The 67,935-nt window shown below is 57.3% G+C and overlaps 4 protein-coding genes across 5 annotated transcripts in view; 2 read left to right on the forward strand and 2 right to left on the reverse strand.

Annotated features, from left to right (window-relative positions):
• Positions 1-23,480: 23,480 nt before the first annotated feature.
• Positions 23,481-23,954, reverse strand: LOC129149698 (60S ribosomal protein L22-like 1). The gene has a single exon (XM_054718572.1). The coding sequence runs from the start codon at positions 23,918-23,920 to the stop codon at positions 23,555-23,557; it is 366 nt and encodes a 121-aa protein (XP_054574547.1). The 5' UTR covers positions 23,921-23,954; the 3' UTR covers positions 23,481-23,554.
• Positions 23,955-26,221: 2,267 nt separating this feature from the next.
• On the forward strand, positions 26,222-40,624 carry LOC129149866 (serine hydrolase-like protein). Its single transcript, XM_054719594.1, has 12 exons — positions 26,222-26,279; positions 27,205-27,354; positions 27,456-27,569; positions 27,860-27,901; positions 28,490-28,509; positions 28,917-28,991; positions 30,245-30,357; positions 30,894-30,970; positions 35,934-35,968; positions 38,021-38,103; positions 39,446-39,542; positions 40,503-40,624. The coding sequence occupies exons 1-12, from the start codon at positions 26,276-26,278 to the stop codon at positions 40,620-40,622; spliced, it is 930 nt and encodes a 309-aa protein (XP_054575569.1). The 5' UTR covers positions 26,222-26,275; the 3' UTR covers positions 40,623-40,624.
• Positions 40,625-40,916: 292 nt separating this feature from the next.
• LOC129149738 (ribosomal RNA-processing protein 7 homolog A-like) lies at positions 40,917-47,236 on the reverse strand. Its single transcript, XM_054718649.1, has 6 exons — positions 47,096-47,236; positions 44,623-44,748; positions 42,734-42,851; positions 42,339-42,436; positions 41,776-41,974; positions 40,917-41,397 (listed from the first exon to the last, which is right to left on the reverse strand). Exons 1-6 carry the CDS (start codon positions 47,234-47,236, stop codon positions 41,312-41,314), a joined length of 768 nt encoding a protein of 255 aa, XP_054574624.1. The 3' UTR covers positions 40,917-41,311.
• A 7,287-nt stretch (positions 47,237-54,523) lies between these two features.
• SERHL2 (serine hydrolase like 2) overlaps positions 54,524-67,935 on the forward strand; it is a 13,814-nt gene continuing 402 nt past the window's right edge. Inside the window, exons 1-12 of one of the 2 annotated variants that reach the window (XM_054719595.1) lie at positions 54,524-54,599; positions 55,505-55,654; positions 55,756-55,869; positions 56,160-56,201; positions 56,808-56,827; positions 57,238-57,312; positions 58,571-58,683; positions 59,224-59,303; positions 63,262-63,296; positions 65,404-65,486; positions 66,822-66,918; positions 67,886-67,935. The exon at positions 67,886-67,935 is cut by the window's right edge and continues 402 nt beyond it. In XM_054719595.1, the coding sequence (XP_054575570.1) occupies positions 54,596-54,599; positions 55,505-55,654; positions 55,756-55,869; positions 56,160-56,201; positions 56,808-56,827; positions 57,238-57,312; positions 58,571-58,683; positions 59,224-59,303; positions 63,262-63,296; positions 65,404-65,486; positions 66,822-66,918; positions 67,886-67,935 (863 nt within the window). In that variant the 5' untranslated portion in view covers positions 54,524-54,595. The remainder of the gene's footprint in view (positions 54,600-55,504; positions 55,655-55,755; positions 55,870-56,159; positions 56,202-56,807; positions 56,828-57,237; positions 57,313-58,570; positions 58,684-59,223; positions 59,304-63,261; positions 63,297-65,403; positions 65,487-66,821; positions 66,919-67,885) is intronic. The other variant, XM_054719596.1, reaches the window with a different exon arrangement.

The following is a 67,935-nucleotide window of genomic DNA, read 5'->3' on the forward strand; positions in this document are numbered from 1 at the left end:
GAGAGGCCACATCGCAGCAAAATCCAGAACTCTGAAGTCTCTGCAAAACGGCAGCAGCACGGACCACTACCCACGTGTCTCGTGCAGCAAAGCCCACAGCTTGTCAGCACCAGAGAGCCGGGTCTGTCTGAGGCTCCGAGGGTGACTGCAGCGCAGGCACCAGGAGCTGGGGTGGAGCGGCCTCCCGGTGGAGTGCAGGCGGCCCATCCAGACCCACAGTCCTCAGCGAGGCAAGGACCAGCGAGAACGGGCGGACCGCGGCAGCGGCGCCAGGCAGGGGGTCTGCTGGGAGCGGATGCTTTGATAACTGGATTGGTTAGGGGTTTTTTTGGTTGGTTGTTTATTAATTTCAGAGAGGAAGGGAGAGGGAGAGATAGAAACATCAATGATGAGAGAGAATCATTGATCGGCTGCCACCTGCACACACACACACCCCCCACCACCACCAACTGGGGATCGAGCCTGCAACCTGGGCCTGTGCCCTTGACCGGAATCGAACCCAGGACTCTTCAGTCCGCAGGCTGACGCTCTATCCATTGAGCCAAACCGGCTAGGGCTAGGTTTTCTTTCATTGTAAGAAACAAAAGCAAATTAAACCAGCTTTCACAATAAAGGGGACTCAGTTCTGACAAACTCTGGACTAGGACACTGTGAAAAAGCTCTCCCTCCAAAAAGGTAGAAATGCATGATAACCTATAACCACTTTTGTCAGTTGTGAGTCCTTGGCTGAGTCCACAAGCCAGAGAGGGATACCCCCAGAACAAAGAAGGAAAAGCCAGGATGGGAATCACGTGATTTGGCCCCATGGCTGCCTCAGGGCAGGTGCACAGGAGGATGGGAGGGTATCAGAGGGTAAGCCCAGCGACCTTGGCTTTGGCCTCCGCATTGAGATGAGATGTGGAGATGGGAGATCAGAGCTTCAGCCGCGGAGGTGGAGAGTGGAGGTGCAGAGCTGACAGTGACTCCTTGCGAAGGCAAAGCCAGGCTCCCCTAAGGGCTGATCTGTAGGCGCCAGGGTGGGCGAGGAAACCTGTCCCCTGGCACAGGGGTGACAGGAAGCTTGTCTGTCAGCACAGGCAAGAGCAGTGGTGGCTTAAAGAAAGGATCCTCTGAGAAATGCACACTGCATGTCTGCACTGCGAGTTCCAAATTTAGATCGCATGCTTGGTCTGGGGCCTTACGTCAAGAGAAAATATTGGTCCCAGGCCGGTGATAACCAGAAACCACCTGGTAAAAGCAGATGCAGAATGGCTTTAGAGGGACACTTCAAATTCAGGTAGCAGGAAATGCCAAAGAAAAAACCAAGCTCATCCAAAGATGAGCTCACAATATCAAATTCCAGTAGATGTGCAGAAAGGGGTCATTTTTTGTTTTATTTTATTTTATTTTTATATATTTTATTGATTTTTTACAGAGAGGAAGGGAGAGGGATAGAGAGCTAGAAACATCAATGAGAGAGAAACATCGACCAGCTGCCTCCTGCACACCCCCTACCGGGGATGTGTCCGCAACCAAGGTACATGCCCTTGACTGGAATCGAACCTGGGACCTTTCAGTCCGCAGGCCAACGCTCTATCCACTGAGCCAAACCGGTTTTGGCAGAAAGGGGTCATTTTTTAAAATTATTATTATTCATTGATTTAGGGAGGGAGAGAGAAACATCCATCTGTTGTTCCACTTATTTATACTCTCACTGGTTGCTTCCTGCATGTGCCCTGACCAGAGATGGAACCTGCAACCTTGGTGCAGAGGGACAACACTCCCACCAGCCGAGCTACCTGGCCAGGACCAAGCGGCCATCTTGAACACACAGGCAGAGCCACAGACAGGAGGGTTAGAGCCCCAACACTCTAAATAAGAATGTTCGTAACGATTAAAGACCGAAATGAAAGATGCAATTCTCGAGAAAAGAACAACACGTGATAAAAACAAGAAAAGGCAGGTGTGAACAACATTAAGGTGAAATGCTATGGTATCTGAGACTCCCCTCAAAAAATAATCTCTCAAGCAATAAAAGGGGAAAAAAAGAAAGAAAAACAATCTCAGGATGGGAAGCTTGGGAAGGGTATGCACACAAGACTGGCTGAGGGCTGAAACTTGTTGAAGGTGAGTAACAACAAGTACAAGGGGTTTCTTACTCTCTCGTCCCTAACTTTCTATACATTTGAAAATTTTCCATAATAAAAATTTAAAAAATAAACAATAAAAAGCTCCAAATAGAACTTCTAAAAATGAACAGTATAAATAATATAACTTAAAACTCAGGACAGGTTTAATGGCAGATCGAACACAGATAAAGAGAGAATTGATGAACTGGAAGAGTTAAAAAAAAAAAATACCCAGAATGCAAAGTAGAGTGATAAATATGTGAAAAACTTCAAGAGAGATTAAGAGACCCGGAGGGTAGACGACCACGGCAGAGAGCAATGTGAAATGTCATATGATAGTGATATGCTATGATATGCTATGACCCACACATCTCACTTCTGGGCACATATCCCAAGGAAACTTCCAGGTCTGAGCATGGCAGCTGCGTGTAAGAATGTTCACCGGAGCATGCTGGGTAACAGAGAAAAGATGGAAACAAGCCATTCAGAGGCAGAGAAGATAAAGAGATTGCATTTTATCATATAACAGACTACTATAGAGCGGTAAAAACAACCGGTAACTACGTGCTACATGAACAAATCTCAAAAACAAACACAAATCACAAAGGAATACTTCAAAATGATAACTTTTAAAGTTAAATAAAACTATACTACATATTGTTCAGGAATGCAGATACTTTTTTTTAAACATGTTTTTATTGATTTCAGAGAGGGAGAGAGAAGGAGAGAGAGATAGAAACATCAATGATGAGAGAGAATCATTGATCGGCTGCCTCCTGCACACACCCACACTGGGGATCAAGCCCCACAACCCGGGCATGTGCCCTAACTGGGAATGGAACTGTGACCTCCTGGTTCATAGGCTGACACTCAACCACTGAGCCACACAGGCCAGGCAAGAGCCTGAACATTCATGCAACCAGCAGCATGTCAAGAATCGTCAGAATTACAAGGAGAAGTCGGCAATCCACTAGTTTGTATCGTGCAAACAAATGCCAAGATGGGGTTAGGTACACACAGGCGTCCGGGGAGACTCCTGTGGAGGGTGACGGGGGATGGCAGAACCAGGCTCTCCCTTGCTCAGGCTGTTTCTTCAGCTCAAAAGGCCCCGCCCCTCTCATGCCTCCTGCAGAGTTCTGCTAAAATGCACCTCCTCTGCCTGTGACTGCCAGGGCATGCCCATTACCCACTCCGCCCTTCTTCCTGGCCAGGGGAGCCCTCATTGTGTTCAGGATAACAGATGCCCCATTTAAAGGGCCAGAACTACACTACGGTATTCCCAGCTCCCCCTGCATCTCAGGGGGGCATGTGACAGTTTTGGCCAAAGAGATATAAGTAGAAGTTTGCAAGGGAAATTTTTTGAATGTTTTTTTTATCTATCCATTCATCCACATATCCACCCATCCACCTATATCCGTATCCTTCCATCCAGCCACTCATCTATCCATCTACCCATCCACCTACTGTCCACCTATCCACCCACCCCCCCACCCATCCACCTGTCCACCCACCCACCTGTCCACCACCCTTCTGCCCACCCATCCACCCACCCAGACCCCCACCCATCTGCTTCTGATGTCCTATAAAGTCCAGGCACCGTATTTAGGTACTTCAAATCGAGAAGAGTGATATTTTCCCCCCGTCTTTAAGTAACTGCACTCTATTTGGGAAGACAGATAAGTAGACGATCTTAATGCATGTGTGGCACGTGCTAGGTTAGAGTAAAAGAGGAATACATTTTTAATGCATTAATAATTTCCCTCCTTTTATTCACCCAGACTTCTGTTTGCCTCCGGGAAGACGGCGTTTTCATAGCAGGACTGTAACCAGAGAAAAAAGGCCCTTTTACCTCCCAGTCAAGACCGAGGGAAGGCACAGGAGACAGTAGTCTTGAAAGGGGCTTGGTTCTGAGAACAAAGGGATTTCCTGAGCTTCAAAGGCTCCCCTCTGAGAAATGAAAATCGAGTCTGGAGGACTTGGATCAGAAGCAGGGTTCAAGGTCAGAGGATGTGACTTGGGGATGTTCCCATCAGGTACGGCGAGACAGGAGCGCAGACAGAGGGCCCTGCTCCCTCCTCGGGGGCAGAGCAGCCGTGGGGAGAGCCAAGATGAGCCTGGCACCAGGACCCGGGGCTGCCCAGGCCAGACGCCGGCCGCTCGGTGGGCACCAGGACTGGCAACTCGAACCACCTCAGCCGCACGTCTTGGAGGCAGGAGCGCAGGGGACCCCACAGGGCACCCGGGCCTGACTGTGCGTGGGGTCACCTGGGTGCCTCTGAGTTAACCAGGAAGGAGAGCTGGAGCCTAAGGAGACTGAGTTCGCTTTGATTAGCAAGTTCGTTTTAATTTCTTCCTTTTTTTGTGTCCTTAGCAGGAGTGGGGACTTGTGAGCAAGACGCAACCAGTTACAGACCATTTTCAGTTGTTTCTGGGCCGCCTGCTCCCGCCTGCAGATTGAACAGATTGAACGCAGGATGGAGGCTGCGGGGTGCTAAGGAGACAGGGGCCGGGGAGACAGGGGCGGGGAGACAGGGGCCGGGGAGACAGGGGCCGGGGAGACAGGGGCCGGGGAGACAGGGCCGGGGAGGCAGGGGCTAGGGAGACAGGGGCCGGGGAGACAGGGGCCGAGGATACAGGGGCCGGGGAGACAGGGGCGGGAGACAGGGGCCGGGGAGACAGGGGCCGAGGATACAGGGGCCGGGGAGGCAGGGGCCGAGGATACAGGGGCCGGGGAGACAGGGGCCGGGGAGACAGGGGCCGAGGATACAGGGGCCGGGGAGACAGGGGCCGGGGAGACAGGGGCCGGGGAGGCAGGGGCGGGGAGACAGGGCCGGGGAGGCAGGGGCTAGGGAGACAGGGGCCGGGGAGACAGGGGCCGGGGAGACAGGGCCGGGGAGGCAGGGGCCGGGGAGGCAGGGCCGGGGAGACAGGGGCTGGGGAAACAGGGAGACGGGGGGGGGGGAGGGCAGCTCCGAGGTCCTGCAGCCGGGCGCTCTCAGGACACACTCAGAAGGGCCCCGTATGTAGGGTTTCATGCTCTCTGGTCACTGTCTTGAAATCCTTAACAATTTTACCTTTAAATTTGTACTTTGTAAGTGAAGTCTGATGGGATAATGGACATCTCGGGGCTTGGAACCCCAACCTACAGGCAGTCCTGTCTCCCACTGCCTCCTGGGACTAGACGGTTCTCAGCCACCTGCCCAGCCCAGCCCCTGCTACCCTCAGCCCAGCGGGTGACTGGGTCGTGTTGGTGGGTGGGGGCTGTCTCCCTGGGCTCCCAGCGGGGGCCTCAAGGCAGGCAAGGTGGCAGCTGTTCTCACCCGGGCTGGCGGGACCACAGTGCGTCTGGCAGTGGCCTTGGTGGGGACACATCTCTGTTCTGAACTCGCCACAGCAGAGGAGTGGGCCGGTGCCACCTGGTTTTGGCAAAGACTCCAAGGCAGGCAGAGTGGGCAAAGGGAAGGCGATAGGTGTGCCCTGACGGGAGCCGGAGGCGGGCTCAGGAAAAGCCGTCGTGTGTGGTTGGCTAAGGTGCCTACTTGGCTTTCTCTGGTTGGCCCTACGTTGGAGGGGGGTGGGGACAAGAACGAGGGAAGCTGTAGGTTATGAACTTAGACCTGGTCCTTCTGGCTCCAGGTGGTAGACGCGGGTCAGCTCGGGGCTGGCACCAGGGAGAGGACTGTGTCTTCCTGAGTCTGACTGACAGCAGGCGGCCTCGGCTGATCACTGCGGGCGAGGGGCGGCCTCCTGGGCAGGCGGCTGCGGGTCAGAGTCCTATTTTGCTCTATGGTCTGGCCATTGCCCTTAGTCTATTCAGTGTCTCATGGTAATTAGGTAAGAATTGGTCCAATACGCCCGCCCTCCGCTTTGAAGGGTACATCGGTCCATTCAGCAAGTTTAAAGCTGACCTTGCCGAGTAGGAATTATCCGCTCCCACTGCCAGATCTCAGACAGCTTCACAGAGCAAAGCAGAGGCCGCCGGCACTGAAGTGCGGGGCCGCACACAGAACGGAGCTCGCGCCCGACCCCAGTGTGGACGTGCACAACCCGGGCTGGGAGAGGCCACGGCGTCTCCTCGGACAGCGCCGGAGCCCGGTCCCCACCTCCCCTGCCCGGGCAGTGTGGCTCAGTGGTTAGAGTGTCGGCCCGCGTGTGCGCGCGCACAGGGTCTCAGTTTGATTCCTGGCCCCAGTCAGGGTGTGTGTGGGAAGCAAACAATCAACGTGTCTCCCTCACATCAATGTTTCTCTCTGTCTCTCTCCTCCCCCCCCTCCCTTCCACTCTCTTGAAAAATCAACGGAAAAAAATATCCTTGGGTGAGGATTAACAAAAAAATAAAAAGAAAAGGGGGAAAAGGGAGCTTGTTCATACAATTCAGAAAAATGCATGTTTGGCCCTAGCCAGTTTGGCTCAGTGGATAGAGCGTTGGCCTTTGGACTGAAGGGTCCCGGGTTCAATTCCAGTCAAGCGCACATGCCTGGGTTTTTGGCTTGATCCCCAGTAGGGGGCATGCAGGAGGCAGCCAATCAATGGTTCTCTCTCAGCATTGATGTTTCTCTCTCTCTCCCTCTCCTTTCTTTTCTGAAATCAATAAAAATATATATTTTTAAATGCATGTTTTCTTCCTAAATTATTAGGGCCAGTAACTTGGAAAGACTGCCTCCTGCAGCGGGGAGGGAGGGGGACTGTGGAAGACGCGTCCTCAGTCTCTGCCTGTCTTATTTTTTTCTTTCTTTCTTTAATTGATTTCAGAGAGGAAGGGAGAGGGAGAGATAGAAACATCAATGATGAGAGAGAATCATTGATGGGCTGCCTCCTGCACGCCCCCTACTGGGGATCAAAAGCCCACAACCCAAGCATGTGCCCTGACCGGGAATCGAACCGTGACCTCCAGGTTCATAGGTCAATGCTCAACCACTGAGCCACGCCGGCCGGCTCTCCTGCCTGTCTTGAGGGTGGGATGGAGGTGCCGCCCCTGGTTCTTTGGGGTCTGGCCTGGGAGCTTTTCTCCGTGAAGCCAACTCCAGATCACCGGTGCCTCTGCTTCCTCACCCGGGCACTTCCCAGGCCACCCCCTTCCCAACCCGGCGAGGAAATGGACGAGGAGGCGAGGCGAGGGCCTGGGTTTCTGCCCAGCTTTGCCCCGGAGCCAGCAATGACTGGGCGGCCCGTTTACTTCATTCCTTTTGCTGCGGATGTCTTACCGGCACAATGAAAATTAAAGAGCAGTGCCCACCCCCCCATTCTTTCACTCAAGATACACCGAGCCCAGGCTGGGTGCTGTGCGACAGGCGAGGCCCCGCCCTGTGGGTCTCCCGGCTACAGAGATGGGGGGCAGGGGGCGTGCAGTAAGCACACAAGCAAATCGCAACCAAAGGACCTGAAACGCCAGGAAGGAGATGAACCTCAGCTGCCTGCCCGCACCCCCTTCCCGTCTGAAGGCAGGTCCTTCCGCTCCACCAGCAGACTCCATCTCCCGCGGGATCCGGGGGTCCCGGGGGCCTCCCTGGCCTTTCATTCAGTTCCCATCTCGCAACTAGAGCAACCCTTTCCAACATAAACCAAACCCTATTGTTCTGCAACCCCCGCCCCCCATGGCTTCACCTCCCCCAGTCACAGCCCCGAGTTCTCACAGAGGTGCAAGGTCGGACCCACCCGCCCCTCCTCCCCCTCGTCATCCACGGCCATCCAGCCACCTGTCCTCGCTGCTGGGGGCCCTGCCGCTGAGAGGCGACCTGTGTCAGGGGCGCGCCTGTCCGGCCGCTCGGTTATTAATTGTCCCGCTTCCCCTCTCAAAGGGCCCGGGGCTGGGTGATGAATGAGACGCCGCTCTGGCCTCTGCACCTGCTGTTATGTCTTCTCTCCGCCGCCCGCCGGCTCTCTCCCCAGATAGCTGCCGCCTCTCTCACCCGCTACGGTCCTTGCCCGCATGTCACCTTCAGCGATGCATCCCCTGACCGGGCCGCTTCCCCAGCACGGCCCCCTGGCCCCGCCGCCCGCACCCTGCCACACTCATGATGTTTCCTGTTGTGCACTGTGTCCCCACCGCCCCCATGGAGGCTCGGGGAGGGCAGGGACTTCTAATGTCTCGCCCACTCTGTATCCCCAGGGCCTGAGACAATGCTTAGCACCTGCAGGGGCCCAGGAGCGGACCCGGATGAGGGTGGGGGATGAGGGCGGGGTGCTGCTTGAGATGAGGGGGTCAGAGAAGGCTTCTGGGAGGGGTTGGCACTGAGGCTGAGATCCGAATTAATGTCCTATCGTGTCTGTAACACCGCACCACAAATGTAGTGGCTTGAACAATACAGGTTTGTTATCTGACCGTCCTGGGGTCAGAAGTCCAAAACCAAGGTGCTGGCAGGCAGAGCGGCGGCCCCTCCCCGAGGCTCTGGGGGAGAATAGGGTCCTTACCGCCCCGCTGCCGGAGGTCGCCCCCACGCCGGCCCCTGGCCCCCACCTCCGCCACGGTCAGCCAAGTCCTTCTCACAACGCTGTCCCTCCGGTTCTGCATTCTCTGCCTTCGTCATCCCCATTTAAGACCTTTATGATTATGCGGGGCCCACCCGGTAATCCGGGATAAAGTCGTTATTTTAACCATTAGCAAGTTCATTCCATCGGCAACCTGAAGTCCCCCTGGCATGCAACGTCATATATTCAGGGGTCCAGGGACTGGGATGCGGACATCTTTGGAGGGGGGGGCGTTCCCGAGCCTACCACAGTGGGATGCTACTTTGGACAGGAAGAGTTGGCATTGAAGGCAACATCTGAAGGACAGGAAGGAGCCAACCATGTGAAGAGCCAGAAGAGCTTTTCAGGCAGAGGGAGTAGCATGTGCAAAGGCCCTGGGGCAGGGGTGAGCGTGGCATTTCAAAAGCAGAAGGTAGACCAGAGTGGATACAGTATATGAGCAAGAGGGAAGCGGTCCCAGGTGAGGCTAGAGAGGGAGGGGAAACTCAGATAGTGCAGAGATAAATGTCTGTTCAAGAGCCTCAGTCCATGGCATTTATCACTGCAGCCTGAGCTGACAGACACCAGCAATCCTTGGCGTTCCGGGCTGTGGCAACATCACTCCTAACGGCGCTGTCTTCGCCGGGTCACCTTCCCTCTGTGTCCCTGTCTCTGTGTCCAAATTTCCCTCTTCTTATAAGGACACACCAGTCATTGGATTAGGGCTCACCCCACCCCGGGGGAACCCCATCTTATTGATTCCACCTGAGACCCTATTTTCAAACAAGGTCACATTCACAGGTTCCAGGCAGACCTGACCGTGTGGGGGGGGGGCGGGCAGTGTTCAGCCTGGGACACCTCCAGTTCCCTACAGCCCTCCCTCCCTAAGCCGCTCAGGTCACCCCCACCCCTCCCGCCCGCTCTCCTTGAGCTGCCCCCGCCCGGGGCCACCTTCTCAGACACTCTCCTTGGCTGCGGGTCTGCTTAAAGTTACCCTTCCTCTTCACCCATCGCCCTTCCCCAGCCTTTGATTCCAGCTACAACGTTTTCCTAATCAATAAGTCCTTCTACAGTGCATTTCCCACCCGACTGAGTGCAGTTTGAATCCTCAGATACCGCCTTTCGGGCCTAATTCTCTCTGTAAAGTGCTTATCTTAGGAAATCTGGTAGAATCCGAGTTTGATCTCGATACCAACTAATTAGCATACACACAAGCTCCCTCTGCGAAACGGTTCCAGCCGCCCCGCCGGAGAGCTGGCTGGCTGCAGCCGTCCCGCACAGGGGGCCGGGGAGGAGGACCCCAACGGCAGCCCATGGCTCTCCATTGGGCCCGGTGGACACTCACCGTGGCGTCCTGTTATCAGCTGGCCTTAGGACCCAGGGCCGCTGGCCACCTCCATTGGGAAAGGGGCAGTGGGGACCCGGAAGTTCACGGGGCTCCCTCAAGGCCACCGCAAGCACATCCTGCCCCGCCTCTCCCATCTCCCGCCTGTCTGGCGAGGCCGCCGGCACCCACGCCTTGGAAGGCCCACCAGTGGGTCTTGTGCGATGCCAAGGGAGCTCAGGTCCTAGAAAATGTGCCACTACTTCATGCCAAGGGATGTGGGTATTATTTTTTTATATGTTTATTGATTTCAGAGAGGAAGGGAGAGGGAGAGAGAGAAACATCAATGGTGAGAGAGAATCATTGATTGGCTGCCTCCCGCACGCCCCCCACTGGGGATCGAGCCTGCACCCCGGGCATGTGCCCTGACCGGGAATCGACCTCCTGGTTCACAGGTCCACACTCAACCAGGCCAGCCGGTGGGACGCGGGTATTATTGTCCCTGGGGTGGGCGGACGGTGAGGGAGGAACTGACTGGTGGTTAAGTTATGCTGCGCCCCTTCAAGCACGGCCAGCTCCGCCTGGGAGCTCAGGGGGGGTCCCTACGCTTTAGGTCTTCTCAGCTTTCAAGTGACTCCCAGCCATCAGCCCCCCACCGTCCCAGCCGCGACCCCCTCAGCAGGTGCACCGAGCAGCGGGCCTGCAGGGACCAGCGCTTCGCAGCGAGCACTTGTCTTCCTACTCGTCCTCCGGCGGGAGGAGGACAGGGAGCGACCCTCTCCCACGGTCCCAGAGAGACCCGGACATGCGGGGCGGCCGCCCTGTCACCAGCAGACAATGGACGACACGTGAAATGTCTTCCCAGGCGACAGCGTGGGAACCTTCTGGGGAGGCCCCGCGTCTCCCGCCCCACGTGCGCCCCCTGGAGGTGGAGGTCGCTGAGGCCGCGCGAGGCTGCGGGCTCACAAGGTGCAGCTGTTGCCCGGGCCGGTTTGCTCGGTGGATAACGCGTGGGCCCTGGGACTGAAGGGTCCCGGGTTCGATTCCGCTCAAGGGCACGTGCCAGTCTGGCCCTGGTAGGGGGCATGGGGGGCGGTGGGGGCGCACGCGGGAGGCGTCTCTCTCACTGGATGTTTCTCTCTCTCCCTCACCTTCCCTTCCACTCTCTCTAAAAGAAAAAAAATCAAACAAAAACAACACGAAGCGCAGCCGCTCCCTGCAGTGGCCGCCCCCCCTCTGCTCGGAAGGCGCCCGTTTATTCCCGGGGACCGGCCTCCGCAGAGGACCGACGCCTCCCGAGTCCCCGGAGCGCGGTGCTGGTCGTCCCCACCGGACGGCACGGAGCGAAGGACCCGGGGCGCGACCCCACTGCCGCCGGAGGGAGGGACCGGGGCTCTCCAGCACCAAGTCCCCAAGGGAACGCCCATCTCTGCCGCTTTACAAACTCCTCTGGAGAAAACAAAAAGTCCAGCCCGCGGAGCTGCGGAGGCGGAGAGCCTGAATCCCGGGCTCTGAGCGGATCCGTGAATCGGGTCGCTCTGGTCGCGGGTCTGCAGACCAGCTGGTCAGGCAGGGCGGGCGGCCCCGGTGCGGGACCGGGTGTCTGACAGTGTGACCCCCCGTTGACCCCCGGGCCGGGGCGGGGTGGGGGGGCGTCTGAACCAGGGCAAAGCTGGAATTAAACAACGTGCAATACAGTAAAACCATCTGAAGTGATCTCTCTGCGACCGTACCTTACACTGCAGACCGAAAAGCAGCGGTTTTCAGCCTTCTTCACCCCCTGGGTAAGCTGCTAAGCTTCTGCGGCACACCGACAAATAAATTTTTTTGCCAATCTGACAAAAAACAGGTATAATTTTGATTCATTCACATCAAACAGCTGTTGTTGCACTGCCTGTTGTCATTTTTTTTTTTTTAATCTGACGATCTAAGGGAGCCCTAGCCGGTTAGGCTCAGTGGATAGAGCGTCAGCCTGCGGCCCAACGGGTCCCGGGTTCGATTCCGGTCAAGGGCGCGCACCTTGGTTGCAGGCTCCTCCCCGTCCAGGCCCTGGTCGGAGTGTGTGCAGGAGGCAACCAGTCCATGTGTCTCTCTCACATCGATGTTTCTGTCTGTCTTTCCCTCTCTCTTCCACTCTCTCTAAAAATCAATGGAAACATATCCTCTGGGAAGGAAGGAAGGAAGGAAAGAGTCAGCTATTGCATGTTTTAAAAATTCCTTCCGTACACCAGCTGCCTGCCGGGCAACCGGCTGCAAATGGCTGCGCTGAAGAAAGGGTTTACGAAGGTGCATTTTGGGGTGGCCCTTACCCATCACATCTGAGTGAAACGATGTTCTGACTCTTGTATAGAAACAACTGAGAACAAAGCAAGTCCTTTCACCCCATCGCTCCGCAGGAGGAATGAAGACGCTGTACTTAGCATCGAACAGGACACTCGAGTCAAGAAGGCTTTTCTCCCGTTAACTTAGGAAAGAAACACTGTGACGAATGGTCTGTGAAGACGCGGCCACATGACCCGTTTTTAAAAATAAATAAATATGTGGCTATTGATAAGCTAAAGCACCCTCTGTGCCCAGGAGACAGGGTTCCCAACACCAGGAAAAGCATTTCCATCATAACCGTTGACGAGCTCTTACGAAATGTCCTTTGCAAGCAGGACTTTTTTAAAAATGTGTTTTTATTGGTTTTAGAGAGAGAGGAAGGGAGAGCGAGAAAGCGAAGCATCCATGATGAGAGAGACTCATTGATCAGCTGCCTCCTGCACGCCCACTACTGGGGATCAAGCCCACAACCCAGGCATGTGACCCGACTGGGAATCCAATCGGTGACCTCTTAGTTCATGGGTCGACGCTCAACCACTGAGCCACACCGGCCGGGTGCAAGCAGGACTTTCTGAGGAAGTTTAGATCTGGGCCTAACCTGTCATTCAGAGTTCTGCAGAGCAGTTTGCTAAGGCAAAAATCAAATGTTATAGGATCATCTGTACAGCATTTACTGAGTCCTGTTAGGAACCCTAAAGTACAAGGAAGCGGCATGCAGGTCACCTGATCAGTGAAGTGAGACCAAGACTGGACTCCGCCCGAGTTACAAAATACTGACTGAATGCCTTTAAGGGAACATCACTAAGTCCACGGCCATGTTACATCGGCAGACAACCTATATGGAGCACATGTTTGCATGTTTTAAATTAAAAAAGAAAATACCCACTTGCAAAAGGAACATTTTCCAGAATCCTGTGCCTCGTGATTGTGTGGTTACAGAAAATGTGGGCTTCAAGTTGTTACTTTTGAAAGACATTTTGGATAAAGGTCATGGGATGATCCCTGACCGTCCCGGGCTGTCTTTCTGGTCCCTCTCATTTTCTGTTTGCAAAGCCCTTTGCCAGCACCCATCCCGCAGACAGAAGGACTGGGGCCCGGGCCCCTCGCGGAGCCCCGGGACCTCTGACCTGGCCTCCGCCCAGCATTCCGTCCCACCCTGAGTCCCCGCCCCCCCCCCCCCCCCAGGGAAAGCTCCTGAATTCCTTTCCTTTTCTGTAGAGAGGGGACCTCCTGCATTGAGCCCCCTGCACAAGCCCATTCAAGGCTGCTCCACATGGACTCACTGCATTCCGCTCAATGAACCAAGGACCCTAGGAAGCGCATTCGGGTTGTATGACGTGGCGCTGTGGCCGAGGGAGGTAGAGACACAGGCATCTACCACACAGCGGTGCCTCCAAAGAGAGCGTCAGTCAGACGTCACCTCTCTTACCTTCCACCTAACCCCTCGCATTCAGTGACATCCCAGCGGTCACACGCAGCAACGGACAGCAGGGCGGGGAGCGGAAACCCACCCTGCTGTATGCGCTGCCACCGAAGGTGTGCTGTGACACCGACCGGAGCCGGATCGCTGGCCGCCACCAAGATAAAGCAGCCAGCTGAGGAGGGCACGGGAGGCTCTGTCTGTGACAGGAAGATGTCCTGGATGAAAGTTGACCTGCCACTCTTCCTGGTGTGCGTCTAACTGCGCAGGCGGGAGTCACAGAACGTCCGGGCAGGCACAACATCCCCATCTCGCCCTTTCTAAAGCTGCAGAGGAGGGAAGGAAGGACTTACGCTCAAAGTGGAGCCGGGGGACTCTCCGTGGGGACAGCAGTGGGGACCAGGACCAAACAGATGGCTCCAATCTTAAATGTTATATGGCCTGACCGGCGTGGCTCAGTGGTTGAGCGTCGACCTCTGAACCAGGAGGTCACGATTCCATTCCTGGTCAGGACACATGCCCAGGTTGTGAGCTCGATCCCCAGGGTGGGGCGTGCAGGAGGCAGCACAGCTCATCCTCAGTCTATGATGAAGGAACCGAGGCTCAGAGAGGTGAAGTAATTCGTCCAGAGTCACACAGCAGACATGTGATGGACCAGGACTCAAAGTGGGCCACCCAGCTCCTGAGCCTGAGCACGCACCCCTGCACCCCATCCTGCACCGTTTCAGAGTGGGGAACCGGAGGCAGAGAGGGCCAGCGAGATGGCAGGCCAGCAGCACTCAGCAGAAGCGCTGGGGGCGGCCCTGAGCCAGGGGATCCTGACCTTTTGTGGGTCTCCGGTCCTGCGAGACTCCGGTGAGGGCTCTGGAACGGTCTCCACAAACACGCACCTGGGCACAGCACACACAACCCCACATAGTCCATGACGGTCTGAAGTGCGGGGACCCCCATCAGAGATGTGCCTGCTCCCCTCCCCCATCCTGGAGGCATTTCACCTCAGGCAGCCTCTCAGAATTGTTGATTCATTAATTCCAATAACCAAAATGTTTACAACAATAAAGCACCTTTTTCTTCAGGACCAAAGCCCCTACATCCGTGCCCCGCGGCCACTCCTCCGCACACAGAAGCATTCTGAGAGCAATTCTGAGAAGAAACCAAGGTGTGATCCCAGGAAGAAGCTAGCGCGGGGGCAGGCTGGCAGCGCCCGGGATGATGGGCTGTGAGCTTTCGTTCATTTGCTCACTCAGTTGATGAAGGGCCTGCTGCGGGGATGGGGGGGAGATACAGGGGGAACAAAACCCAAAACCCAGAAGGCCCCTGCCCTACTGAGCTTCCGTTCCAGCAGAGGGAGACAAAGGACAAAGAACGAACCAGAAAGCAGTCTGTGAGAACACAAAGGAAGGGGGTCTGTATGCCCAGTGCAGGGAGGATTTACGTCAGGTGGTCAGGGCAGACCTGGTGAGGAGGTGGCATTTAGAAAAAGACTTGGAGGAGGTGCTGGAGCTGGTCACGTGGACAGCGAGGAGGGACAAGAGCCTCCAGTTCAAGGGGCTGCTGTGTAAGGGCACAGGGCAGAGCATGCTGGGTGCGCTCTAAAGACGGGTGGGGCCCCGGCCAGGGTGGCTCAGTGGTTGAGCATCGACTTATGAACCTGGTTAGGGCACATGCCTGGGTTGCGGGCTCGATCCCCAGTGTGGGGCGTGCAGGAGGCAGCTGATCAATGATTCTCTCTCATCATTGATGTTTCTACCTCTCTTTTTCTCTCCCTTCCTCTCTGAAATCAATAAAAATATATTTAAAAAATAAAAGGCCGATGTGGCCCTGGCCAGTGTCACTCAATGGCTGTGTGGCGGCTGTCGCACAGAAGGGTCGCAGGTTTGATTCCCGGTCAAGGGCACGTACCCAGCCCCCAGTCTGGACTGGTGTGTGAGGCAATCAATCGATGTGTTTCTCTCATATCAAGGTTTCTCTCTCTCCCTCCCCGCTCCTTCCTACTCCCTCTAAAAAGCAATGGGGAAAATATCCTCAGGTGAGGATTATAAAAATAATAATATTTAAAAGGCCGATGTGGCTAGAGGGCAAAGAGTAAGGTCAAGGTCAGCAGAAGAGCTCAGAGAGGCACTGGGACTGGTGGCGAGAATCAGAAGCAACCAATGAATGTATAAAAACCGTAAGTGGGAAAACAAATCAGTGTCTCTCTCTGTCAAATCAATCAATCAATCAATAGAAAAGGAGAGCCGAAACCGGTTTGGCTCAATGGATAGAGCGTCGGTCTGCGGACTGAAAGGTCCCAGGTTCGATTCCGGTCAAGGGCATGTACATTGGCTGCAGGCACATCCCTGGTAGGGGGGTGTGCAGGAGGCAGCTGGTCGATGATTCTCTCTCATCAATGTTTCTAGCTCTCTATCCCTCTCCCTTCCTCTCTGTAAAAAATCAATAAAATATATATTTAAAAAAAAATAGAAAAGGAGAATCAGGGTGACGGGTGGAGGCATGATGGCGGTATTCCAGATGAGAGAGACAGGCAGCTCCAGCTGGCGGGCAGCAATAGAAGTAGCAAGAAGTGGACGGAGTCTGCATTTATTTTAATGCAGAGCCAATGGCATCTCAAGACAGACTGCCGCTGGGGTGAGAGAGAAGGATGCGTGTAAGGGTTTGGGCCTGAGTGGTGGGGGCGAGGGAGGGGTGCAGTCCCTGAGAGGCAGCAGGCCTGCGGGCATGACGGGATGTGTGGAGGGGACAGCCCAGATGGACGTGCAAGCCAGGCGCACGAGGGTGCTCAGGGGAGGGGGTCCGGCCAGAGATACCGAGGGCAGCTGTCAGGCATGATCAAAGCCACGAGAGCTGCTGCCAAAGGAGAGAAAAGGCAAAATTAAAAAATTAATGTCTGGTTCACACAGAAATGTTAATGCCATTCAGAGGGAGAAAACCATGAATATATTCATCAGGACTTCACAGAAAAGCAAGCTCTCATGTACAAATTCGGCACAAGCTGGAACTGAGGGGATCATTCAGCTCTCATTTGGGCCTCTTTCCCTTCATCCTACCCTGATTTGTATTTTAAAAGTATGAAACAAGGTGGGGCACAGACCTTCACCCCCCCAAGTTTGCAGCGGCCTGAACCCTCACCCCTGCTGAAGGAGATCTCCTGCCCCCATGGCTGCTCAGCTTCACATGCCCAGCTCAAATCGGGACCCAGGCAACAGAGACTTGGCCGACAGCAGATGCCCTCTCACCGCAACAAGACTTGATGGAGATGTCTTGCACCCATGATCCGGGGAACTGGGGTCTAGGATATCTAAATCCAGCCTAGCACCAGGAATGCTCAGGGCCTACTCAAGAAGGCAAATAATCCTCTCCACTAATAATTACAGGGTAAAACAAGATGGTTGTTGGAGTATTAAATTTGACAGTAAAATAGTAGTCAAGTTTTCAGACTAATTTAAATTGGCCAATCAAAATAAGCAAATACTCTAGAAAAATCAATTGTACTGGACAAAAAAGCTGTTACTAAAGTGTTAACTAAAATTTTTATTGGTAGTTCATCTCATGGTAAAATTGTGTAACATATAATGAACCTAAAGCAGTCACATTTTAGTGCAAAAAAGTAAAATTTAAAAGCTATCAAGATTATAGCATAAAATTTCCAAAAGCCTCCTAATATTTAAATCAAAAAAGGGGGGATAGTAGAAAAATATCATGTAAGGAAAAATATCCTGCAAATAAATTACATCTAGAAGATTTTTACTTTAGAAAATTAACTTGCATTTGTAATGCTAACAGCAAGTCACCCAGGTAAAACATTCATGGTGTCAAAACAAGCCAAAGGAAAATCATTTGGGCAAAAAAATGAAAAAGGATTACAAGTCAAATTTATAGAAAATATTCCTTTATTAACTTTTGGTCGAGAATATGTTTGTATATTTTCAGAAAACTACTCCGAGACATGTGGATTCCTGCAACAGAGAGGAATTGACAGGAGTGCTCCAGCCACAAGTCAGAAGAGAAACAGTCCAGAGATGGAAGACGCTGACGATGCCTTGCCATACTAGCAGTCAGCAGATATGCGTCACTGCAGGTTGCCCAGGACCAAACCAGAGAGGGTCGGACCTGCAATACCACCATTTGTCCACCATCCAGAACTGAAATATCATTGCTGTTATGAACACATAAACAACTGTTGGACATAGAAACCGGGACTCAAAAGAACTGTTGGCCTAGAAAGAAACTCACTATAGACTGATTCATTTGCCTCTCAGCAAAACTATTATTGCTTGTGTCATTTCCGGTTCCTATAAGTGTATTCCTAGTATCACACGAGCTCACTCATCTAGGGGAAAAGATGAACAACATAGACTGAAGAACAAGAACAGCATTGATCAGACTGTCAGACTCAGAGGGAAGGTAGGGGAGGGTGGGGGCAAGGGAGATAGATCAACCAAAGGACTTGTGTGCTTGCATATGAGCCTCACCAGTGATCACGGACAACAGGGGGAGGGGGGCTTGCATGTGGGGGGGATTGGGAAGGGAACGGGGGGAGGGGGTTGATGACAAATATGTGATACCTTAATCAATAAAGTAATTTTAAAAAAATAAAATAAAAAGTATGAAACAACCTGGCTGGTTGGCTCAGTGGCTGAGCATCGACCTATGAACCAGGAGGTCACCGTTCAATTCCCAGTCAAGGGCACATGCTCGGGTTGTGGGCTCGGTCCCCAGTTTTCTGGCTTGAGATGCCAGAAAACCAAATGCGGGCGCTACCGCAGCTGCCGGGGGCTCCTGCCTCCAACACCCCCTTGCTGAGAGCCAGCTCTGCGCAGGCGCAGTCAGAGAGGTGGACAGGAGGCAGAGAGAGGACACGTGGCCGGGACTCCGGCTAAGGGGGCAGTCAGCGGTGCTGACAGACGAATGGCAAACAGCCTCAGACAAACAGAACACCTGCCCACTGGGGTGGGTGGAGAGCAAACCGGGTGCCGGGTCAGGGACTCGGGTGCACCTCCAGATGGTCAGGAAGCGGCTTCGTATACTTTCCAGGAAATGCTTTATACTCCGACCCTACGGACAAGGAAGCGCCCGGGACTGCAGGGCGGACAGAGGAGAGACGTCCTTTAGAACTGTTGACCCTGAAGTGGTCCTGACCCAGAAACGTTCGGAAACCTCCACCGAAGTGTCTGTGCATTTCTCTCCATTTTCTCACCCAACGGGAAGGGGTGTGTGTGTGGGGGGGGTCCTGTCCCTTTCTCTTTCATTCAAACCAGTAGCAGCCTCAGGGCAGAGGGCAGCGCGCCCTGGAAGATGCTCTGGCGGCGCGGGCCGGGCTCCGGGCTGCAGCCAGGCGAGGCGCCGACAGGGGGCGCTGCCGTCTCCCCGGGGCCGCCTGCGCCCCAGGTCCCGCGGCCCGGTTGGGGCGGCGCTGCCCGCTGGCCATCCCGTGCGCCCCTCGCCGCGTCCGTCCCTTTTGCCCGCATTCCCTTTACTCTCCGCAGCGCCGCTCCACCCTCGCCCCGGCCGCTCACAGAGGCCGAACTCGGGGTCTGCGGAGGGCGGGCCTCCCTCCCGCGCCCCAAAGCCTCCACAGACCCGCCCGCCGCGCTCCCGCGGGGAAGCTCTTCCGCTAAAACAAGTCGCACGAGCCTCGCCCAGGATGGAGACGCCCCCCGCAGGGGTTCAGAAGGAGGGACCGGGGTTGGGGCGCAGTGAGGACGCCACACACACATTGGGGCGCAGTGAGGACTCCTACAAAACACACACACACACACACACACACACACACACACACACACACACGAGGCCGCCTACAAACACACGTGAGGACGCGCGCACACAGCTTCTCCCGGGGCGGATGCTCTCGCCCCGCCCCCACTCGCACCCCGCACCCCCACCGCGGCCCCCAAGCGCCTGCGGGATCTCCCGCTGCGCCCCCTCCCCGCCCCAGTACCCGCGCGCACCCCGCCTTCCCCGCGCCCCCGTGCGCACCTGGCAGCATCAACGCCAGGGATCCCTCCGAAGGGAAGGGCGGGAGGATCGAGTGGAATCGAATTGAACCTCCGCCCGTGGGCAGCGTTTCCCGCCCCGCCCCGCCCGGCCCGGCTGCGGGTGGAGGAAGCGCTCACCTCGGTTCCGCAGCGCGGCCTGGGGGCTGGGGACGCCCCTCTGGAGCCCGTCCGAGCCTCGGAGCGGCCGCCGCCTTCGGCTGGAGACTTTTCCGGACTCTGAAAGGGGGCGGGGTAATCGCTGGAGACAAGAAGCAGGAGCTTTGGGGTGGTGGACGCCCCCCACGCTGTGCACAGGCTGTGTCTGGACTGCTCTCCTGGAGCCTGTGTGGTGGTGTTGGCCCCCGCCTCCCCGATAAATCCAATGCAATAGGAGAGAATAAAGGAACAGGAGCCCTGGCCGGTTGGCTCAGTGGATAGAGCGTCAGCCTGGGACTGAAGGGCCCCGGGTTTGATTTCGGTCAAGGGCATGTACCTCGGTTACGGGCACATCCCCAGTGGGGGGGGGGGGGGGGGGGGGGTGTGCAGGAGGCAGCTGATTGATGTTTATCTCTCATTGATGTTTCTAGCTCTCTATCCCTCTCCCTTCCTCTCTGTAAAAAATCAATAAAAATATATTAAAAAAAAAAAAAAAAGAATGGCAGGCTTGAACAGGAAGAGAGATTGGTCTTGGCGAGGGAATCCCCCATTCTTGTGTAGCTCCAGAATAAAACCTTTCTTTTTTTAAAAATTTAATAAATCTTTATTGTTCAGATTATTACAATTGTTCCTCTTTTTTCTCCCATAGCTCCCCTCCACCTGGTTCCCACCCCACTCTCTGCCCTTACCCCCCCCCCCCGTACTGTCTCATCCATACGTGTACGATTTTTGTCCAGTCTCCTCCAGTACCCCCCACACCCCTTTCCCCCTGAGAATTGTCAGTCCACTCCCTTTCTATGCCCCTGATTCTATTATATTCACCAGTTTATTCTGTTCATCAGATTTTCAATTCACTTGATTTTTAGATTCACTTGTTGATAGATATGTAATTGTTGTTCATAATTTTTATCTTTACCTTTTTCTTCCTCCTCTTCTTAAAGAATACCTTTCAGCATTTCATATAATACTGGTTTGGTGGTGATGAACTCCTTTAGCTTTTTCTTATCTGTGAAGCTCTTTATCTGACCTTCAATTCTGAATGATAGCTTTTCTGGGTAGAGTAATCTTGGTTGTAGGTTCTTGCTATTCATCACTTTGAATATTTCTTGCCACTCCCATCTGGCCTGCATAGTTTCTGTTGCGAAATCAGCTGACAGTCGTATGGGTGCTCCCTTGTAGGTAATTGTTTTTCTCTTGCTGCTTTTCATATTCTCTCTTTGTCTTTTGCTCTTGGCATTTTAATTATGATGTGTCTTGGTGTGGTCCTCTTTGGATTCCTTTTGTTTGGGGTTCTGTGTGCTTCCTGGACTTGTAAGTCTATTTCTTTCACCAGGTGGGGGAAGTTTTCAGTCATTATTTCTTCAAATAGGTTTTCAGTATCTTGCTCTCTCTCTTCTTCTGGCACCCCCATAATTCTGATGTTGGTACGCTTGAAGTAGTCCCAGAGGCTCCTTACACTGTCTTCATATTTTTGGATTCTTTTTTCTTTTTGCTTTTCCGGTTGAGTGTTTTTTGCTTCTGTGTATTTCAAATCTTTGACTTGCGATCCTCTAGTCTGCTGTTAGATCTCTGTATAATATTTTTTATTTCAGTCAGTGTATGCTTAATTTCTAGTTGGTCCTTTTTCATATCCTCGAGGGTCTCGCTAAATTTATCGGCATTTTCTAGAAAATACTTGAAAAACCTTATAACCGTGGTTTTGAACTCTATCCAGTCATTTGCTTTCCTTCATTTCTTTCATTTGTGACCTGTTTCTTTGTCTCCGCATTTTGGCTGCTTCCCTGAGTTGGTAGGGTAGCTTTGTGTACTAGGTGTCCTATAGGGCCCAGTGGCTCAGCCTCCCCAGTTACCTGAAGTGGACACTCTTGGTGCACCCCTTTGTGGGCTGTGTGCACAGTCTTGTTGTAGTTAAGCCTTGATTGTTGTTGGTATCCCTGTGAGTAATTGACCTCCAGGCCAATTGGCTGTGAGGATCAGCTGTGTCTACGCTGGGAGAACTTCTGTGCTGGAGACACCCGTATGTTTGCAAAAGACTTGCAAAACCCTGTGTGCTCAGCTTGGATGGGGTGGAGTCTCAGGGCAGAGCAGACAGCATTGGCTTCCCGTCAGCCCTGCCCTAATAGGACCCTGTCTCAGTGTCCCGTGGTAATCGCTGCAAGCACCTCTGAGAGAAAGCTGCCCTCGAGTTCCGCCCAATGCCAGACAGTCCAGTTTCTCCCCAAATGAGTCTGGGTCCCCAGAGTCTCGCCCGGAACTGGAGTTCAGCACAGTCGGGAGCTTTTGTCTTCCTCTCGCTTGAGAAAGCCAGCCACGCACTCAGTTGCCAGTCTTCTCCACCTGCATTTCTCAGTACCTCTGCCTCCTGCAGCTCCTCTGAGTCTCAGTGTGCTTTTCTCTTTCCTTCTAGTTGTAGAATTTCCATTCAGCCAGCCTTCCTGTGGTTCTGCATGATGTCCGTTTTGTCTTTTAGTTGTAGTTTTGAAATTGTTGTGCGAGGCAGCAGTTTAGGTGTTTACCTATGCCGCCATCTTGGTTTCTCCTCCAGAATGAAACCTCTTTCCTTTTGCACCAGCACGTGCCTCAGGAGTCCGGCTTTGGTTACATTCCTTGGTCCATTAATAACTATTCTCCTGCTTTTATTATTTGCTCCATGCCTTTTTAATCTTCTTGTTAAGTTTCTATCTTCCAGGTTACAACAGTTTCATGTAAAGACGATGACATTCCAAATATTTCAGCCCATACCTCAACATCCGGGGGATATAGAGCTCAGGCCCTTAGATCAGGCAGGAAGAGCTTTTTTATTCCAGTTTAGGCAGGGTCTACACCTAATCTCAGCCTGAAGCAACTACAGACCACAACCCTTCATCTTCCCATGTGATTATGGGATGGAAATCTCTCCCGGAGGGTTTATGAGGCACGAAAGCTAAAATGGGGAACAAAAGCCTCAAGTTCTATCCCTCCCCCTTTTCCATCTTTTTTTTTTTGAGAGAGAGATTTTTTTAAAATATATTTTATTGATTTTTTATAGAGAGGAAGAGAGAGGGATAGAGAGTTAGAAACATCGCTGAGAGAGAAACATCGATCAGCTGCCTCTTGCACACCCCCTACTGGGGATGTGCCCGCAACCAAGGTACATGCCCTTGACCGGAATTGAACCTGGGACCCTTGAGTCCGCAGGCCGACGCTCTATCCACTGAGCCAAACCGGTTTCGGCCCCCTTTTCCATCTTGATTGGAAAATCACCGATGTACCCTCACTGAGCACCTGTTTCCCCACTTCCCCCTCCCGCTGTTCTGTAACTGAGAGGACAAAAAAACTGCTACCTGGAGAGGAAGCACAAGAACAGGCCACAGCGGCAGTGACCCTGAGGACCACCCTGTCCCCACACTTCCCACATTTAATAACAATCCCCCATGTGGACGGCATCGGCACAGCTCATTCTCCAAGCTCGCGTGTCCTCACTTCTTTTTTAATATATTTTTATTGATTTCACAGAGGGAGAGAGAGAGAAACATCAATGATGAGAGAATCATTGATCAGCTGCCTCCTGCACGCCCCACACTGGGAATCAAGCCCGCAACCCAGGCATGTGCCCTTGACCAGAATCAAGGCCTTTCATTCCGCAGGCTCTATCCACTGAGTTAAACCAGTGGGTTGCTCTCACTTCTTTCTTTTTTTTTTTTTTTTTTTGAGTGTTACATTTTTTATTCACTGATAAACTAAAAATCCATTTCTAAATGTTTCTCTTGGTATACTTCCTATGTTTTATTAGTAAGCAAAGGCCTATATAAGGTGCCTTCACCTAGTCCTCAGATTCAGACCCATCTTCATCTTGACTAATCTGGAAGTAACGAAGTTCATACGTCTCCTTGTCAGATGAAACCACACAAAGCCAATCACGAAGACTATTCTTCTTGAGGTATTTCTTGGTAAGGTATTTCAAATATCTTTTAGAGAATTGTTTCTCAGAAACAACTGTGATTTTATTCTTGACACGTTCAATGTGAACAACATTCCCAAGATTTCCAGTTTTCCCATTGACTTTAACCTTCTCCCGTAGAAACTGTTCAAAATTTGCAGAGTCAAAAATGCCATTTTCTACTGGATGAGGAAGGTCCAAACCAAACTTCCAGGTTATCCCCTTAGGCTTCTGGACTGTCGGCGCCATCTTACAGGCAGTCGGTGTGATCAGACTGCTCTCACTTCTTTTTTTTTTTTTGACATTTTTTTTTATTGAGGTATTATATGTGTACATATCTTACCATTGCCCCCCCCAAAACCCCACACTGCTCTCACTTCTTAAGTGCACACTATCGCTTTAATAAATTTACTGAGCTCTGCTAAAAATAAAAAAAAAAAGTGCTACCCGGCCCCCATGGCCTGCCTCCAGGCCCCCACCCAGAGGTCAGGCTGCAGCCTGCTGCCAGGTATAAATGTGATCCATGAAGATGCGGCAGTGGGTCCCCAGGGCAGCAGAAGAGAGAGCCTTTTCACAGGAGTCACCCCATTGCTTCTGTCACCCCAGGGCCTGTGATACCCAAAACATTTCTGGAACTAATGTTCACTACTGTGCATGAACCCCTCAAAGAAATGGCCTTGCCAAGTCTCCCCAGACCATCCCCTCAAAATAAAGTCCAAACTCCTTAGCCCCACACGGAGCCCTTCCCTACATTCTGGCTCCCCTGGCACAACCTCCCAGCCCCCTGTCCTGTGTTCCGGATCTGGCCCTGCACCACCCCAGGGAGAATTCATGCACAGCTCTCTCCCCCGCCCTCAGCTGCTGGATTCTGCTTTGCCAGTTAGGGGCTCTGCTGGACTGGGGCCCTGAGGGACCACATGGATTCACTCCCAGGCCTTCCAGTTAGCAAACCGGTGAATGAACAGGAAGTACTTTTCCTTATTTGTCCTCGACTTGCCACTGTCAGAGACGCAAAGGATGCACTTTAGTGCCTTTATTACAGCATTTAGTACCTCAAACATCTCCTTCATGACATGGGGTTCCAGATCAGCGGTTCCCAGCGTGGGGCACAAGCCCCCTGGGAGGCAATTTGCTTTTTAAGGGGGGCAACTCAAGAATGAGTTATTAACAGTGAATTATTTTGTGTGTTTCTTATGGTTCTAGGAGCCTCATATACAGAACATAAATATACATTGTGACACATTTATGCATTTCAGTTCTCTATTACAGCAGTCGCCAACAGGTGGTCCGTGAAGTCCAAAAGGTTGGCGACTGCTACTCTATTATGTTTTGAAACTTTACTTGCTATTTTTTCATATCACTTCATATTATTATTTTTAAGTATATATTTATTGATTTCAGAGAGGCAGGGAGAGGGAGAGATAGAAATATCAATGATGAGAGAGAATCATTGATTGGCTGCTTCCTTCACGCCCCCCACTGGGGATCAAGCCCACAACCAGGCATGTGCCCTTGACTGGAATCCAACCTGGGACCCTTCAGTCCGCAGGCTGACGCTCTATCCACTGAGCCACACCGGCCAGGGGCATATTATTATTTTTAACAATTTCTTAGTGATTTCTTCCTCAGTATGTCACCTGTCCTTTCGTTCTTTTATTTTTCTCTTTCATGGATGCCATGTTCTATGGAAGCCTGTTTAGACCAAGTTAAGGGCCCTTCAGGCTTCCTCCACGTGCATAGGAGTCACTTTTTGAATAATAAGAATTCTTTGTCACAGGAGGCATCAGGACTTGAGAGATGCTTAGGTGGGGCGTGGCCAAAAGGAGGTTGGGAACCCCCTGCTCTAGATCCTTCTCAGGCTCAAGTCATTCCAAGTCTGTAACCCTTCCCCTGGGGGAGGAGTCCTCCAAGCCCTCATTGTGTACCTTCCTCCGTTCAGCCCCACAACCAGTATTAAGGCTGGTTCTGGCCTGACTGCCCAGGGCCCAGGCCGCGGCGGGAACGCGGTGCAGCCCCGGTGGACCTTAAACAAAAGTCACCCCACACTCAGCCCTAAGGTGCAGGCCCATGAGGTCCAGGGGTTGCCCACATCCCGGCGGCTGCTTCCCCAGCTGCCGCTCCACGTCCCCCGCGGGGTCGGCGGCCATGGGCACAGCCCAGGGACCGGGGTCCCATCACCCACGGGCCAAGCAGAGCCTTCACTCCTGCGACGCGGCCTGGACGGAGCCCGGAATTTTGGAGGCCGTTGGCAATCCCGGCTCTCCAGCCGCCCGGCTCACAGCCTCCCCGCGACGAGCGCAGTTTCCTCCCGCACGCGGCGCCCCGAGCGTGGGCGCAGCACGGGACAGGCCGGCGAAGTGTCCTGGGGGCGCCGGTGCTGGCCTGGCCCGGAGCCGGGGCGGGCGGGACCAGGAGGTGGGCAAGGGCGGGGCCGCGGACCGGGGCGGGGCCTATCCGGGAGGCGGGGCCTATCCGGGAGGCGTGGTCTGTCCCGGAGGCGGGGCCAATCCTGGAGGCGGGGCGGGACCTGAACCGGCGTCGGTGCTCTTGGGAGCGACCTCAAGGCGTGAAGTGACAGCCGCCGCGCGATCAAGGGCCGCGACTATGGGTGAAGACACCCTGTCCAGGGACCCTTAGACCCGAGGGGATGGGAGGCCTCTCGCGCGCTGCCACCCGCCCACCCTCTCACAGGGAGCGCGGAGGGCGGGAGGGGAGGGTTCGCCGGCCTCCCTCGCGGCGCTTCTCCGAGCCGGGCCGGCAGCGGTGGTTGGAGGGAGGACCCGGGCGTCCCAGTGAGAGAAGTTAAGCTCCCGGGAGTTTAGGGGCGTGCAGGACCCCAACCCCGTGGGAAGGGCCGCAGGGTAAAGGGGCCGCTCCGGGCGGTGGAGCCGGCCGCGTCGGGCGGGCTGAGAGCGGGGTCCTGCGCTGAACCCTGGCTCCAGCTCTCCCTGCCTGTGACCTTGGGCTTGTACTGCAGCTCCCAGGCCTCAGTTTCCCGGTCTGCGGAGGCAGCGATCTTAATATGAAGAACCAGCCTTAATATTTGTGTGGCTGAACGGAGGAATGTATAACTTACTGTGAAGATGTGGGAGACGGGCCACTTCATCTTACCTGAGCTCAGTAACGACTCAGAAAATGTTGCCCATTATTATTATTATTATTATTATTATTATTATTACTGTTTACTCCAGTTTCCAGAAAAGGACACCGAGGCTGGGTGTTCATAACTTTGCCCAAGGTTGCACAGGCAGCAAGTGGCAGAGCCCAGAGCTAGCCAACCCCCAGACTATTCTAGAAAGTTCTGTGGTGAAGCCCTTCCAAGGGTTTCCTCACTCAGTGACCCAGTTTATCTTCCCTGCCTCTGGGGATCCCCACGCCCCTCCGGGTGCCCACCTCGGGGTCTCTCCCTGTAACTGCAGGGGGGCGGGGGGGGGGGCAGCACAGGAAACCTGGGTATCACATGGGGGTGAGGGGCCGGGCCCAGACCAAGGGGCAGAAGTGGGGCTCCCGGACTGAGCTGATGGCTCCTTCAGGTCTGTTCTCCGAGCTGAAGATGGCTGTGCCCTGGGGCCACATCGCCGCCAAAGCCTGGGGCTCCCAGAAGGGCTCCCCGGTTCTCTGCCTGCACGGCTGGCTGGACAATGCCAACTCCTTCGACAGACTCATCCCTCTCCTCCCAAGAGGTGGGCTGGGCGGGAGGAAGGCCAGGGCGGGGGCAGCGCTGCGGGGGGTGAGCAGGCAGAGGCCCAGTCAGACTCCTCTCCCCCTCTTCCCTCCCTCTCAGACTTTTACTACGTGGCCATGGACTTCGGGGGCCACGGGCTCTCATCCCATTACAGCCCAGGGCTTCCCTATCACTATCAAAACTTCGTGGGTGAGATCCGCAGAGTCTCGGCAGGTGAGTAAGGGGCAGAGTGTGTGTTGGGGAGCGGGGCACCCCTCTCACTGTGGCAGTGAGTGTGGTAGAAGGAAGCAAGGCTGGCCTGGGGTGACCTGCGTCAGGCCCCAGCTCTGCCGGGATCCATGGGTGACAGGGAAGCGGTCGGCCAGCAGGAGGGCGCACTTCCCCCCGCGGGGTCCCTCCCTGCAGTGCAGCCGGCCCTCAGCCTGGGCTCCTGAGGGGGCGCCCCAGGTGCTGGGACAGAGGTGGGGAAGGCTGGGCCCCCAGACCCGGCTCTGTGCTTTCAGCCTTGAAATGGGATCGCTTTTCCATCATGGGCCACAGTTTTGGTGAGTACACTCGCCTGGACCTGCTGGGCTCCTGCGAGGGAGGGGGAGGAGTTGGTACTCAGGGCCCTTTGCCCTGCACTTCTGGGAACTTCAAGGGAAATGAAGGGGTTCATTCGACATTGACCTTTGGACACTGTGGCCTTTGCGCTCAGGTAACTCCCTTGAGGCACATATGGCCCCGTAGGTAGTTGTCTCCCAATTTTAAAATATGTTCTTATTGATGTCAGAGAGGGAGAGGGAGAGATAGAAACGTCAATGACAGAGAATCATTGATCGGCAGCCTCCTCCACGCCCCCCACTGGGGATCGAACCCAGGCATGTGCCCAGACTGGGAATCGAACCGTGACCTCCTGGTTCATAGGTCAACACCCAACCACTGAGCCCTGCCGGCTGGGCAGGTGTCTCCCAATTGGATGAGGGAATATGGCCCCTGAGTGGTCAGGTCTGATGAAGGGGCCACGTGGTCCCAGGGAGGGAGCCCCAGGTTTGACAGCAAACACGGAGCCGCCTCACTGGAGGGAGGAGCTGGAGGAAGGTCTGCGGGTGTGATTGCTGGGCAGCACAGCCCACTGCTGTTCTGTCTCCTAGGTGGCACTGTGGGCGGAATGGTGAGTAGAAGGCTTTGCCGTGATCACCTACGACACCTTGGGTGCTCCTCCAAGTGGGGTGGGAGAGCAGGAGGCGGAAGAATTACCTGGCACCGGAAGGGCCCCTTGGGGTCACCAGTTTTGGATCAGCGTTTTGTTATATCAGCTGGCTTTGTAGATCCCAGCAGTAATCACTGGGGCAAACAGGAATCCAGGACACAGCCACCCCCGGGGGTCAGAGCTGGGTGCTGGGTGAAGGGCACGGACGGGGTGAGCAGGGGAGAAGGTGCCCTGAGGGATAGGACTTGGTCTGGCCTCTCGGTCAGCAGCCTTGCCCCAGCCTGAGAGATGTTTCTGGAAACACCAGGGAAAGGATGAGTCCCTCTCTCTTCTCTTCTTCATTCCTCCCTTTTTGTGTCGCATCGTAGTTTGCCTGTATGTTCCCCGAGATGGTGGATAAACTTATCTTGCTGGACTCATCCCCTTTTGCACTGGACTCTAATGTAAGAATGGGGCTGGCACGGGGGGACCCAGGTCCCAGGTAGGGCCCTGGGCACTGTCTCCTTAGGTGGGTAGCAGGGAGGTGGGGGGGAGTGACAGGGTAGACAAGAGGAGTCCGCCTCTCTCTCTCTCTCTCTCTCTCACACACACACACACACACACTCACACACACACACACACACACAGAACGGAGCTATGCGGCTACATTGCTTGGGGTGGGAGGGGAAGGAACACGGTGGCCTTTGTTGTTAGTTTGGAAGCCCTGTGTGGCCGGGGATCTGGACAGTGCCCGCTCAGCACACCACGGGGTGGGACAGAGCAGGAGCGGTGGGTGCGGAAGCTCTGGACACACCGGCTGGCCAGCCCGCCGCGCTCACACTCAGCCAAATGCCCGTGTGCCCTGCACACAGGACGCAGCAGCCCTGGGTGTGGACTGAGGGGAAAGTGCTGACCCCTCCCCCACCGCCACCAGGACAGCAGCCAGTGCTGTCCCTCACCTGAGCCCTGGCCCTGCCCTATGCCTGCTGTGTGACCCTGGGCAGTCCCTTCCCCTCTCTGGGCCTCAGTTTCCTCACCTGTTCACAATGAGGAGGTTGGGCCCTGGCCAGTGTGACCCGGTGGCTGGAGCATCAGTCCGTACACAGAGGTGGAGGGCATCATGGTCAGGGGACTCGGAGCCCTGGGGGCGCCCTCAGCTCTGACACTGCTCTGCTCCGAGGGCTCGGCTCTTCGGCTGTGGCACAACTCCTTCGTCAGCTTCAGTGTTCTTGTCCGTTAAGTGACCCTGAACCCCCTAAGGGCAGGAACCATGGTGTCTTTGCTGTCGCCACACGCCAATCCCGGCACAGCACGTGCTCAGTGAAGGTTCGCGGCCTAACCCGGGGGTATCCTGAGGGTCCCACCATTTGGTGACAGCAGGCGTTAACCAGGTGAAATCTGGTTGAAGCATCATTCCCGCCACCAGGTGGTTCCTGACTTCCGGCCCTTTGCCAGAGATGTTCCCTCCATTGTCCCAGCTGCCCCTCCAGCTGTCATCCGAGCTGAGCCCCCCGCAGTCCCCACCACAGGCCGCTGGGCCAGTGTGGCCAGGCAGGCAGCCTGCTCTGGGTCAAGGGCTCACTGGCAGGCCCGATCCTGCGCAAACCCGCACTGGGTCAGAAGGCATCCCCAGGGGCTGCTGAGGGCAGAGCCTGGGCTGGGGGAGGGGGGCCCTTCGTCTGCATGGGGGCGCTGCCTGAGAACCACGGATGTTTAGGAACTGGAGAACCTGCTGACCTACAAGCGGAAGGGGCTGGAACACACGCTGCTGCTGGAGCAGGCCGCCAAGGGGCCCTCACGCGTGCTCAGCCCGGAGGAGATGCTGCAGAGGTGGGTGCCGTGGGGGCCATGGGGGAGACGGGCTGGGGGAGACGGTGGGAGGACATGGAGGGAGCCAATCACGCGGCCAGAGGAAGGAACTTCGGTGGCAAGTCCACACCAAGCCTGCGTCTCTCTGTGCCCACCGGGGCCTCAGGCTCCTGGCACCATTGCCACTGCATCTGCCTCTCATCCTCCCTGTGCAGCGACGCCCCGCTCTCCCCCTGCGCCCTCCCCAGACCTGCCGGGCACCTGGCTCACTGGCCTCCTCCTCTGGGCCTCAGCCAGATGGCACTGCCTCTGGCAGCCTGTCCTGACCCCTGCGCCTGCACGGCTGGCACATCTGTGCCTCCAGCACCTGTCCGTGCCTGGGCGGCAGGGCTCCGTGAATATTTGGTGTCTGAGGAATGGGAACACCCCACCCCCACGGATGTGAACTTGCCCTCCACCCGCCTGCGGCCTTGCGGGGTGGCCTCCCTTTCCCTGCCCTCTCTCCTTCCCATCAGCCCCTCCTGACCCGAGGCATCCAGCACCCTCTGTCCCCCCAGGTTCCTGAAAAACAGACATGTGGGCGAGGAGTGCGGGAAGCTGCTGCTGCAGCGGGGAGCCACCCAGGTGCCCACAGGTAAGGCGCTCCCCGCCCAGGGCGCTCATGGGCACTGCTCTTGGCGAGGAGCCATATAACTAAGCCTGTCTTGGGCCAGGCGTGACCCTGTGTGCTTTGCGAGTAGGATCTCAGTTAATCCTCCACTGCCCTCTGCTCAGCCTGTTTGGAGCAGGAGAAACTGAGGCAGGGGAAGGCCCAGGGACTTGTGCCGTGAGACAGTGCTGCACGCCCCGAGGCCGCTCCTTGGGGGCGGGGGCAGGCGTCTCGGGACCAAACGCTGTGGTTGCCTGTGCCAGCTGTGACTCCGGCTTATCAAGTACCCGAGGGGTCAAGAATCCAAAGCTGTGGGCGCTGGGCAAGTTGGGGAGTTCATCAGCTGCTGGCAGAGAGCAGATGGGGGCGGTGGGGCTGTGAACTGGCCCAGCCCGCTGTTCTCATGGGAGGAACGCGGGCCTAGTCTGGCCAGCATTTTCAGTTGCTCAAGAGAAGCCAGAGGCCTGTTCCCTCCTATTGATTTCCAGAAATGGCAGAAACCAGGTCAAACGGACTGGCCAGGACCCGGCACTGTTTCCCTCGCTGCCAGTCTGGCCTGTCGTGGGGGGTGACCAGTTGCCATTTGAGCCTCTGCCTGGCCCTCCCTCAGATCCTCATGGAAAGGGGAGCCGAGGGCAGAGGGCCTGGGCCGGGCTCCCCAATGTGCCCACAGATGCAAGGCCCGGGGGGCCCTGGAGCAGAAGTGGGCTAATCGGGACGCAGGGAGCCGATTAGGCCAGGCCAGGGTCACGTGCAGTGATGAGCACAGACGCTGACCAGGGTGACTTGGGGGTGGGGTGGGGAGGAGAGGAGGAGGGGGAGTGGCAGTTGCTGGATTGGGGTGTTGGGACCAGCCCCTCTGCAGTGGCCGTGGCCCTTTGGGCCCTGGGTTAACCTAAAAGAAGACCAAGTGGGTTCCCAGATGCCACGGGCACGGGGTGGTGACATTGAGGGAGCTACCCCCCCAGTCCAGAGACCCTGAGAGCCCCCATCCGTCCTGGAGCAGGGCAGGAGACTGGGTGTTCGCTGCCTAGGGCTGCCTTTACCAATTCCACAGACTGGGCAGCTTACCTCTCAGTTCTGGAGGCCAGAGACCCAAGGTCAAGTGCTGGCAGGGCTGTGACAGACTCTGTGGATGCCTCTCTCCTAGCTGTCTGGTGGCCCTTGGCTGTGCGCACTCCCCCTCAGTGAGGCCCGAGCTAGCGGGATGCAGAAGGAGGTGGCCGCGGGGAGGCGCAGGGGGTGGGGAGCTTGCAGTGTGACCTGCAGGCAGAGGGGCTGGGCTGGCCTCCTGGAGAAGGTGACTTCTGAGCAGAGCAGAGCGGTGCAGGTGAGGGCGTGCTCACAGGACATCCGGGAGGGAGGTGGCCCCTGAGGAGAGATGCCGCACAGGCCTGTGGGAGAACCAGGGGGCTGTGAGCAGAGGGGAGGGCGGGTCCCTGGCTACCCTTTTTTTGTTTTTTTTTTAATTTCTTTATTGATTAAGGTGTCACATATTTGTCCTCATCCCCCCATTCCCATCCCACACCCCTCCCCACGGATGCCCCAACCCCCTGTTGAACTTAACCATTGGATAGGCTCATATGCATGCACACAAGTCCTTTGGTTGATCTCTCCCCCCTCCCCCCACCCTCCCCTATCCTCCCTCTGAGGCCCGATAGTCCAATCGATGCCTCCTTGTTTCTGGTTCTGTTCTTGTTCATCAGTCTATGTTGTTCATCATTTCCCCTAGATGAGCGAGATCATGTGTCACTCGAGATATACTTATCAGAACTGAATGTGAGATGAGCAATAATAGTTATGCTGACAGGCAAATGAATCAGTCTGTAGTGAGTTTCTTTCTGGACCAACAGTTCTTTTGAGACCCAATTTCAATGTCCACCAGTTCCTTATGTGTACATGTCAGCACTGACCCCTCAGCTCTGGATGGTGGACAAATGGTGGTAACGGAGGTCCGACTCCCTCTGGTTTGGTCTCGGCCGGACCCAGGAGCACGGCTTCACCCGGACTCAGGGGCACGTGGCCTCACCCAGACCCAGGGGGCGCGTGGCCTCACCCAGGCCCGGGACCCAGCCTCACCCAGACCAAGGGGCACGTGGCCTCACCCGGGCCCAGGGACCCAGCCTCACCCGGGTCCAGGGGCACGTGGCCTCACCCGGACCCAGGGGCGCGTGGCCTCTCCCAGACCCAGGGGCGCGTGGCCTCACCCGGACCTGGGACCCAGCTTCACCTGGATCCAGGGACACATGGCCTCACCTGGACCCGGGGACGCGTGGCCTCTCCTAGACCCAGGGGCGCGAGGCCTCACCCGGACCTAGGTGCACGAGGCCTCACCCGGATCCAGGGACACATGGCCTCACCCAGACGCGGGGCGTGTGGCCTCTCCCAGACCCAGGGGCGCGTGGCCTTACCCAGGCCCGGGACCCAGCCTCACCCAGACCAAGGGGCGCATGGCCTCACCCGGGCCCAGGGACCCAGCCTCACCCGGGTCCAGGGGCACGTGGCCTCACCCGGACCCAGGGGCGCGTGGCCTCTCCCAGACCCAGGGGCGCGTGGCCTCACCCGGACCTGGGACCTAGCTTCACCTGGATCCAGGGACACATGGCCTCACCTGGACCCGGGGGCGCGTGGCCTCTCCCAGACCCAGGGGCGCGAGGCCTCACCCGGACCTAGGTGCACGAGGCCTCACCCGGATCCAGGGACACATGGCCTCACCCAGACGCGGGGCGCGTGGCCTCTCCCAGACCCAGGGGCGCGTGGCCTCACCCGGAGCTAGGTGCGCGAGGCCTCACCTGGACCCAGGGGCGCGAGGCCTCCCCGGATCCAGGGACACATGGCCTCACCCAGACGCAGGGCGCGTGGCCTCTCCCAGACCCAGGGGCGCGTGGCCTCACCCGGACCCGGGACCCAGCCTCACCCAGATCCCTGGCTACCCTTTTATTTGCATCCTGCCTCTGATGGCCTAGGCCCGTGGTCAGCAAACTGCGGCCCTTTGAGTGTGGCTCTTCCACAAAATACCAAGGCTTGGGCGAGTCTATTTTGAAGAAGTGGCGTTAGAAGAAGTTTAAGTTTAAAAAATGTGGCTCTCAAAAGAAATTTCAATTGTTGACGAATGAGTTTGCCGACCACTGGCCTAGGCCTGTGGGAACAGCTGGAGGTATTGGCGTGAACGGGAGAACCCAGCTCTGGTTCCCTAATGACTGCAGCGTCCGCCCTCAGGCTGCGTGGCCCTGGGGTTGCGGGCAGGATTGGTTTCGCTTGTGTAGTTTGAACCCCAAAATTTGGCCTGGAGGGGATTTTGAACAGGTTGTTCATATATAAAACTGAAAGGTTGTGGTAAAAATGGAATTTCCAGTTTCTGTTGAAAAATGTGAAGACCTGGCGCCATTCTGCGTTTCCCACGAGCAGCAGCTGCTGGCACAGCCCGCCGCCATGTGAGTGGCACTGTGGCCGGAGTCTGGGATGGTGGCCTCGGCAGGCCTGGCAGAGGAAGGGGAGGGAGCGGGTGGAAGGTTATCTGAGGTTTATTCTCTTACCTTTGAACTTGGGCCTCCTTAGTAGTCAGAAGCCTCTGCCTGGGCCTGCTGGCTGGGGGTGGGGGGGCGACACTCCTGGGCCCTGGTCCTCTCCGATCCCAGCAGCCACGCTGCCTCCTGCCCAGTCCAGGGCTGCAGCAGGGACCTCAGGACCCCGGGCCCCTTCACTTGCAGATGAGGAAACTGAGGCCAGAGAGGGCGGGCCCAGGGCCTTCCTTCCCATCTCAGATGCCCACACGAGGCTGTCGCCTGTCCTCGGACCAACTGGCTAGAACTGGCGTTCCCACACCATCAGGTTCAGTAATTTCCTCGAATGGCTCAGAGCTCAGGAAAACGTTTGCTCACCCTGGTTCACTGTGAAGGACACACGCAGGCCCAGTCACAGGGCAGCTGCGCAGGGCAGGGCTGGGGCTCGCAGGCCTGCCTCTCAGGTCAGGTGCTGTGCTCCAAGGGCCTGTATGGAGGTTTCATCCCACAGGCCTGGCTGATTAACTCCATCCCCAGCCCTCCCCACTCCCCGGAGCACGGCTTCATCTTTCAGGCGACCCCTCCCATCCTGTCTCTCAGGAAACTCCAAGGGCGGGGCTGTGTCGGGAACTGGGCCCAGAGACCACACATCAGGACAAAAGCTGCTCCTCGCACTTTTGTCAGAGTTAACAGTTTTGTTTTCCAAACCACCAAGGAAGTTCTACAACGTGGTGGGTATTGATGGACGGATGCACTGATGGGTGGATTGATTTTTTATTTTAAACATTAATTTTAGATCGAGGGGAAAGGAGACAAACATTGGTTTGTTGCTCCACTTATGCATTCATCGGTTGGTCCTTGTATGTGCCCCGCAAATGGCGAAACCAGACCACCTCTAACCAGCTGAGCTACCCTACCCGGCCCTCCCTGCAGCGATTTCTCCAGGGGACATTGCCAGGTGCGGCTAAGCCTGGCATCCGCCCTGCCTGGTGAGGCCGAGCTGTCCACCTGCGGGATTGCGGCCCAGAACCCAGGCTCGGCCTGGAACCGGGATCACTCGCCAACCTTTCGACCCCTCCAACCTTCCTTTTTGCTCGATTTCTCTTGGACGAGGGGCGGTGTGATTGTTCCCTGTGGGGTACTTCATGGTGTTTGAAGACCCGCAGGGTCACTTAACGTTCTCGGAGACTCTGAGGCCAGGAGGGAGTTGTTCCTACGTCCATCCTTCTGCGCTACCCCGAGGTGGCCGGGGAGGCACCGGGGTGGCCACATGGCTCGTGGCCCGGTGGTGGTGGACAAGCTCTGCCCCAGCTGAACCCCCAAGGGGAGTCGGGGATGGTCCCTGCCAGTCCAGGCTGAAGAAGTGAGACCTGGAGAGAGGGCAGGCTCCCAGGACAGCAGAGGCGAGGCCCCCCCCTGACCGGCACCGTCTGCTTCCCTCCCAGGCCTGGTGCTGAGGAGAGACCGGAGGATCGCCGTGGTGAGTGCCCTGCCTTTCCCTCCCCTCCCGCTCCGTCGGCCTCTCTGCGGGTGAGATACACATGGCACAGTATTACCACCGGCAGCCATTTGTACGGACACCACTCAGTGGCATAAAGTCAACTCATGATGCCAGGCAACCATCACACCCCAGCATTCCACATCTCCCCATATAAATCCTTCCCAGGAGCCACGCACTCCCCCCAGCACCGGGACCACGTTCTGTCAGTGGAGTCAGCGGGTGTGGCCGGTGTCTGGCTTATGTCACTGAGATCAGTCCTCCAGGGTCACCGTGTTGTATCCCGTGTCAGAATGCGCTCCTTTATGGCTGAGAATGCCCCCTGCATGGCCACTCCCCTCACCCGGGAGGCACACGGGCCTGCTGTGGAAGCACCAAGGTTAGCTCAGTCCGAGGAGCAGGAAATGGCTGGGAGGGTGCGGGCGGAGCAGGGCAGTGAGGGTGCGGGCTGTGGCCAGCGTGTTCATAGGAATCGTGTCTGCACCGCCACGAACACAGTGACTTAGTGGGTCCTGGCGGGAGCCTTCGTGCATTAACCCACCGAGTACACCCTGACCCCCTGTCGGGCCGCGCGCGGAGCTCGGACACAGGAGACCCGGTGCCCTCGGAGGGCTCAGACTGGAGCCCCACCCGACGGAAGTGTGATGGGAGCCTCCTAAGTCCGCCTCCCCGGCAGCCATGTTAAAAGAGTGCAGGAAACAGGTGAACTCACGTTGAACATTTTTAACTCGGTGTGTCCCAGGTGTCCCCTCAGCACGTAGTCCACGTGAAACATGAAGGCAGCCGACTCCTTTCCTATTGTCCTCCCAGTCCAGTGTGCGAGCCACACGGCAGCGCATCCCGTGTGGACCAGCTCCCCTCCCAGCACCACAGGCCCCGGCGGCGGGGGTGACTGGGCAGCACAGGCCTAGACATCGTCAGGGTCAGACGGTGGTCAGGGCTGAGTCGGAGGCCGGCAGGGACTGGGCATCAAGGTCCTCATTCTGCACTGGGTCTCAAGCCAACTTCTAGGCAACTGTCCGAGCAGGCAGGTGGGCTGCGCTCCAGAGCCCAGGGCCAGGCTGTCAGGGCAGCTCTGCGGGCAGCCTGTGGCCCGGAGAGGCAGAGGGAAGGGGCCACACTGAGACCTAACATCTAGGCCCAGAAGCAGGCAGACCTCTGCCTTGTCGCACGGCCACACCGGCTGGGAGTCTGGGAAACCGCCTGGACGGGCACCGGGAGCCCAGAAAGATTGAGGGGGAAGCGCCTGCGGCCTGTGCAGTGAGGCCTGTCGGGAAGGGCGTGTGGTTGGGCCCTGGGCTCCGTCCTGGGGAAGGTGGGTGAGGTGCCCACCAGGCTCCCCAGGGCCCTCAGGAGACAGGTCTCACACCCACAGCAGAGCCTGGTGCCTGGCCAGTGGGTCGGAGCGTGGTCCCAGGCACTGAAGGGTCACTGTTAGATTCCTGGTCAGGGCATATACCCAGGTTGCAGAATTGAACCCCGGTTGGGGTGCGTATGGGAGGCAACCCATTGGTGTTTCTCTCACACACTGATGTTTCTCTCTCAAATAAATAAAACATATTTTTAAAAATATACCTTTTTATTGATTTCAGAGAGGAAGGCAGAGGGAGAGATAGAAACATCAATGAGGAGAGAGCATCATTGATCAGCTGCCTCTTGCACACCTCATACTGGGGATCAAGCCAGCAACCCGGGCTTGTTCCCTTGACCAGAATCAAACCCGGGACCTTCAGTCCCTAGGCCAACACTCTGTCCACTGAGCCAAACTGGCTAGAGCAATTAAAAAAATATGTATTTTTTAATGACCGCCGGTGTGGCTCAATGGTTGAGCCCGGCCAGGAATCCAACGAGAAGGTCAGAGTTTGATTCCCTGTCAGGGCACATGCCTGAGGGAGGCAGCTGAGCAATGATCCTCTTTCATCATTGATGTTTCTCTCCCTTCCTCTCTGAAATCAATAAAAATATATGTTAAAGCAGAAAGCATATCCTCGGGTGAGGAGTAGAAATGACTCACGGTGGTTCCCGTCTCTGCAGCCAGAGCACACCTTCGATTTCATCAGCAAGGAGCTGTGTGTGCAGGCCATCAAGAAGCTGCAGGCCCACGTCCTGCTCGTCAAGTAAGTCTGAACCCAGCAGCCGCGCTGTGAGCACGGGAACCTGCAGGTCTCCCAGGAGTGAGGTCCCAGCCCCCCGACGGCCACAGGCTGGGGAGCCCTCGGCAGCTGGTGCCTGGCAGGAAGGCCTTCCAACAGGAGACTGTGGAGGGCACCCCAACCCTGTAGCCACCTGGGCCCCTCCCTTTCCCAGGCCTCTGCTGCCGCTCCTGCCTGCCTTTCTCCCCAACGCCCGCACCTCAGGGTCTCACAGCAGCGAACGTCCTTTAGTGTGGCCTAGATGCCACCCCCCACACACTGCAGTCCTGCACCGGCCACGCCCAAGGCAGGGTCTGTGACCCAGGGACACCTGTCTCTGGTGCCGAGCACAGGGTCTAGAAAGCACGCATCAGACACGCACTGCCACACCCTGCACACCCGCCAGGTGGCTCCTCTCACCTGAGCCAGTGTGGTCAGCTGGATGGCCAGAGCCCCAGCCCTCAGAGCGATGGGGCTGTCCAGTGGTGGGGTCACGGTGGCACAGTCTGGCGTCTCTCCAGCAGTTACCACAGGGCCCTCTGGCTGGGCAGTCCCACTCCAGGTGCAGGCCCCAGTGAGGCGCACACTGGTGCATGATGGTGCAGACTCATCACCACAAGGACCGCGGGCTGTTTCCGCCCTAAAAAGGAAGGAGGCACTGACAGGTGCCAGAGCACAGAGGGACCCTCAAAGCACTGGGACTGCCTCCCCTGCAAGCCCAGGGAGGGAACGGGCAGACCGTCACTAGCCCTGCAGTTGTGTGTGGGAGAGGACACAGGTGGGGTTTTTGAGGTGATGAAAATGCTCTAAAATTGACGACTGGTGGATGCACATCTGAAGATATTTAAAACCATGGGATTATGCACTTAAATTGGGTGAAATTAACTCAGTAAAGCTTTTTTTTTTCTTTTTTAAAGAAAGCCCGGCCAGCGTTGTTCAGTGGTTGAGCATCAACCCATGTTCCAATGTTTGCCAGTTTGATTCCCCGTCAGGGCACATGCCCAGGGATGGATCCCCAGTAGGGAGCATGCAGGAGGCAGCCAATTGATATTGCTCTCTCTCTCTCTAAAAAAAAAAAAAAAATACAACTTAAGTAAAAAAAGAATGAAAAAGTACGGACTCAAGCCCTTCACTGGCTCTACATTCACTGGCTGTGACCACAGGCAAACTGGGACTCAAGTGCGGCTGGGTACTGAGTGCCTGACTCTTGACTTAAACTTGAACTCAATGGGACCCAGCTGTGGACAAGGGGGAGGGTAGCCCAGGCCAGGGTGCAGGGCACTGCTGGAAGCGGACCTGAGATGAACCCTGGTTTCTTGCTTTCCAGAGCAACTGAAGGATTTTTTCACGTGAGGAGAGAGTATGAAGCTGACAACGGGCCCCTGCTTTTCATGACTGACACGCTGAAATCCGCCCTAGGAGAGGTAGGTGTGGGGTCAGGGTGGCTGGGGTAGGAGGAGGCATCATGCCCTCTGCGCTCCGCCATGCTACCTCTTCTTGTGATATCAGAGAGGAAAGGAGAGGGATGGAAGCTTCAATGATGAGAATCATTGACCGGCTGCTTCCTGCACACCCCCTACTGGGGATTGAGCCTGCAACCCTGCGGTGTGCCCTTGACCGGAATTGAACCTGGGACCATCAGTTCACAGGCCGATGCTCTAACCACTGAGATGAGCCAGCTAGGGCACGCCATCTTTCTTGCACTGGGGGCCCTGGTCTGGCTCAGCCCCAGGTCCACCAGGTGAGCTACCAGGCCTCACCCCAGCTGTGGTCACAGTAGAGCGGCACAGAATAGACTGTTACTGGCAGACTCTCCGATTTTATTGTCCTCAAACGCACCGGGCCAAGCCCGACCCAGCCAGCGGCCATGCCGGTTTCCTAGGGTCCCAAATGGGAACAGATGACCCGTCCCTCATTGGGTGCTGGCTGCACGTGGGGGTGGGCCCCCAAGCAGGAGGGCTGGGACTTGTGCTGTGACTGTCCCTGGGGAGCAGCTGGCAGGAAACGGTGGTCGTTCCCCCATGCACACCTGACCCCGGAAACGGGAAGCCTGTGGGTGGCTGGGGACCCATCATCAGCTCCCTCCCAGGCAGGAGCAGAGTGGGAAAAGCTGCTGGTTCTTCTCCCAGGCGGGCCTGAGAGCCAGCAGCACCGCCACTCGCTCCGCCCAGCCTCCTTCCCCCAGCTCCCAGCTCACAGGCCCGGCCCCCAGGGCTTGCACACTTCCCTCCCAGGAGGCCTTTCTCCTGGACTTAGAGCCGGGCCTGAATCACCCGGGGACGCTTTGAACCACCACAGGGAGGCCGCAGACCCCAGGAAAGCCCCAGCAGAGGGCCCTTGGAGCCACCACTCTGGCCCCCCCTCACCACCTGTCCCCCCCCCAGCGGTTCCAGTATGTGGAGGTTCCAGGCAACCACTACGTCCACATGAACCAACCCGACCACGTGGCCGGTGTCGTCGGCTCCTTCTTACAGAGCGGGACCAGGATCCCAGCCCGGCTGTAGCCCTGGGCCTGGGGCCACCGAGACCTTGTGCTCACCACTCTCCGCCGGACGCCCAGCTCCTGGGGCCCCAGCCAGGCCAGCACGATGGGGCCAGGCCTCACTGGTATTGGGCAGCATGAGCTGGCAGAGCAGAGGTGTGGGGTGAGATTTGTCTCCAACATTTGTGAGCTCAAAGGGGAGACCGTGTCTGGATTCGGGCTGTCTGTGTGTGGCTGGAAACCGGCAGTGAGCGGGGAGTGCGGGAAGGGCTGGATAGGCCGCCCGGCCTGGGGCCAGCAGCTCTCGCAGCCGTTCCAGTGCCTGCCGGGATGAATAAATTGTTCTTTTCTCTCTCGCTGCCTCTGAGGCTTTCACGGGTGCAGGGGCTTGGCCACTGAGGGGTAAGGAGAGAACATGGCGCACACTTAGCTTTTGGCGGAAGATCCAAACATCTGGGAGGAGACAGGAGCAGAAGGAACCACTTCCTGGGCCGGTGGCTCTTGAGAGCCAAGTCCTCATGCTGGGCAGGCTCCCAGCTCCGGGCTCGGGGCTGCTGAAGACCAGGACTGAGGGTGGCACTGTCCTTTGCCCGCCGCCTGTGGGCTGACTCTCAGAGCTGTCTGACGGGGCAGCTTCCGGGCCTGGGCAGTCTGGAAGCCTACAGGCCGTCGTGTCCTCGCCGGCCACCCCCACCACCCTGTCTGTGCGGCTCAGTAGGGACGGGGTTTGCGCTGGGCCCGCATCAGCTCAATCCTCTGCTTGTCCTCCTCGAACTTCTTGCGCAGCTGCGCTAGATCTGGGGTGCGAGGGGAAGGGGGAACGGCCACTATCAGACAATGTGCCCCCCATGAGCCCAACTGGCCACACACACACGCTCCACAGCAGCCTCTGCACCACCGCCAGCACCCGGGGCCCACCTCCTGCAGTCTGGCCCCAGCACAACTGCTCAGGGCTCTGGCTGTGGGTCCCACACCCCAGGTGCCTCCACAGCCCTAAGTAACCCAGAGGACCCCACAGCGACCTCTAGGGAGCAAAGTGGGACCAGCACACAGGTGCGGCCTGGCTGGGATCCCAAACCCAAAGCCTGTTGGGAAGCCTTTGGCCACAGGCCTTGCCTGGGCAGCTGGGGCTCAAGGCTAGTGGGGTGGCCGAGGGGCTGGGGGCGCGCCCTTACGCTCCATCTTGGTCTCGCGGTGCTGCCAGGCGTAGAAGTTGAGCAGCTCCTTGCGGGCGCGCTTCCGCTTCTCCCTCTCCAGCACCCGCAGGCTGGCTGCCTCCGTCCGGGGCAGCACGGGCCGCCGGCCACGGCGCGTCACCTTCACCCAGCCCTCGTCGTCCGGGACCCCTTCCTCCTCCTTGGCCTTAGCTTCCTCCTGCAAGGACATGACCCCGTGATGGCGCCGGGGACCCGCCTGCAGCCTCGGGAGCCTGTTGGGGAGAACCTGGGCACCCAAGGGCACCTGCTGCCCACTCCGCCCCCAGCAGTGTGGCTGCCTAAGTTGGGGGGGGGGGGGCAGACATGCCAATGCTGCTGCCTCCTCCAGCCTCCGACTGTCCTCTCTACAGACCTAGCGACTAGACGCCAGCAGCTCAGGTGACCGGGACTCAGCAGGGAAAGGGGCGTCTAGACTCCACATGGTGACCGGGTCAGCGGGCCCCCCACCCCCAGGAGCCACCCCGCACCCACGGCACCGCCTTCCCCAAGCGACTGTGAGGTGCAGCCCCTGTGAAGCCCACCTCGGCCATCTTCCTGTCGTACGCCTCCATGAACGTGTCCACTTCCACTCGCAGGGCCTCCGGGTCCAGCACCGAGTCTGTGTAGTCACTGATCCACTCTGAGGGCGGGAGCGAGGCACACAGCCCCCTCAGGCGCCCTGTGGGCCACCCCAGGAGCCGCCGGGCCAGCTGGCTCCTCGCACACAGGCCTCAGGGACGGAGACTGGCCAGGGTTCGCTAAGGAAGGTTCTGGTGGTTGCAAGCTGGGCGCCCCCTGTGCCCACCCAGTGCCAGGCTCAGGCCTCCCACACGCTGCTCTCAGGGCAAGTGAACACAGCGACACTGCGTCACAAGGACCCCCCCACCCACCCAGGGCCCTGGAAGGAGGTACCACCCCCCCCCCCGGAAGCACCTACTGTGAATGCCACTCTTCACGGGGTGACTCTCTGTCGAGACCAGCAAAGGGCCCTTCAGGGCTAAGGCAGCCGACACCCCATTCGGCTTCTGGAACACCACGTAGGCCACCTGGAAGCCCTGGAGGGAGGGAGATGTCACAGCGCTGGGCCTTCCCGTTCTCCCAGCCACTCACGCCCGGCACGTGGGATGTCCCTGCCCTCAGCCTGACTTGTCACTGGACCAGCGGAGATGTGCAGGGCTGTCCCTGACCTGAAGATAACCAGGAGGTTGTCCTAATCCACAGGCGGGATGGCTGTGTGCCAGTTACCCACTGTGCCCCTAGTTACCCACCTCAGCACCTACTTACCCACTGTGCCCCTAGTTACCCACTGTGTAACCCCTAGTTACCCACCTCAGCCCCTAGTTACCCACTGTGCCCCTAGTTACCCACCTCAGCCCCTCGTTACCCACCTCAGCCCCTAGTTACCCACTGTGTAACCCCTAGTTACCCGCCTGTGCCCTAGTTACCCGCTTGTGCCCCTAGTTACCCACCTGTGCCCCTAGTTATCCACTGTGCACCTAGTTACCCACCTGAGCCCCTAGTTACCCACCTGTGCCCTTAGTTACCCACCTCAGCCCCTAGTTACCCACCTGTGCCCCTAGTTACCCACCTGTGCCCCTAGTAAACCACTGTGTAACCCCTAGTTACCCACCTGAGCCCCTAGTTACCCACCTGTGCCCCTAGTAAACCACTGTGTAACCCGTAGTTACCCGCCTGAGCCCCTAGTTACCTACCTCAGCCCCAGTTACCCAATGTGCTCCTAGTTACCCACCTTTGCCCCTAGTTACCAACCTGTGCCCCTAGTTACCCACCTCAGCCCCTAGTTACCCACCTGTGCCCCTAGTTACCCACCTGTGCCCCTAGTAAACCACTGTGTAACCCCTAGTTACCCGCCTGAGCCCCTAGTTACCCACCTCAGCCCCTAGTTACCCACTGTGCCCCTAGTTACCCACTGTGCCCCTAGTTACCCACCTGTGCCCCTAGTAAACCACTGTGTAACCCCTAGTTACCTGCCTGAGCCCCTAGTTACCCACCTCAGCCCCTAGTTACCCACTGTGCCCCTAGTTACCCACTGTGCCCCTAGTTACCCACCTGTGCCCCTAGTAAACCACTGTGTAACCCCTAGTTACCCACCTGAGCCCCTAGTTACCCACCTGTGCCCCTAGTTACCCACCTGTGCCCCTAGTTACCCACCTGTGCCTCTAGTAAACCACTGTGTAACCCCTAGTTACCCGCCTGAGCCCCTAGTTACCCACTTGTGCCCCTAGTTACCCACCTGAGCCCCTAGTTACCCACATGTGTCCCTAGTTACGCACCATGCCCCTAGTAATCCACCGTGCCCCCGGTTACCCACCTGAGCTCCCAGGAACCCACCGTGCCCCCAGTTACCCTCTGTGCCCCCAGTTACCCTCTGTGCCCTAGTTACCCACTGTGCCCATTCCAATCAGGCCGTTCTTCCGTTATGGGAGAGACTCGGGGAACAGAGTACTGACCCCGGACCAGGAATGGACGGACACACAGGGCGCGTATTAGTTCCAATTCCACTGCAGCAGGGGCGTGGGCCCCAGGCCACAGGGAAATGACAGTGGGCTCAGGGAGGCCCTCAGGCCGGGCGCAGACATGCACCCTGAGCTTTCAGGACCCTGGAAAGAGGCAGCAGGAAGCTAAAGGAAGTGGCAAGTCTGGGGTACGGAGTGCAGCGGTGTACCCGCCAGCCCTCCTGGACCACATGTCTGGCTGAGAGCCCTAGGGCAGGCCCTGAAAGTCCCACTGCCACCCAGCATCACCGTCCCCTCAGGGGACACTGTCCCTTCCCCCCATGCTGCAGACCCGGGAATGGAGGCTCACCGGAACAGGCTTGGGGTGAAAGAACTTGGACTGTGGCTCCTTGGGGCTCTCGGTGAGCTCGGGCTTCCCCTGCAATTCCACGGACTGGACGGGGCCACAGGGGGAGAGGAGGCGGGCCAGGCACTCCTGAGGCGGAGGGAGCACAGTGTGAGGGCTGCAGGCCCTTCCAGGAGCCTCCTCCCCGCTGGAGATCCGGGGTCCCACGTCTGTGCCCCAGCCGGGACACGCAGGGAGGGCCTGGGCAAGCCACGGCCTCAGCATGGAGGTTAAAATCCTGTTCCAATACGCCAGGGCCTCACATACCTGTACCCTTTACCGGAAAGAGCAACCCTCTCCTCTCCACCTGTTCTGCAAGTGTTCACTTCACTTCCTGCGAGGAGTCCTACCTGCCAGGTGAGACCCCCCCTGCTCTGCGCCTTCACAATCTCTCCTATGGCCCTACCTCTGTACTTGGAGGGTTATCTGGATAATCGCTCATATTCCCGCACCTTTTAGCTCTCTCAAAATCAGGGACTGTTCTCAGTACCTCCCACCACCTTCTTCGGAGCACGGGGTGGGGTGGGGGACAGCTGCAGCCCTGCACGCAGCAGCTCCCGGGGCGGGGGAGACAGTGAACAAGCAGAAACCGAGGCTGCAGCCCAAAGGAGAGAAACGGGAGGCAGCACAGGGTGGCGGTGGCAGAGGCCGTGGGAACCGTCCTGAAGGCTTCTCTGCGGAAGGGAAGGACACAAAGCGGCGGCAGCAGTCAGGGCTCAGCTGCTGGGGAACTCGGAGAAGGGCCACAGCCAGTGCAGAAACCCTGGGGTGTACAGAGCTTGCGTCCTCGGCGGCACAGAAAGCGAGAGCTGACATACCGTCTGCGCCAGCAGGACACGTGGGGCCACGGGGCCAATGGTAACAAGTTTGGGTTTTACTTTAGGCCTAACTTTAGCCACTGGAGAGATTTGGGGGGCGGCGGATATTGAGGGGGTGGGGAGACGACTAAAGGTAAGAGTGTGAAGCAAAGTCTGATTTAAGTCTGACTTTAGCCCCTTAGCCCGGTCGGTTTGGCTCAGTTGGTCGGGCTTCCTCCCTTACACCAGGAGGTTTCGGGTCCGACTCCTGGTGAAGGGCACATGCGGGGGTTGCGGGCTGCAGGCTGATCCCCAGTAGGGAGCGTGCAAGAAACAGCACATGAATGTTTCTCTCTTTCCCTTCCCCTCTCTCTACAAACCAATAAAAATATCTTAAAAACAAAGACAAAAACAGACATAGATGCAGAGGACAGACTGGTGGCTGCCGAAAGGGAGGGGTCTGGGGCACAGACGGCCCAGGAGAGAGCTGACGGGCGACTAGGAACCGCAGAGGGAAGAGGCTAGACGTGCTCCCCGAGAGGGAAGGTGTGGGACACGCCCGAGGGGGAGCGGGGACAGAGGCGGGTTCACCCAGGGAGGCGCCGGCCACAGCGGCTCGTCCCAGGAGTCTGTGCGAGGAGCCACGTGGGCCTCACGACCCGCCGGGCACCGCCGACCCCGCGCCGCGTCTGGGCGAAGCCTGGCTGTCCCCGGCCCCCACTGTCCCGCGGCCCCCGGCCCGTCCCGCCGCCCCTCACTGTCCCGCTGCCCCCGGCCCGTCCCGCCGCCCCTCACTGTCCCGCGGCCCCCGGCCCGTCCCGCCGCCCCTCACCTGTCCCGCCGCCCCCGGCCTGTCCCGCGGCCCCCCGGCCCGTCCCGCCGCCCCTCACTGTCCCGCTGCCCCCGGCCCGTCCCGCCGCCCCTCACCTGTCCCGCCGCCCCCGGCCTGTCCCGCGGCCCCCCGGCCCGTCCCGCCGCCCCTCACTGTCCCGCTGCCCCCGGCCCGTCCCGCCGCCCCTCACCTGTCCCGCCGCCCCCGGCCTGTCCCGCGGCCCCGCACCTGTCCCGCGGCCTCTTACCTGCCCCGCGGCCCCTCACTGTCCCGCGGCCCCTCACCTGTCCCGCGGCCCCGCACCTGTCCCGCGGCCTCTTACCTGTCCCGCGGCCCCTCACCTGTCCCGCGGCCCCTCACCTGTCCCGCGGCCCCTCACCTGTCCCGCGGCCCCTCACCTGTCCCGCGGCCCCTCACTGTCCCGCGGCTTCTTACCTGTCCCGCGGCCCCTCACCTGTCCCGCGGCCCCTCACTGTCCCGCGGCTTCTTACCTGTCCCGCGGCCCCGCACCTGTCCCGCGGCCCCTCACCTGTCCCGCCACCCCCGGCCCGTCCCGCCGCCCCTCACCTGTCCCGCCGCCCCGTCCCGTCCCGCCGCCCCTCACCTGTCCCGCCGCCCCCGGCCTGTCCCGCGGCCCCTCACTGTCCCGCCGCCCCCGGCCTGTCCCGCGGCCCCTCACCTGTCCCGCCGCCCCCGGCCTGTCCCGCGGCCCCTCACAGTCCCGCGGCCCCTCACTGTCCCGCGGCCCCTCACTGTCCCGCGGCCCCGCACCTGTCCCGCGGCCCCTCACTGTCCCGCGGCCCCTCACCTGAATAGCCCAGGGGCGTCGGAATCCCCTCTTCAGCGTCCCGCGCCCCAAGCTTCCTCTGGCGCGCCACCATCTTGCCGGCCGGAAACCGCGCAGGGCGCTGGGAGTTGTAGTTGGGAGCTGGGAGCTGCGTGTTTCCATGACAACGGCGCCGCGTGGGGTTCCCACGCTTCTTGGGCCACTTGCTTCCTTGCGCAGAATGAAGTCAGTAAATAAGATAAATGTGCGAGTAAATGAGGGCGTGGACGGGTCGTTCAACCGGGATGTGATCTCCCTTTCCTCAATGATGTTTTTCTCTCTCCCTTCCTCTCTGAAATCAATAAAAAATATTTTTTAAAGCCGTTTTCAATTTCTTTTTTAAATATCCTTTCTTTTTTTTATAATATATTTTATTGATTTTGTACAGAGAGGAAGAGAGAGGGATAGAGAGTTAGAAACATCGATGAGAGAGAAACATCGATCAGCTGCCTCCTGCACACCCCCTACTGGGGATGTGCCCTCAACCAAGGTACATGCCCTTGGCCGGAATCGAACCTGGAACCCTTGAGTCCGCAGACCGACGCTCTATCCACTGAGCCAAACCGGTTTCGGCAAAGCCGTTTTCAATTTTGATGAAGAATTTTTTGTGGATACCCAATTGTCTTTGAAATATTTTATTTTTATTTTTATTTTAAGGAATATGAACATTTTCAATTTTTAAAAAATTGATTTTGGAGAAGAGAGAGAAATTTCGATATGAGAGAGAAACATCAATCTGTTGCCTTCCGCATGCGCCCCAACCAGGGATTGATCTCCCAACCTGGGTATGTGTCTCCATTGGGAATCAAACCAGCAACTTTTCGAGTGACACTCATCCAACTGAATCACACCAGCCCGGGCTGAACCATTTATCGAAAAGATGATTCTTTCCCCCACTGAACTGTCTTGGCACGCTTGTTGAAAATTAATGACCAGATAGATGAGGCATTATTTCCGGACTCTCCATTCTATCCCATTGATCTATCTATATACTTTTTTAAATTTTAAAATTGACTTTTTAGAGGAAGCGAGAGAAACATCGATTTGTTGTTCCACCTATCCGTGCACTCATTGCTGATTCCTGTATGTGCCCTGACCGGGATTAAGCCCGAAACCTTGGCAGATCCGGGTGACACTCGGACCAACGGAGCCCCCTGGCCAGGGCTGACCTATATCTCCATCCTTACCCAACACCACACTGTCTGCATCACTGGGGCTTTGTGGTTTCAGGTTTGAACTCAGAAGTGTGAGTCCTTCAACTCTCTTCAAGACTGTTTTGGTTACTAGGTTTCTTTCAACAATAGTTTGCAGTTTTCAAAATATAAGTTTTGCATTTATTTTGCTAAAACCCTTTTAAAAAATATTTTTATTGATTTCAGAGAGGAAGGGAGAAGGGGGGAGAGAGAGATAGAAACATCAATGATGAGAGAGAATCACTGATCTGTTGCCTCCGGCATGTCCCCTGCTGGGAATCAAGCACAAACCCGGACATGTGCCCTCCACCTGAATGGAACCCGGAACCCTTCAGTCTGCACGCCAAAGCTCTATCCACGCAGCCAAACTGGCTAGGGCTATTTTGCTAAATTTATGTGTAAGTATTTTATTCTTTTTGACACTATGCTAAGTGGATTTTTTTTAATTTTAGAGGCTGTTTATTAAGCTGGGCACAGTGAAACCAGGAAGGGTTGGGGAAGTGAGCCTAGGCTGGGCTGCTTTGGCTAAGAAGTCAGAGAAAAGGGGCCTTGGGCACAGGTTCAGGGGGTGGAATCGTTTTCTTAGTTTGGTTTTTAGATTGTTCATTGCAATTATTATGAATTGATTTTGTGCCCTGTAACCTTGCTGCTTATTTGGTTCTAGTAATCTCTGGGAGGATTTCTTAGCATTTTCTGTATACAGACCATGTCATTACAAATAGATATTTACTTCTTTCTTTCCAATCTGGATGCTTTTCCTTTCACCCAAATTGTCCTGGCTAGAACCTCTTACACAATCTGTAATAATAAAAGCATAATATGCTAATTAGACCGGACGTCCTTCCAGATGACCTTCCGGACAAATCCAGGGATGCAAGGGAAGCCCAGTCCCAGGTGCGAGAGGGAAGTCAGTGCAGGCAGCGGGGGAAGGAAGGCCTACTCTTGCACGAATTTCGAATTTCCTGCATCGGGCCTCTAGTGTTAAATAGAAGTGATAAAAGCGGACATCTTTGTCTCTGATCTTAGGAGGGAAACTTTTCCATCTTTAACCCAGGGATTCATTCCATGGTGACCAAAGAACACACTATAAGTTCAGTTCTTTTACATTTGTTGAGATTTGTTGTATGGCCCAGGACATGATCTATCTTTATGTATGTTCCATGGGCATTTGAAAAGAATGTGTAGCCCTGACTGGTTTGGCTCAGTGGATAGAGGGTCGGCCTGCAGACTGAAGGGTCCCAGGTTCGATTCTGGTCAAGGGCATGTATCTTGGTTGCGGGCACATCCCCAGTAGGGGGTGTGCAGGAGGTAGCTGATCAATGTTTCTCTCTCATTGATGTTTCTAACTCTCTATCCCTCTCCCTTCCCCTCTGTAAAAAATCAATAAAATATATTTTTAAAAATAAAAATATACTGAAAAAAAATTTTAAAGCTATTTTCATCTACCATTTATTTTATGCCAGACATCGAGCCAGGCCCCCTCCTGGCATTTTCTCATTGATTCAATGATTCAATACAAGATTCCAGATGCATTCGGACACAGCAAGTTTACTCAGTAGCCATGTTTCTCTCACTTCATCTTCACACACCTAACAATTCCTGAGGAGGAAGGAATGCTATGCCCCACCATAAAGGAGGACCCGGTGCTGGGTCCAGAGTGGCCCGGCGAGGCCCAGCCAGGCTCGGGTCTGACGCTGCCACTTCTCATTGCACACCTGATTCCAGAACATTCTTGGGAAGGATTTGGTGGCTGGTCAGTAAATATATGCACTGAATGTCAGTCCAGGTGAGACACGCAGCACCGCGCAGCCTCCCTGTGGGCTGGAGAACACTGACCCCTCCTGTGGGCCCTGGAGGAGATGGGGGGAGGCACGGGGCGCAGAGATGCCAGAAAACCAAATGCGGGCGCCACCGCAGCTGCTGGGGGCTCCTGCCTCCAACACCCCCTTGCTGAGAGCCAGCTCTGCGCAGGCGCAGTCAGAGAGGTGGACACTGAGGCAGAGAGAGGACACGTGGCCGGGACTCAGGCTAAGGGGGCAGTCAGCGGTGCTGACAGACGAATGGCAAACAGCCTCAGACAAACAGAACACCTGCCCACTGGGGTGGGTGGAGAGCAAACCGGGTGCCGGGTCAGGGACTCGGGTGCACCTCCAGATGGTCAGGAAGCGGCTTCGTATACTTTCCAGGAAATGCTTTATACTCCGACCCTACGGACAAGGAAGCGCCTGGGACTGCAGGGCGGACAGAGGAGAGACGTCCTTTAGAACTGTTGACCCTGAAGTGGTCCTGACCCAGAAACGTTCGGAAACCTCCACCGAAGTGTCTGTGCATTTCTCTCCATTTTCTCACCCAACGGGAAGGGGCGGGGGGGGGGTGTCCTGTCCCTTTCTCTTTCATTCAAACCAGTAGCAGCCTCAGGGCAGAGGGCAGCGCGCCCTGGAAGATGCTCTGGCGGCGCGGGCCGGGCTCCGGGCTGCAGCCAGGCGAGGCGCCGACAGGGGGCGCTCCCGTCTCCCCGGGGCCGCCTGCGCCCCAGGTCCCGCGGCCCGGTTGGGGCGGCGCTGCCCGCTGGCCATCCCGTGCGCCCCTCGCCGCGTCCGTCCCTTTTGCCCGCATTCACTTTACTCTCCGCAGCGCCGCTCCACCCTCGAGCTCGGGGTCTGCGGAGGGCGGGCCTCCCTCCCACGCCCCAAAGCCTCCCACAGACCCGCCCGCCGCGCTCCCGCGGGGAAGCTCTTCCGCTAAAACAAGTCGCACGTGCCTCGCCCAGGATGGAGACGCCCCCCCGCAGGGGTTCAGAAGGAGGGACCGGGGTTGGGGCGCAGTGAGGACGCCACTCACACACATTGGGGCGCAGTGAGGACTCCTACAAAACACACACACACACACACACACACACACACACACACACACACACGAGGCCGCCTACAAACACACGTGAGGCCGAAACCAGTTTGGCTCAGTGGATAGAGCGTCCGCCTGGGACTGGGACTGAAGGGCCCCAGGTTCAATTCCGATCAAGGGCATGTACCTCGGTTGTGGACACATCCCAGTAGGGGGTGTGCAGGAGGCGGCTGATTGATGTTTCTCTCTCATTGATGTTTCTAACTCTCTATCCCTCTCCCTTCCTCTCTGTAAAAAATCAATAAAAACATATTTAAAAAAAAAAAAAAAAAAGAATGGCAGGCTTGAACAGGAAGAGAGATTGGTCTTGGCGAGGGAATCCGCCATTGTTGTGTGGCTCCAGAATAAAACCTCTTTCCTTTTGCACCAGCACTGCCTCAGGAGTCCGGCTTTGGTTGCATTCCTCGGTCAGTTAATAACTATTCTCCTTTTTTTAATTATTAGGTCCATGCCTTTTTAATCTTCTTGTTAAGTTTCTATCTTCCAGGTTACAACAGTTTCATGTAAAGACGATGACATTCCAAATATTCCAGCCCATACCTCAACATCCGGGGGATATAGAGCTCAGGCCCTTAGATCAGGCAGGAAGAGCTTTTTTATTCCAGTTTAGGCAGGGTCTACACCTAATCTCAGCCTGAAGCAACTACAGACCACAACCCTTCATCTTCCCATGTGATTATGGGATGGAAATCTCTCCCGGAGGGTTTATGAGGCACGAAAGCTAAAATGGGGAACAAAAGCCTCAAGCTCTACCCCTCCCCCTTTTCCATCTTGACTGGAAAATCACCGATGTACCTTCACTGAGCACCTGTTTCCCCACTTCCCCCTCCCGCTGTTCTGTAACTGAGAGGACAAAAAAACTGCTACCTGGAGAGGAAGCACAAGAACAGGCCACAGCGGCAGTGACCCTGAGGACCACCCTGTCCCCACACTTCCCACATTTAATAACAATCCCCCATGTGGACGGCACGGGCACAGCTCATTCTCCAAGCTCGCGTGTCCTCACTTCTTTTTTAATATATTTTTATTGATTTCACAGAGGGAGAGAGAGAGAAACATCAATGATGAGAGAATCATTGATCAGCTGCCTCCTGCACGCCCCCTACTGGGAATCAAGCCCACAACCCGGGCATGTGCCCTTGACCAGAATCGAACCCAAGGCCTTTCATTCCGCAGGCTCTATCCACTGAGTTAAACCAGTGGGTTGCTCTCACTTCTTTCTTTTTCTTTTTTTTTTTTTTTTTTGTTACATTTTTTATTCACTGATAAACTAAAAATCCATTTCTAAATGTTTCTCTTGGTATACTTCCTATGTTTTATTAGTAAGCAAAGGCCTATATAAGGTGCCTTCACCTAGTCCTCAGATTCATTTCTGGAACTAATGTTCACCACTATGCATGAACCCCTCAAAGAAATGGTCTTGCCAAGTGTCCCCAGACCATCCCCTCAAAATAAAGTCCAAACTCCGTAGCCCCACACGGAGCCCCTTCCCTACATTCTGGCTCCCCTGGCACAACCTCCCAGCCCCCTGTCCTGTGTTCGGGATCTGGCCCTGCCCCACCCCAGGGAGAATTCATGCACAGCTCTCTCCCCCGCCCTCAGCTGCTGGATTCTGGTTTGCCAGTTAGGGGCTCTGCTGGACTGGGACCCTGAGGGACCACATGGATTCACTCCCAGGCCTTCCAGTTAGCAAACCGGTGAATGAACAGGAAGTACTTTTCCTTATTTGTCCTTGACTTGCCACTGTCAGAGACGCAAAGGATGCACTTTAGTGCCTTTATTACAGCATTTAGTACCCCAAACATCTCCCTCATGACATGGGGTTCTAGATCAGCGGTTCCCAGCGTGGGGCACAAGCACCACTGGGGGACAATTTGCTTTTTAAGGGGGGCAACTCGAGAATGAGTTATTAACAGTGAATTATTTTGTGCATTTCTTATGGTTCTAGGAGCCACATATACAGAATATAAATATACATTGTGACACATTTATGGATTTCAGTTCTCTATTACAGCAGTCGCCAACAGGTGGTCCGTGAAGTCGGAAAGGTTGGCGACTGCTGCTCTATTATGTTTTGAAACTTTATTTGCTATTTTTTCATATCATTTCATATTATTATTTTTAAATATATTTTTATTGATTTTAGAGAGGCAGGGAGAGGAAGAGAGATAGAAATATCAATGATGAGAGAGAATCATTGATCGGCTGCCTCTGCACGCCCCCCACTGGGGATCAAGCCCACAACCAGGCATGTGCCCTTGACTGGAATCCAACCTGGGACCCTTCAGTCCGCAGGCTGACGCTCTATCCACTGAGCCACACCGGCCAGGGGCATATTATTATTTTTAACAATTTCTTAGTGATTTCTTCCTCAGTATGTCACCTGTCCTTTCGTTCTTTTATTTTTCTCTTTCATGGATGCCATGTTCTATGGAAGCCTGTTTAGACCAAGTTAAGGGCCCTTCAGGCTTCCTCCACGTGCATAGGAGTCACTTTTTGAATAATAAGAATTCTATGTCACAGGAGGCATCAGGACTTGAGAGATGCTTAGGTGGGGCGTGGCCAAAAGGAGGTCGGGAACCCCTGCTCTAGATCCTTCTCAGGCTCAAGTCATTCCAAGTCTGTAACCCTTCCCCTGGGGGAGGAGTCCTCCAAGCCCTCATTGTGTACCTTCCTCCGTTCAGCCCCACAACCAGTATTAAGGCCGGTTCTTGCCTGACTGCCCAGGGCCCAGGCCGCGGCGGGAACGCGGTGCAGCCCCGGTGGACCTTAAACAAAACTCACCCCACACTCAGCCCTCAGGTGCAGGCCCATGAGGTCCAGGGGTTGCCCACATCCCGGCGGCTGCTTCCCCAGCTGCCGCTCCACGTCCCCCGCGGGGTCGGCGGCCATGGGCACAGCCCAGGGACCGGGGTCCCATCACCCACGGGCCAAGCAGAGCCTTCACTCCTGCGACATGGCCTGGACGGAGCCCGGAATTTTGGAGGCCGTTGGCAATCCCGGCTCTCCAGCCGCCCGGCTCACAGCCTCCTCGCGACGAGCGCAGTTTCCTCCCGCACGCGGCGCCCCGAGCGCGGGCGCAGCACGGGACAGGCCGGCGAAGTGTCCTGGGGGCGCCGGTGCTGGCCTGGCCCGGAGCCGGGGCGGGCGGGACCCGGAGGTGGGCAAGGGCGGGGCCGAGGACCGGGGCGGGGCCTATCCGGGAGGCGGGGCCTATCCGGGAGGCGGGGCCTGTCCTGGAGGCGGGGTCTGTCCGGGAGGCGGGGCCTATCTTGGAGGCGGGGCGGCGCCAGTCGCCCGGGAAGAACTTGAACAGTCGTCGGTGCTCTTGGGAGCGACCTCCAGACTTAAAGCGACAGCTGCCGCGCGTTCAAGGGCCGCGACTATGGGTGAAGACACCCTGTCCGGGGACCCTTAGACCCGAGGGGATGGGAGGCCTCTCGCGCGCTGCCGCCCGCCCACCCTCTCACAGGGAGCGCGGAGGGCGGGAGGGGAGGGTTCGCCGGCCTCCCTCGCGGCGCTTCTCCGAGCCGGGCCGGCAGCGGTGGTTGGAGGGAGGACCCGGGCGTCCCAGTGGGAGAAGTTAAGCTCCCGGGAGTTTAGGGGCGTGCAGGACCCCAACCCCGTGGGAAGGGCCGCAGGGTAAAGGGGCCGCTCCGGGCGGGGGAGCCGGCCGCGTCGGGCGGGCTGAGAGCGGGGTCCTGCGCTGAACCCTGGCTCCAGCTCTCCCTGCCTGTGACCTTGGGCTTGTACTGCAGCTCCCAGGCCTCAGTTTCCCGGTCTGCGGAGGCAGCGTTCTTAATATGAAGAACCAGCCTTAATATTTGTGTGGCTGAACGGAGGAATGTTTAACTTACTGTGAAGATGTGGGAGACGGGCCACTTCATCTTACCTGAGCTCAGTAACGACTCAGAAAATGTTGCCCATTATTATTATTATTATTATTATTTACTCCGGTTTCCAGAAAAGGACACCGAGGCTGGGTGTTCATAACTTTGCCCAAGGTTGCACAGGCAGCCAGTGGCAGAGCCCAGAGCTAGCCAACCCCCAGACTATTCTAGAAAGTTCTGTGGTGAAGCCCTTCCAAGGGTTTCCTCACTCAGTGACCCAGTTTATCTTCCCTGCCTCTGGGGATCCCCACGCCCCTCCGGGTGCCCACCTCGGGGTCTCTCCCTGTAACTGCAGGGGGGCGGGGGGGCAGCACAGGAAACCTGGGTATCACATGGGGTGAGGGGCCGGGCCCAGACCAAGGGGCAGAAGTGGGGCTCCCGGACTGAGCTGATGGCTCCTTCAGGTCTGTTCTCCGAGCTGAAGATGGCTGTGCCCTGGGGCCACATCGCCGCCAAAGCCTGGGGCTCCCAGAAGGGCTCCCCGGTTCTCTGCCTGCACGGCTGGCTGGACAATGCCAACTCCTTCGACAGACTCATCCCTCTCCTCCCAAGAGGTGGGCTGGGGGGAGGAAGGCCAGGGCGGGGGCAGCGCTGCGGGGGGGTGAGCAGGCAGAGGCCCAGTCAGACTCCTCTCCCCCTCTTCCCTCCCTCTCAGACTTTTACTACGTGGCCATGGACTTCGGGGGCCACGGGCTCTCATCCCATTACAGCCCAGGGCTTCCCTATCACTATCAAAACTTCGTGGGTGAGATCCGCAGAGTCTCGGCAGGTGAGTAAGGGGCAGAGTGTGTGTTGGGGAGCGGGGCACCCCTCTCACTGTGGCAGTGAGTGTGGTAGAAGGAAGCAAGGCTGGCCTGGGGTGACCTGCGTCAGGCCCCAGCTCTGCCCGGATCCATGGGTGACAGGGAAGCTGGCGGCCGGCAGGGGGGCTCACTTCCCCCCGCGGGGTCCCTCCCTGCAGTGCAGCCGGCCCTCAGCCTGGGCTCCTGAGGGGGCGCCCCAGGTGCTGGGACAGAGGTGGGGAAGGCTGGGCCCCCAGACCCGGCTCTGTGCTTTCAGCCTTGAAATGGGATCGCTTTTCCATCATGGGCCACAGTTTTGGTGAGTACACTCGCCTGGACCTGCTGGGCTCCTGCGGTGGGCTGCGAGGGAGGGGGAGGAGTTGGTACTCAGTGCCCTTTGCCCTGCACTTCTGGGAACTTCAAGGGAAATGAAGGGGTTCATTCGACATTGACCTTTGGACACGGTGGCCTTTGCGCTCAGGTAACTCCCTTGAGGCACATATGGCCCCGTAGGTAGTTGTCTCCCAATTTTAAAATATGTTCTTATTGATGTCAGAGAGGGAGAGGGAGAGATAGAAACGTCAATGACAGAGAATCATTGATCGGCAGCCTCCTCCACGCCCCCCCACTGGGGATGGAGCCGGTAACCCCGGCACATGTGCCCAGACTGGGAATCGAACCGTGACCTCCTGGTTCGTAGGTCAACACCCAACCACTGAGCCCTGCCGGCTGGGCAGGTGTCTCCCAATTGGATGAGGGAATATGGCCCCTGAGTGGTCAGGTCTGATGAAGGGGCCACGTGGACCCAGGGAGGGAGCCCCAGGTTTGACAGCAAACACGGAGCCGCCTCACTGGAGGGAGGAGCTGGAGGAAGGTCTGGGTGTGATTGCTGGGCAGCACAGCCCACTGCTGTTCTGTCTCCTAGGTGGCACTGTGGGCGGAATGGTGAGTAGAAGGCTTTGCCGTGATCACCTACGACACCTTGGGTGCTCCTCCAAGTGGGGTGGGAGAGCAGGAGGCGGAAGAATTACCTGGCACCGGAAGGGCCCCTTGGGGTCACCAGTTTTGGATCAGCGTTTTGTTCGCTATGCCAGCTGGCTTTGTAGATCCCAGCAGTAATCACTGGGGCAAACAGGAACCCAGGACGCAGCCACCCCCGGGGTTTGGAGCTGGGTGCTGGGTGCTGGGTGCGGACGGGGTGAGCAGGGGAGAAGGTGCCCTGAGGGATAGAAGGTCTTGTTCAGGCCTCTCGGTCAGAGCCTTGCCCCAGCCTGAGAGATGTTTCTGGAAACACCAGGGAAAGGATGAGTCCCTCTCCCTTCTCTTCATTCCTCCCTTTTTGTGTCGCATCGTAGTTTGCCTGTATGTTCCCCGAGATGGTGGATAAACTTATCTTGCTGGACTCATCCCCTTTTGCACTGGACTCTAATGTAAGAATGGGGCTGGCACGGGGGGACCCAGGTCCCAGGTAGGGCCCTGGGCACTGTCTCCTTTGGTGGGTAGCAGGGAGGTGGGGGGAGTGGCAGAGGGTAGACAAGAGGAGTCCGCCTCTCTCTCTCTCTCTCTCTCTCTCTCTCTCTCTCTCTCTCTCTCTCTCTCACACACACACACACACACACACACACACACACAGAACGGAGCTATGCGGCTACATTGCTTGGGGTGGGAGGGGAAGGAACACGGTGGCCTTTGTTGTTAGTTTGGAAGCCTGTGTGGCCGGGGATCTGGACAGTGCCCGCTCAGCACACCACGGGGTGGGACAGAGCAGGAGCGGTGGGTGAGGAAGCTCTGGACACACCGGCTGGCCAGCCCGCCGCGCTCACACTCAGCCAAATGCCCGTGTGCCCTGCACACAGGACGCAGCAGCCCTGGGTGTGGACTGAGGGGAAAGTGCTGACCCCTCCCCCACCGCCACCAGGACAGCAGCCAGTGCTGTCCCTCACCTGAGCCCTGGCCCTGCCCTATGCCTGCTGTGTGACCCTGGGCAGTCCCTTCCCCTCTCTGGGCCTCAGTTTCCTCACCTGTTCACAATGAGGAGGTTGGGCCCTGGCCAGTGTGACCCGGTGGCTGGAGCATCAGTCCGTACACAGAGGTGGAGGGCATCATGGTCAGGGGACTCGGAGCCCTGGGGGCGCCCTCAGCTCTGACACTGCTCTGCTCCGAGGGCTCGGCTCTTCGGCTGTGGCACAACTCCTTCGTCAGCTTCAGTGTTCTTGTCCGTTAAGTGACCCTGAACCCCGTAAGGGCAGGAACCATGGTGTCTTTGCTGTCGCCACACGCCAATCCCGGCACAGCACGTGCTCAGTGAACGTTCGCGGCATAGCCCGTGGGTATCCTGAGGGCCCACCATTTGGTGACAGCAGGCGTTAACCAGGTGAATTCTGGTTGAAGCATCATTCCCGCCACCAGGTGGTTCCTGACTTCCGGCCCTTTGCCAGAGATGTTCCCTCCATTGTCCCAGCTGCCCCTCCAGCTGTCATCCGAGCTGAGCCCCCCGCAGTCCCCACCACAGGCCGCTGGGCCAGTGTGGCCAGGCAGGCAGCCTGCTCTGGGTCAAGGGCTCACTGGCAGGCAAACCCGCACTGGGTCAGAAGGCATCCCCAGGGGCTGCTGAGGGCAGAGCCTGGGCTGGGGGAGGGGGGCCCTTCGTCTGCATGGGGGCGCTGCCTGAGAACCACGGATGTTTAGGAACTGGAGAACCTGCTGACCTACAAGCGGAAGGGGCTGGAGCACACGCTGCTGCTGGAGCAGGCCGCCAAGGGGCCCTCACGCGTGCTCAGCCCGGAGGAGATGCTGCAGAGGTGGGTGCCGTGGGGGCCATGGGGGAGATGGGCTGGGGGAGACGGTGGGAGGACATGGAGGGAGCCAATCACGCGGCCGGAGGAAGGAGCTTCGGTGGCAAGTCCACACCAAGCCTGCGTCTCTCTGTGCCCACCGGGGCCTCAGGCTCCTGGCACCATTGCCACTGCATCTGCCTCTCATCCTCCCTGTGCAGCGACGCCCCGCTCTCCCCCTGCGCCCTCCCCAGACCTGCCGGGCACCTGGCTCACTGGCCTCCTCCTCTGGGCCTCAGCCAGATGGCACTGCCTCTGGCAGCCTGTCCTGACCCCTGCGCCTGCAGGGTTGGCTGGCACATCTGTGCCTCCAGCACCTGTCCGTGCCTGGGCGGCAGGGCTCCGTGAATATTTGGTGTCTGAGGAATGGGAACACCCCACCCCCACGGATGTGAACTTGCCCTCCACCCACCTGCGGCCTTGCGGGGTGGCCTCCCTTTCCCTGCCCTCTCTCCTTCCCATCAGCCCCTCCTGACCCGAGGCATCCAGCACCCTCTGTCCCCCCAGGTTCCTCAAGAATAACAGACATGTGGGCGAGGAGTGCGGGAAGCTGCTGCTGCAGCGGGGAGCCACCCAGGTGCCCACAGGTAAGGCGCTCCCCGCCCAGGGCGCTCATGGGCACTGCTCTTGGCGAGCAGCCATATAACTAAGCCTGTCTTGGGCCAGGCGTGACCCTGTGTGCTTTGCGAGTAGGATCTCAGTTAATCCTCCACTGCCCTCTGCTCAGCCTGTTTGGAGCAGGAGAAACTGAGGCAGGGGAAGGCCCCGTGACTTGTGCCGTGAGACAGTGCTGCACGCCCCGAGGCCGCTCCTTGGGGGCGGGGGTAGGCGTCTCGGGACCAACGCTGTGCGGGTCCTGGTGGTGGGCGCCCGTGTCCGAGGCCAGGCTTTGAGGGTGCCCTGGGGTGAGTGACTTGAACAGGTTTCCAAACGGAGAACGGGGTTGATGGAGCCCCGGGCCCGTGTTGTCTCCTTCGATTCCTGTGACGTTCCTTCAGGAAACTGTTGGGGCACAGGAGACCTCGTTGGAAAGTTGTAAGGACGTTCTGAGAAAAGGGAAGTGTGCGGAAGGCCGCCTGCCCTGTTTACCGGAATTCTGACTTAGGGGAGCGCCCCGATTATTCCTTGACCTTTCCAAACCAGTCTGTGCACGTGCAGGTCCCCGGTGTTTCCTGGAATCCTTACGCTTAATCCGCGGATGCCCTTGCCCAGAGGACAGTGTAAGCACATGTGTCCTCCCACGATCACTCACCCACCGATCGTATCTAACGATAAAAATCCCAGTGACGGCTCAGGAGGCGGGCAGTGGAGGCTGCAGGGCTGCTGTCAGTCAGGCTGTCCCTTAGCCCCTCCCCACAGTGACGCTGTGGGAGTAATGGAGTCCTCTGCTCATCCCTGGTGCAGGGGCTGCTGGTCAGCCTGGAGGAGACCTTTCTGGAGAGCTCAGTGCCGCCCTGAGCCAGCTGTCAATTACCAAGGGGGGAGGGGTGTCAAGAACCCAGCTGTGGGCGTGGGCACTGGGCAAGTTGGGGAGTTCATCGGGTGCTGGCAGAGAGCAGATGGGGGCGGTGGGGCTGTGAACTGGCCCAGCCCGCTGTTCTCATGGGAGGAACGCGGGCCTAGTCTGGCCAGCATTTTCAGTTGCTCAAGAGAAGCCAGAGGCCTGTTCCCTCCTATTGATTTCCAGAAATGGCAGAAACCAGGTCAAACGGACTGGCCAGGACCCGGCACTGTTTCCCTCGCTGCCAGTCTGGCCTGTCGTGGGGGGTGACCAGTTGCCATTTGAGCCTCTGCCTGGCCCTCCCTCAGATCCTCATGGAAAGGGGAGCCGAGGGCAGAGGGCAGAGGGCCTGGGCCAGGCTCCCCGATGTGCCCACAGATGCAAGGCCCAGGGGGCCCTGGAGCAGAAGTGGGCTAATCGGGAAGCAGGGAGCCGATTAGGCCAGGCCAGGGTCACGTGCAGTGATGAGCACAGACGCTGACCCGGGTGACTTGGGGGTGGGAGAGGAGAAGGGGGAGTGGCAGTTGCTGGATCGGGGTGTTGGGACCAGCCCCTCTGCAGGGGCCGTGGCCCTTTGGGCCCTGGGTTAACCTAAAAGAAGACCGAGCGGGTTCCCAGATGCCACGGGCATGGGGTGGTGACATTGGGGGAGCTAACCCCCCCCCAAGTCCAGAGACCCTGAGAGCCCCCATCCGTCCTGGAGCAGGGCAGGGGACTGGGATGGCTCCATCACTGGGCTTGACCTCTGAACTCTGTGTTCGCTGCCTAGGGCTGCCGTTACCAATTCCACAGACTGGGCGGCTTACCTCTCAGTTCTGGAGGCCAGAGACCCAAGGTCAAGTGCTGGCAGGGCTGTGACAGACTCTGTGGATGCCTCTCTCCTAGCTGTCTGGTGGCCCTTGGCTGTGCGCACTCCCCCTCGGTGAGGCCCGAGCTAGCGGGATGCAGAAGGAGGTGGCCGCGGGGAGGCGCAGGCGGTGGGGAGCTTGCAGTGTGACCTGCAGGCAGAGGGGCTGGGCTGGCCTCCTGGAGAAGGTGACTTCTGAGCAGAGCAGAGCAGTGCAGGTGAGGGCGTGCTCACAGGACATCCGGGAGGGAGGTGGCCCCTGAGCAGAGGTGCCGCACAGGCCTGTGGGAGAACCAGGGGGCTGTGAGCAGAGGGGAGGGCGGGTCCCTGGCTACCCTCTAATTTGCCTCCTGCCTCTGATGGCCTAGGCCTGTGGGAACAGCTGGAGGTATTGGCCTGAACGGGAGAACCCAGCTCTGGTTCCCTAATGACTGCAGCGTCCGCCCACAGGCTGCGTGGCCCTGGGGTTGAGGGCAGGATTGGTTTCGCTTGTGTAGTTTGAACCCCAAAATTTGGCCTGGAGGGGATTTTGAACAGGTTGTTCATATATAAAACTGAAAGGTTGTGGTAAAAATGGAATTTCCAGTTTCTGTTGAAAAATGAGAAGACCTGGCAACATTCTGCGTTTCCCACGAGCAGCAGCTGCTGGCATGGCCGGCCGCCATGTGAGTGGACTGTGGCCGGAGTCTATGACCTTGACCTCGGCAGGCCTGGCAGAGGAAGGGGAGGGAGCGGGTGGAAGGTTATCTGAGGTTTATTCTCTTACCTTTGAACTTGGGCCTCCTTAGTAGTCAGAAGCCTCTGCCTGGGCCTGCTGGCTGGGGGTGGGGGGGCGACACTCCTGGGCCCTGGTCCTCTCCGCTCCCAGCAGCCACGCTGCCTCCTGCCCAGCCCAGGGCTGCAGCAGGGACCTCAGGACCCCGGGCCCCTTCACTTGCAGATGAGGAAACTGAGGCCAGAGAGGGCGGGCCCAGGGCCTTCCTTCCCATCTCAGATGCCCACACGAGGCTGTCGCCTGTCCTCGGACCAACTGGCTAGAACTGGCGTTCCCACACCATCAGGTTCAGTAATTTCCTCGAATGGCTCGGAGCTCAGGAAAACGTTTGCTCAGCCTGGTTCACTGTGAAGGACACACGCAGGCCCAGTCACAGGGCAGCTGCGCAGGGCAGGGCTGGGGCTCGCAGGCCTGCCTCTCAGGTCAGGTGCTGTGCTCCAAGGGCCTGTATGGAGGTTTCATCCCACAGGCCTGGCTGACTCCATCCCCAGCCCTCCCCACTCCCCGGAGCACAGCTTCATCTTTCAGGCGACCCCTCCCATCCTGTCTCTCAGGAAACTCCAAGGGCGGGGCTGTGTCGGGAACTGGGCCCAGAGACCACACATCAGGACAAAAGCTGCTCCTCGCACTTTTGTCAGAGTTAACCGTTTTGTTTTTCTTTTCCAAACCACCAAGGAAGTTCTACAACGTGGTGGGTATTGATGGACGGATGCACTGATGGGTGGATGGATTTTTTATTTTAAACATTAATTTTAGATCGAGGGGAAAGGAGACAAACATTGGTTTGTTGCTCCACTTATGCATTCATCGGTTGGGCCTTGTATGTGCCCGAGCGGGGATCAAACCCGCAAACTTGGCGAAACCGGACTACCTCTAACCAGCTGAGCTACCCTACCCGGCCCTCCCTGCAGCCATTTCTCCAGGGGACATTGCCAGGTGCGGCTTAGCCTGGCATCCGCCCTGCCTGGTGAGGCCGAGCTGTCCACCTGCGGGATTGCGGCCCAGAACCCAGGCTCGGCCTGGAGCCTGGATCACTCGCCAACCTTTGGACCCCTCCAACCTTCCTTTTTGCTCGATTTCTCTTGGACGAGGGGCGGTGTGATTGTTCCCTGTGGGGTACTTCATGGTGTTTGAAGACCCGCAGGGTCACTTAACGTTCTCGGAGACTCTGAGGCCAGGAGGGAGTTGTTCCTACGTCCATCCTTCTGCGCTACCCTGAGGTGGCCGGGGAGGCACCGGGGTGGCCACATGGCTCGTGGCCCGGTGGTGGTGGACGAGCTCTGCCCCAGCTGAACCCCCAAGGGGAGTCGGGGATGGTCCCTGCCAGTCCAGGCTGAAGAAGTGAGCCCTGGCGAAAGGGCAGGCTCCCAGGACAGGGGAGGTGAGGCCCCCCCTGACCGGCACCGTCTGCTTCCCTCCCAGGCCTGGTGCTGAGGAGAGACCGGAGGATCGCCTTGGTGAGTGCCCTGCCTTTCCCTCCCCTCCCGCTCCGTCGGCCTCTCTGGGGGTGATACACATGGCACAGTATTATCACCGGCAGCCATTTGTACGGACACCACTCAGTGGCATAAAGTCAACTCATGATGCCAGGCAACCATCACACCCCAGCATTCCACATCTCCCCATATAAATCCTTCCCAGGAGCCACGCACTCCCCCCAGCACCGGGACCACGTTCTGTCAGTGGAGTCAGCGGGTGTGGCCGGTGTCTGGCTTATGTCACTGAGATCAGTCCTCCAGGGTCACCGTGTTGTATCCCGTGTCAGAATGCGCTCCTTTAAGGCTGAGAATGCCCCCTGCATGGCCACTCCCTTCACCCGGGAGGCACACGGGCCTGCTGTGGAAGCACCAAGGTTAGCTCAGTCCGAGGAGCAGGAAATGGCTGGGAGGGTGCGGGCGGAGCAGGGCAGTGAGGGTGCGGGCTGTGGCCAGCGTGTTCATAGGAATCGTGTCTGCACCGCCACGAACACAGTGACTTAGTGGGTCCTGGCGGGAGCCTTCGTGCATTAACCCACCGAGTACACCCTGATCCCCTCTGTGGGCTGCGCGCGGAGCTCGGACACAGGAGACCCGGTGCCCTCGGAGGGCTCAGACTGGAGCCCCACCCGACGGAAGTGTGATGGGAGCCTCCTAAGTCCGCCTCCCCGGCAGCCATGTTAAAAGAGTGCAGGAAACAGGTGAACTCACGTTGAACATTTTTAACTCAGTGTGTCCCAGGTGTCCCCTCAGCACGTAGTCCACGTGAAACATGAAGGCAGCCGACTCCTTTCCTATTGTCCTCCCAGTCCAGTGTGCGAGCCACACGGCAGCGCATCCCGTGTGGACCAGCTCCCCTCCCAGCACCACAGGCCCCGGCGGCGGGGGTGACTGGGCAGCACAGGCCTAGACATCGTCAGGGTCAGACGGTGGTCAGGGCTGAGTCGGAGGCCGGCAGGGACTGGGCATCAAGGTCCTCATTCTGCACTGGGTCTCAAGCCAACTTCTAGGCAACTGTCCGAGCAGGCAGGTGGGCTGCGCTCCAGAGCCCAGGGCCAGGCTGTCAGGGCAGCTCTGCGGGCAGCCTGTGGCCCGGAGAGGCAGAGGGAAGGGGCCACACTGAGACCTAACATCTAGGCCCAGAAGCAGGCAGACCTCTGCCTTGTCGCACGGCCACACCGGCTGGGAGTCTGGGAAACCGCCTGGACGGGCGCCGGGAGCCCAGAACGATTGACGGGGAAGCGCCTGCGGCCTGTGCAGTGAGGCCTGTCGGGAAGGGCGTGTGGTTGGGCCCTGGGCTCCGTCCTGGGGAAGGTGGGTGAGGTGCCCACCAGGCTCCCCAGGGCCCTCAGGAGACAGGTCTCACACCCACAGCAGAGCCTGGTGCCTGGCCAGCGGCCAGTGGGTCGGAGCGTGGTCCCAGGCACTGAAGGGTCACTGTTAGATTCCTGGTCAGGGCATATACCCAGGTTGCAGAATTGAACCCCGGTTGGGGTGCGTATGGGAGGCAACCCATTGGTGTTTCTCTCACACACTGATGTTTCTCAAATATATGAAATATTTATTTTTAAAAATATTTTTATTGATTTCAGAGAGGAAGGGAGAGAAATAGAAACATCAGTGATGAGTGAGAATCACTGATAAGCTGCCTTCTGCACACCCCACACTGGAGATCAAGCCAGCAACCTTGGCTTGTGCCCTTGACCAGAATCGAACCCAGGAGCCTTCAGTCCTCAGGCCAACACTCTGTCCACTGAGCATTGGCCTGGGGACTGAAGGGTCCTGGGTGATTTATATTAATATAAAACATGTATTATTTAATGCCCGCCGATGTGATTCAATGGCTGAGCTCATCCAAGAATCGAACCAGAAGGTCAGAGTTTGATTCCCTGTCAGGGCACATGCCTGGGTTGCTGGCTCAGACAGTCCCCAGTCGGAGGCATGAGGGAGGCAGCTGAGTAATGATCCTCTTTCATCTTTGATGTTTCTCTCCCTTCCTCTCTGAAATCAATAAAAATATATGTTAAAGCAGAAAGCACATCCTCAGGTGAGGAGTAGAAATGACTCACGGTGGTTCCCGTCTCTGCAGCCAGAGCACACCTTCGATTTCATCAGCAAGGAGCTGTGTGTGCAGGCCATCAAGAAGCTGCAGGCCCACGTCCTGCTCGTCAAGTAAGTCTGAACCCAGCAGCCGCGCTGTGAGCACGGGAACCCGCAGGTCTCCCAGGAGTGAGGTCCCAGCCCCCCGACGGCCACAGGCTGGGGAGCCCTCGGCAGCTGGTGCCTGGCAGGAAGGCCTTCCAACAGGAGACTGTGGAGGGCACCCCAACCCTGTAGCCACCTGGGCCCCTCCCTTTCCCAGGCCTCTGCTGCCGCTCCTGCCTGCCTTTCTCCCCAACGCCCGCACCTCAGGGTCTCACAGCAGCGAACGTCCTTTAGTGTGGCCTAGATGCCACCCCCCACACACTGCAGTCCTGCACCGGCCACGCCCAAGGCAGGGTCTGTGACCCAGGGACACCTGTCTCTGGTGCCAAGCACAGGGTCTAGAAAGCACGCATCAGACACGCACAGCCACACCCTGCACACCCGCCAGGTGGCTCCTCTCACCTGAGCCAGTGCGGTCAGCAGGATGGCCAGAGCCCCAGCCCTCAGAGCGATGGGGCCGTCCAGTGGTGGGGTCACGGTGGCACAGTCTGGCGTCTCTCCAGCAGTTACCACAGGGCCCTCTGGCTGGGCAGTCCCACTCCAGGTGCAGGCCCCAGTGAGGCGCACACTGGTGCATGATGGTGCAGAGATTCCTCATCACCACAAGGACCGCGGGCTGTTTCCGCCCTAAAAAGGAAGGAGGCACTGACAGGTGCCAGAGCACAGAGGGACCCTGAAAGCACTGGGACTGCCTTCCCTGCAAGCCCAGGGAGGGAACGGGCAGACCGTCACTAGCCCTGCAGTTGTGTGTGGGAGAGGACACAGGTGGGGTTTTTGAGGTGATGAAAATGCTCTAAAATTCCCTACTGGTGGATGCACATCTGAAGATATTTAAAACCATGAATTATGTACTTAAATTGGGTGAAATTAACTCAGTAAAGCTTTTTTTTTTTTTTTTTTTAAAGAAAGCCTGGCCAGTGTTGTTCAGTGGTTGAGCATCAACCCATGTACCAATGTTTGCCAGTTTGCTTCCCCGTAAGGGCACATGCCCAGGGATGGATCCCCAGTAGGGAGCATGCAGGAGGCAGCCAATTGATATTGCTCTCTCTCTAAAAATCACTAAAAAAGACTTTGGAAAAAAAGAAAAAGTACGGACTCAAGCCCTTCACTGGCTGTACATTCACTGGTTATGAACACGGGCAACTGGGACTCAAGTGCGGCTGGGTACTGAGTGCCTGACTCTTGACTTAAACTTGAACTCAATGGGACCCAGCTGTGGACAAGGGGGAGGGTAGCCCAGGCCAGGGTGCAGGGCACTGCTGGAAGCGGACCTGAGATGAACCCTGGTTTCTTGCTTTCCAGAGCAACCGAAGGATTTTTTCACGTGAGGAGAGAGAAGGACTCTGACAAGGGGCCCCTGCTTTTCATGACTGACACGCTGAAATCCGCCCTAGGAGAGGTAGGTGTGGGGTCAGGGTGGCTGGGGTGTGAGGGGGCATCATGCCCTCTGCGCTCCGCCATGCTACCTCTTCTTGTGATATCAGAGAGGAAAGGAGAGGGATGGAAGCTTCAATGATGAGAATCATTGACCGGCTGCTTCCTGCACACCCCCTACTGGGGATTCAGCCTGCAACCCTGGGGTGTGCCCTTGACCGGAATTGAACCTGGAACCTGTCAGTCCACAGGCCGATGCTCTAACCACTGAGATGAGCCAGCTAGGCCACGCCATCTTTCTTCCACTGGGGGCCCTGGTCTGGCTCAGCCCCAGGTCCACCAGGTGAGCTACCAGGCCTCACCCCAGCTGTGGTCACAGTAGAGCGGCACAGAATAGACTGTTACTGGCAGACTCTCCAATTTTATTGTCCTCAAACGCACCGGGCCAAGCCCGACCCAGCCAGCGGCCATGCCGGTTTCCTAGGGTCCCAAATGGGAACAGATGACCCGTCCCTCATTGGGTGCTGGCTGCACGGGGGCGTAGGCCCCCAAGCAGGAGGGCTGGGACTTGTGCTGTGACTGTCCCTGGGGAGCAGCTGGCAGGAAACGGCGGTCGTTCCCCCATGCACACCTGACCCCGGAAACGGGAAGCCTGTGGGTGGCTGGGGGCCCATCATCAGCTCCCTCCCAGGCAGGAGCAGAGTGGGAAAAGCTGCTGGTTCTTCTCCCAGGCGGGCCTGAGAGCCAGCAGCACCGCCACTCGCTCCGCCCAGCCTCCTTCCCCCAGCTCTCAGCTCCCAGGCCCAGGCCCCCAGGGCTTGCACACTTCCCGCCCAGGAGGCCTTTCTCCTGGACTTAGAGCCGGGCCAGAATCACCCGGGGACGCTTTGCACCACCACAGGGAGGCCGCAGACCCCAGGAAAGCCCCAGCCGAGGGCCCTTGGAGCCACCACTCTGGCCCCCCCCTCACCACCTGTCCCCTCCCTCCCCAGCGGTTCCAGTATGTGGAGGTTCCAGGCAACCACTACGTCCACATGAACCA

This window comes from Eptesicus fuscus, chromosome 7, assembly GCF_027574615.1.
Source record: "Eptesicus fuscus isolate TK198812 chromosome 7, DD_ASM_mEF_20220401, whole genome shotgun sequence".
In the NCBI taxonomy this organism is placed as follows: Eukaryota; Metazoa; Chordata; class Mammalia; order Chiroptera; family Vespertilionidae; genus Eptesicus; species Eptesicus fuscus.

Bases quoted from the DNA above. Each gene is read 5' to 3' on its own strand.
- LOC129149738 (XM_054718649.1), bottom strand. From the start codon at position 47,236: ATGGAAACACGCAGCTCCCAGCTCCCAACTACAACTCCCAGCGCCCTG. The intron at 42,437-42,733 runs GTAGGTGCTTCC...TCCCGCCCTCAG, and splicing joins CGTGAAGAGTGGCATTCACA to AGTGGATCAGTGACTACACA. The intron at 41,975-42,338 runs GTGGGCTTCACA...ATGTCCTTGCAG, and splicing joins ACGACAGGAAGATGGCCGAG to GAGGAAGCTAAGGCCAAGGA.
- LOC129149698 (XM_054718572.1), bottom strand. From the start codon at position 23,920: ATGGCGCCGACAGTCCAGAAGCCTAAGGGGATAACCTGGAAGTTTGGT.
- LOC129149866 (XM_054719594.1), top strand. The intron at 27,355-27,455 runs GTGGGCTGGGCG...CCTCCCTCTCAG, and splicing joins CATCCCTCTCCTCCCAAGAG to ACTTTTACTACGTGGCCATG. The intron at 39,543-40,502 runs GTAGGTGTGGGG...TCCCCCCCCCAG, and splicing joins TGAAATCCGCCCTAGGAGAG to CGGTTCCAGTATGTGGAGGT.